This window comes from Pyrus communis, chromosome 3, assembly GCF_041283825.1.
Source record: "Pyrus communis isolate YQ-2024b chromosome 3, ASM4128382v1, whole genome shotgun sequence".
NCBI lineage: Eukaryota > Viridiplantae > Streptophyta > Magnoliopsida > Rosales > Rosaceae > Pyrus > Pyrus communis.
Window position 1 is genome coordinate 19,041,042 of NC_142567.1, and position 71,479 is coordinate 19,112,520.

Consider the following 71,479-nt stretch of genomic DNA (forward strand, 5'->3'; position numbering starts at 1 on the left):
GACACTATTTTACTAACTTAATACCCAAGAAAGCTCCCTTGACAACTTTCTCAGGCTCATCCAACCTGATTGAAGGATACGGAAAGGCATGTATCATGTCGTCTAATGGTACAATTTTGACCATTAAGGTGGCACTCTATTCTCCACGTTTCGAAAGAACGTTGCTGAGTTTTAGAGATATTCGAGATAATCAATATCTTCTTGAAACTACTAAAGATAATGGTTCTGAATTTCTTTGTATCACTTCATATGAATATGGCCAAAAACATATTCACAAGAAGTTGGAACATCTGCCGAGTAGGTTGTACATTATAACCATTCACGGCATAGAAACCCACAGAGTGGCCGGCCCTATGCTTGAGTTCTATGACACTTTGTTGCTTTGGCATGACCGTTTGGGACATCATGGACGTGACATGATGCGTCGTATCCTCAAATCTTCACACAGGCATAAGTTACACCCCTATGTTGGACTCCCGCCATGCAAAACGTGTTCTTTAGGGAAGTTGATTACTCAACCCTCCCATACAAAGATTATTCACGACCCTCCTAAATTTCTTTAGAGGATTCAAGGGGACTTTTGTGGACCTATCTAATCAACCTGCGAACCATTTCAATACTTTATAGTGTTGGTTAATGCATCGACAAGTTGGTCACATGTTTTCTTGTTGTCCACACACAACACCGCGTTTGCTAAACTCCTAGCTCAAATCATTAAGCTAAGGGCTCACCACCCTGTTTATTCGGTTAAGTTGATTCGACTGGATAACGCTAGAGAGTTTACGTCACAAACTTTTGACGATTATTGCATGTCAATGGGGATTGATGTGGAACATCCTGTACCCCATGTTCACACCCAAAACAGCCTGGCAGAAGCTTTCGTAAAGCACCTTCAATTGATCGCTTGAACTTTGGTTATGAGAACCAAACTACCGGTATCTGCCTGGGGCTATGCAATATTGCACGCAACTATGTTAGTCCGCCAGAGGCCCACCACTACTCAACCACATTCACCATTATAGTTGTTCACTAGATATGAGCCTGACATTTTGCATTTACGGGTGTTTGGGTGCATCATTTATGTGCCAATAATGCCGCCACTACGTACCAAAATGGGTCTTTAGAGAAAGATGGAAATCTATGTCGGTTATGATTCGCCATCAATTGTTCGCTACTTAGAACCCTTGATAGGAGATCTCTTTACCACACGTTTTGCGGATTTTCACTTTGATGAGACAGTTTTCCCGTCGTTAGGGGGACATAAGCATGATAACGTTCCCGTAGAACGCCGCAAATTGTCGTTATGCTCCCACTATGTCTCATTTAGATCCACACTGCCCAATCTGAAACTGAGGTGCGTCGAATTATAGATTTTCAAAGCATTGCTCAAAGCATGTCGGATGCTTTTAATGATCTAGCAAAGGTAACAAGATCACATATACCCGCTGGAAACACACCTGCAAGGATAGATGTACCCCACGTACGTCAACAACCTGCCTGGGAAGGCCGAACCGTCCCCGAAGGTCAGGAAGCCCCACCTTCCACGCGGAAAAAGAAAATGGCACCAACTGGTTACCCTAGTTTGAATCCAACCATTGTTCACTCATCTATTCCAACGCATGAGGTTATTCTAGATTATGGTGATGCTTTAAACAAAACATGTCGGCCTCCCGAGAATCGCGAGATTTCGGTCCACTACAAAGAATTGGATGAGGTTTGGAATAGGAATAAGATGATCGTCAATGATGCATTTGCACACTTAGTAGCCACTAACATCATGCTTAGCGATGACTTTGAACCACGTTCCGTCGATGAATGCCGACGTACAACCGATTGGTCAAACTAAAAACAAGCAATCCAGGTCGAACTCGATTCGTTCGTGAAACGTAAAGTGTTTGGACCTATAGTTCTTACACCACCATGCGTGAAGCCTGTTGGCTACAAGTGGATTTTCGTGAGGAAGCGTAATGAGAATAATGAAATAGTGCAATACAAAGCACGCCTCGTAGCGCAAGGCTTTTCTCAGCGCCTTGGGATTGATTACGAGGAGATATATTCCCTCGTAATGGACATTATAACGTTCCACTACCTAATCAGTTTGGTAGTTTCTGAAAAACTGAATATGCAGCTTATGGATGTGGTAACCGCGTATCTCTATAGGGATCTAGATACGGAAATTTACATGAAAGTTCCAGAAGGACTTCCATTGACTGATTCAAATAGTTCTAGACCATGGAACACTCTCTCAATTAGGTTGAGGAGGTCACTCTACGGATTGAAACAATCTGGGAGGATGTGGTATAACCATTTGAGTAAATATTTGACAAGTCAGGGTTATGTGAACAACGAATTATGCCCATGCGTGTTTATAAAGAAGTCACATTCCGGATTTGCAATCGTTGTAGTTTATGTTAATGATATAAAACTCATTGGGACTCCCGCAAAGCTTGAGGAAATTGCTACACACTTGAAATCAAAATTTGAGATGAAGGATCTTGGGAAAACTCGATATTGTCTAGGCCTAGAGATTGAGCATTGTTTGGATGGAATCCTAGTACATCAATCGAACTACATCCAAAAGGTGTTGCGTCATTTTAATGAGGATAAAGCGAAGCCTTCGAGTACACCCATAGTCGTTCGGACTCTAGATGCTAAACGAGATCCCTTCCGTCCAAATGAGGATGAGGAAGAGATTTTGGAACCTGAAGTTCTTTACCTAAGTGCAATCGGGGCTTTATTGTACTTGGTTCAGTGCATAGACCTGATATCTCCTTTGCTGTGAATCTTTTGGCAAGATACAGCAATGCACCCACACGCAGGCACTGGAATGGTGTTAAAGACATTTTCCGCTACCTCAAGGGTACTACAGATTTGGGCTTGTTCTATACCCACGAATCTTCGAGTGTTGCCGCCCCCTATGGTCCTTGGATTGATTCTCGCCTTGTTGGTTACGTAGATGCTGGATATCTGTCTGACCCACATAGAGCACATTCTCAAACGTGTTATGTCTTTACCATTGGAGACACTGCTATATCTTAGAGGTCTACCAAGCAAACGCTAGTTGGGACTTCATCTAACCATGCTGAGATTCTCGCCCTGCATGAAGCATCGCGTAAATGCTTCTAGTTGAGAGAAGTTATGGGACATATTCAAAGCACTAGTGGTCTTACATCAATCGTTGACCTTCCTACGACGATCTTTGAAGACAATGCAGCATGTATTGAGCAGTTGAAGAAGGGATACATCAAGGGAGACAATACCAAGCACATAGCGCCGAAGTTCTTTTACTCACACCAGTAACAGTAGCATCAAAACATTGAAGTCAAGCAAATCTATTCCCAGGACAACCTGGCCGATCTCCTCACCAAGTCATTGCCCAAGTCTACTTTTCAGAAGCTCGTCCAAGGAATCGGTATACGTAAATTATCTGAGTTGAATCGCTTGTAGTTCTCTTATTTAGAAGTTATGTCTAACTCAGGGGGAGTATCTAGAAGCATACTCACATGATCTTAATGTACTCTTTTTCCTACAATTAGAAGCATTTTTCCCACTGGGTTTTTGCTACCTAATGAGGTTTTAATGAGGCACCCATCCTAGGATGATCATACTCCATTGAGTTCACTACTTTCGTCCTGTTTGACGTTTGTTTTAGACATTATGCATACTTCTCACTTTTCTCCTTAGTCTATGGGGTTTTCCCATGCCTTGGGTTTTACCATAGCGAGGTTTTGTGAGTTTTACTACAAATGCATACTTCACTTAAATTTGAGACTCGCAATCATCCGTTGTGCCGATGACTTCATCAACTATTCTACCTTATCTGCTGAAGATCTGATGCAATGGTTTGTTGAGTATTTACACACTCAAGGGGGAGTGTTGCAGTCATATTTAGAATAGGAATGTGATTGTGTAAATCCTAGTAGATATGAGAATGTATCTTATATCCCTATTAGGAGTTGATTACCTATTAAATGTTGTAAATAAAGGCACAATGGGGTGAATCAAATACACCTCACAATTAAATCACTCTCTTCTCTCCATCAATATTGCCGCCCCCCCCCCCCTCTCTCTAAATCCTAGATCGTTCAATTAAATAGGCCTACAACACAATCAAATATATTATAATGAATTAAATGTAAATAATAATGAATACATTAAAATTAGGAAGAAAAAGAGAAATAATTAAAACATCAAAATATAATTAATAAATGAGGTGATTAATGTATCAGGGGACTAAAATTAGATTTTGATCTTACTCATGGTTTTAGTCTAAAAGTCATCTTTGCCAAGAATTAGAATGAAGTTTCCTATATATTTTTTTTTTCTATGTGTTGTAAGTTTATTTTCACTCGTTTTTTTATCTGCAAAATTAAAAACTAATTTAGAAAACGTTAACGAACATGCACTTAGTTTTTGTATGGGATGAGAACATTAAAACACTCAAACCCACCATTTTTTTAACTCAAACATAAGAATATATGAGCAAATTTTGAGTTTTGGATTAGAGAGAACATGCCTTATTTTGTTCTCTTGAGAATAAATGATATGAAAGTTATCTTGCTCTTCGAAGGAAAAAGAAAAATAAAATCATGCCATATCACAATGTGAATGTGTGAATTGGGTGGGTCAAGATCTCTCTCCGACCGGTGTGAATGTATACGGATGCAAATAATTTTAGAATTCAAAGGCTATGTGCCCCTGGGCAATAAATACAAAACCGTTTGCGTATTTTCTCTCTTTTCTGGTGTGCAACTTTGGCTTATGCATATGCCACCGCTGCGCTTGCTGACCACTTTAGACTTTCAAGTGCTTCCCATTGCACCATGCATCCACTTACATATTGGATAAGAACTAACAGATCTTTCAATATACATAACAAATATTGAAGGATGAGAGAATCAAACATAAAAATTCAATTGTATAAGTAAATAGTCGTAACTATTTGAGCTATATTATAAGCCATTTCAAGTATCATCATGACGGAGTCGCATACAAGGTTACTTGATTTCTTTTTTTTTTTTTTTTTTTTTGAACAAACGATATTTATATACAGTACGGGGGAGGGGTGGCTCAGCCTCATAATGAACTTACAATAATGTGGTTAAATTCGTCTTTGGCAAAAATCGAACCTCAAACTTTTCATTAACAAGTGAAGAACCATAATACTAAGTCGCAAAGTTACTTGAGCTAAACTCAATCATCGTATACAAGGAATATCGAAGCCCAATTCCGCTAGGAAAACAATTTGGTAACCCACCAAAACTTTCTGGCTTCGCCGTTGAGTAGCACATCTTGAACCCCAAATATTTGTCACATGTTGCAAACAAGAACTAGTTAATTTGTTAGATTTGATCAGTTTTGTTAATCACGATCTTCACTATTACTATCTAATAATATGGGTCCATTGCTAATCATTGGCCAACATAATCCTGTTGCCATTGATTGGTGTAAGGTCAACGCCATGATCTATATATATCCTAAACACACCTATAATACGTACCCTTCATGACATCCCCTTCTTATATTTTTGAGTTACACTATTACCTATAAAAAGAAGCAGATTCATATGCATGTATCCTTACGAACTTGACTCGCATTCAAATTGCTTTGTTAATATAGAATGCAAGTTGGTCTTGTTGAAGCCAATAATATTTATAAACTAAGACTACGTCAATTTCTATATTGTAATTATTTAGGCCAGATTGCTTAGGTGACAAGCAATTATGACTAAATCCATTTAATTAACATATAAAACCCTATACACATACATAATTAAACAAGCAAAAGAACATATAAACAACTGCAGTTGGAAGGAATGTAAGATCTCTCCCTCTCTCTCTCTCTCTCTCTCTCTCTCTCTGCATGCAATATACATAATAATCTGGCAAAGTTTGGAGATGTTTCATGTGGAGAAGGTGTTGTAAGGTTTGTTGGGAACAAAAGTATGATTAAATACATATTTACCTAATCCATGTAAACACTTGTTAATTTGAACCAAACCATGCACCTTTTTTAAATTCAATCATTGGCATATATATATATATATCATATAAAGGAATAATTGGTAGAAGGCATATTTACCTACAAAGGTAGTAGATGAGCACAACTTTATTTATCAATTTACATATCAATCTCTTAATTTCTTAAATTAAAAAGAGATAATGGGTCCATTTACAAACTCTCTCTCTTTCTCTCTCTCTCTCTCTCTCTCTCTCTCTCTCTCTCTCTCTCCCCCTCCCTCCCTATATATATTATATATGTGCACTATAAATTTATATTTTTACCTCAATAATGCTTGTTGAGGATATATATTATCTAAAAACCTTATATTAATGTGTTTTTAATCACCCTGTGGGGATAGCGACCAAAGGAAATCGTTCGAAAGGCTAGCTCATTTTCCTTTATTTTTGTTGTGATAAACTTCTATTATTATTAGTCTAAATTTGTTTTATTTTTTCTATATTTATGTATAAACTAATGACAGTTTTAATTGGGTTTCTCCTAAATGACACTAGGGTTTGGTACAAACACTAGTAAAAAAAACACTTTGCGCGACGTAGGTACTTTCGTCGCGCAAAGTAAAAAATCGTTGCCTAAGGGTTTGCGCGACGCAACCTTCGTCGCGCATTAATCGTCGCGCAAAGTCTGAGACGCTAGGGTTTGCGCGACGGCCCACGGGGCGTGCGTCGCGCAAAGTTGGTTTGCGCGACGGCCACGGAGTGCGTCGCGCAAAGTGGGTTTGCGCGACCAACGGAGTGCGTCACGCAAACCAACTTTGCGTGACTAACGGTGAGCGTCGCGCAAACTCACTTTGCACGACGCACTTCGTTGGTCGTCGCACAAACCCACTTTGCACTACCCACTTTGTGCGTCACGCAAACCCACTTTGCGTGACTCATGCGTACGTCGCGCAAAGTGATTGGTCGTGCAAAGTGGGGAGTAGTTTTGGTCAAACTTTTTTTTTTTTTTTTTTTAATTCTTGATAAATATTGTAATTAAATTCGAAAGAATAATTAATTAACCAAGCAAAAGTATTTAATTATAAAATATATGAAAATGTACATACAAGATCCGAACAAAAAAGAAAAAACTAAAAGTGAACTAGGTTTAATACATCAAGCTATTAGGTATCAGCAGGGCGAGGTGGCTCTGAGGTCGAAGGTGGACCAAGATGAAGTGCTGGTAGTGAGATTTGAAGGCCGGACATTTGTATGGCTTGTACAAGGTCTCTCCACGCCCCGCCATATGACCTCATCTCCTCGCCCTGGGCCCTCAGCTGCTCCTTCATCTGCTCGCCCTGGGCCTTTAGGGTTGTCACTTCCTCCTTCAATGCATCTACCTCTGCGTTTGATCTGGAAGTTGGTCTTAGTTGGATTTTAGAACATTGTTAGAAACTTTTCAGCCCTGAACCAAAAGTTTATACATTTTAGTTCTTAAAATTTTCCAAATAAATCATTAAAGGAATCAAAATGTTGTATGAGGTCGCCTCTAATTTTTCCAAATAATTAGTCTTTTTTCTGAAATTATGAAGATAAAAAGCAAGAAAGTAAGCAAAATCCTGATCGAAAACAGTGAGATTTCTATACCACAGACACAGAACACTTAATAAGGTAAAAACCATCAAGGAAAAATACCAGTGAAGTTGTTGCTACTTATGCAGTCAAGGTATCGTCTGAAAAAGAAAAAGAAAACGGATGGCAAGCAATTCCAAAACCAAAGGGACACTCGTCAAAACCAAGCTATCTGTCAAAGTATCGTCTGAAAAAGTAGCGTGCTTCTCCAGTGCACAAAATTTAAATTTTCTTCCCATAATTTAAACTATAAACATCATCTTGATCTTTGGTTCTATGAAAGTGAAACAGAATATGATAAAACTATAAACATGTACCTAATGAAGCTATAAACAGAATATGATAAACATGTACCTAATGAAGCTAAAATCATCAGATCAGATACATTGCATTGACTTGACACATGACTTAAATTGTAGAAATTACATCTGAAAATTATACATCACTGCCCAATTCTTTTTTCTTGGTGAATGCAGTATTACCCTCAATTAAACTTAAACCAAACAAACTAAACTGGAATATACCTGAAGAATATTGGATCACCAATAGCTTTTAGCATCTCTAGGCGTTCCTGAAACTCTGAAGCAGTAGCATCTTCACCATCGGTGTAAAGCCACTCTTGCACCTAAGAAAAAGACAACAGGTTAAATGGAAAACTTAGGACAGAGATATGATGAAGCTGAATTTTGGGTTGAATAAAGAAATGTCTACCTCATCTAGCTTTCCAATAAAGGATTGGCGTTCCTCGCTAGTTGAAATTTTTTCAAATTCCTCGGATGTTTCAAACTGGTATACGAAAGAATTCACGGCATAATATACAAAACAAACTACAAAACAAACTACATTAATAACTTTATCAAACAACAATTGCAAGGCATAATATCACGGAAAAGCATCGTACCTAATAAAAGAGAAATGCAGACTTGCTTTAATGGGTGAAGACAAATTCCGTGATGCATAAAACTATAAACAGAATATGATAAAACTATAAACATGTACCTAATAAACATCATCTTGTACTTGTCATTGAAGGCATTTTAAGTTCATCAGCCGCCGGCCTGTTAAAAAGGTCCTTAATTAACACGGCATATGCATCCTTAATTAAAATCAGATTAATAAAAGCCAATTTCATGTTCATACACAAAACACACATACATCAACAAAATACTCAGAAATCAACTTGCAATTTGAGCCTAAACCCTAAATAACAAAAACCCATTGAAAATCAGAAACCCTTACCTTGATTTTGGGACTTGATTCGCGTCGGCTTCGAGATTTGCGTGAAGAGGAGAGAAAGAGATCTGGGGTCTACGGGAAAAGAAAGGGGACGGGATTTTGGGTTCAAGATTTGTGAAGAGGAAAGAGGGAGATAAAGAGGGATGGTTCAAGATTTCTGGGTTATGTTCGAATAGAAGGAGGAGGGTTCAGTTGGGAGGAGAGAAGGAGATCTGGGGTCTACGGGAAAAGAAAGGGGACAGGATTCTGGGTTCAAGATTTGTGAAGAGGAAAGAGGGAGATAAAGAGGGATGGTTCAAGATTTCTGGGTTATGTTCGAATAGAAGGAGGAGGGTTCAGTTGGGTTAGGTTTGAATAGAAGGAGGAGAGGGAGATAAAGAAGGGCTGTCATTTGGGTTCGAATTGAGGGAGATAAAGAGGGCAAAGTGGAAAATTTTGGAAAAATTGAAAAAAAGCGCCTATTTTTCACTATTATACCGCCAAAATTATCACACCTTGCGCGACGTAGGTGTTTAATTCGACGTCGCGCAAAGTTGTTTTGCACGACGATCATACTAAGGCGTCACGCAAAGTATTTAATTGGAAAAAAAAAGTATTATGAAAATTACCGAAAATGTGACTTTCCTCCTTTCAAATTCAAATTTGTTTAAACATAAAGCCCACAATAATATATTTTTCTAACAAAAACCCACAATAATTTTTTTTTCCATATATATCAGTCAATCTCTTAAGTATTATAAGTACGAAATAAATAAATAAATTAAAATCTACTTAGTAAATATATATACGGTTGAACTTCATAAGAAAAGCATCGTATGAAACTAGTTTCAAAGATCCAACCGTCAAACTTGTTTCTATATGCTTCGAGATCGCATCAGCCAAAAATCGCAAAAAATAAACATGCAGAGATCAAGTAACGGGACAAAACTTTTTGACGATTATAAACGAAAAAGCACGATTTAACGGTTATTTTAACTCCAATTTTGATGATTTTTTACAGCTACACTCATTGATCCTATATGAATACAATAAACAAATTTGATCGTCAATTTAAAATGTTTACACAAGTGGATACCACAAAATCTTATGTTATACTTGATGAAAGTATAAATAAACTCCAAATGTTAGTGAATCTAATGTTTTGATGTGATACGCATTGTACGAAACTAGTTTTAACGATCCAACCGTCAAAGTTGTTTGTATATGCTTCGAGATCGTGTACACCAAAAATTGCAAAAAACAAACATTCAGAGATCAAGTAACGAGACAAAACTTTTCGACGATTATAAATGAAAAATCACGATTTAACGGTTATTTTAACTTTGATTTTGATGATTTTTTACAGCTACACTCATTGACCTTATATAAATACAATGAATGAATTCGATCTTCAATTTAAAATATTTACACTAGTGGATACCACAAAATCTTATGTTATACTTGATGAAAGTATAAATAAACTCTTAAGTGTTAGTGAATCTATCGTTTTGATGGGATATGCAGCTTAGAAACTAATTTCAACGATCCAACCGTCAAACTTGTTTATATATGCTTCAAGATCGCATACGCCAAAAATTGCAAAAAACAAACATTCTGAGATCAAGTAATAAGACAAAACTTTTCGACGGTTATAAACGAAAAATCACGATTTAACGGTTATTTTAACTCCGATTTTGATGATTTTTTACAGCTACACTCCTTGACCCTAAACAAATACAATGAATGAATTCGATCTTCTATTTAAAATATTTACACTAGTAGATACCACAAAATCTTATGTTATACTTGATGAAAGTGTAAATAAACTCTTAAATGTTAGTGAATCTATCGTTTTGATGTGATACACATCCTACGAAACTAATTTCAACGATCCAACCGTCAAACTTGTTTATATATGCTTCGAGATCGCATACGCCAAAAATTGCAAAAAACAAACATTCAGAGATCAAGTAACGAGACAAATATATGAACGTATACATAAATTAACAAATTGGAAATGGAAGTTTAAAAGATGAGTTAGTGTTTATATGTATCTCAACTCTCAATCATGAGGAAGTAGAACTATGTGCCTTATGGTTTACAATTGAGTATTATATGATTAGTTTGAAAATTTTCTAATTTATTCAGTTTATAATTGGCCATAAATAAATAGGAGTTTATAATGTGCGTAGAAATCACTTTCCAAAAATATAACGTATGCATAAGATTCTTGTAGCGCCTTTGGTTGCTAGAGTTCAAACTTCTCCAGTCGTCATATGTATTTGTCCAATGTTCAATCCGGGTTAAGCAATTATATTTGCATTCAAATTTAAATTCGTTGGTTTTGTCCAATCAACTCTCATATCTTTTCCCACCACAACACTAACACTTGCAAATAGCAACATATATAGCAAAAATCAACAACAATGTTAGTTAGGTGATAATGTTTTAGCTCAACTTTCTGTATGTAAGCTAAAGAAGCTTCTAAGCCACACACGATTGATAATATATAATGTTACATGTTTCCTCCTTAAATTCATTTTTTCAGCATTTTTATTTAATATAAGAACACAATATTTGTATTAAGTTCATAGTTTTTATATGCATCAAATGAATGTCTATCTCATATACTATGACTACTTTCTGGTAGATAATTTCCTTAATTTTTGGTATTAACAGCATGGAAAGGATCCTAGAAATACTCATATGCTAAGAGCACTAGTAGAAACAAGGTTAGTAACACAATATTTTTCAAAGCACATTTACTAGTTAAAGTATTGTTGGAACTACCTGGTGTATAGAGAAAAAGAAAATCAACAAGATAGTTATCTCCCTTGATTTTACAATTTCAATTTCGTAAATGAATCACATGAAGGATCTACATATTATTAATTCAGTTTACATCATGTTTAAGAACAAGGGAAGGATTGCAATCGAAAAAACATAAAGAATTAATATCAATTCAAACCTGATATGGTAGACGATTTTGAAGAGAGAGATGGAAGACGGAGGTAGCTGCTGCAACTGGGTTTGCAGTTTCTGCCTCCCAAACTAATCAAATGAAATAAAAAAAGTCGTTGACTTTGCGCGACGCAGGTGGGCATACGTCGCGCAAAGATGTTTTGCGCGACGCAGGTGGTCATACGTTGCGCAAAACATCTTTGCGCGACGTATGCCCACCTGCGTCGCGCAAAGTTAACGAAAGAAGCGGTAAATCCTTTTTCGTTTGGCGCCAAAAGTTTGGCGACGAATGACGGCGTCGCGCAAAACTGCTTTGCGCGACGTATGTTCACCTATGTCGCGCAAAGGCGTTTTGAGCAACGCGTTCGTCGTCGCGCAAAGTGCCGTCGCGCAAAGTCCGTTTGCGCGACGTTTTGTGTTATACGTCGCGCAAACGGACTTTGCGCGACGGAATTTTCTCCGTCGCGCAAGATTCCGTCGCGCAAACATGTTTTTCTACTAGTGAAACTGAAACAAACAAAAAAACAGCTAATGCCGGAAGTAGGAGTACTATGTGAATCAAATCAAACACAAATAATGAAACATACACATATATATACACACACACCCCATGGAGGCTACTGGTTAATTATAATTAGAACTCAGATAAACATATTACTATTAGTAGAGTAAGGAATCTTAATGTGCCATTGTTTTAGGTAATGACAGGGAATGGATGTTGACCCATCAACAAAGCCTGATAAGACCAAACAAACCTATCTCACAAGGCACTGATTAAATATATATAATTGGGGTTTTGCTTGTAGATTATGTTATTCTAATTTTTTAGTTGAAATGGTCTATATAATTAAGCAGAACAACTTTACAAAAATATTTATAAAAAAATTCTCTTCTTCCTCAACCTTCCTAGCTGCGAAAAATAAACTCAACCCCTTTCTTAAGCAAATAAAAAGAAGCCTTTGCAACTTTTCTTTTTCGCCAGAGTCCTCAGCTTTTACCATCTTTGTGAAAGAAAACCTTGTCTCATCTATTATAAAATGTTGAATATATCCACTTTTTATTTTTTATCTACCAAGTACTTGCATCCGTGAGGAGCACACTATAAAGAACCAATGGCACATCACAGGCGGTTAGAAGAGAGAGAGAGTGGAGTGGGAGTCAGTGATTCCAGTGGGTTCCTGCCAAAGACCCTACACTTGGTTTTCCCTTTTTTTATGTAATTTAATATTATACTCACTGATCAAAAAATCATGTATGGCCGTGCCTAGACAGTAAGGCGGTTGATCACTCTCCCGATAGTTTATGGGCGTTTGAAAATTAACAAAATGCGTCTAGATCCGCTTAGGCGTACATTTGGCCAGCCTAAGCCGCTTAGGTCGCAATCTCATTTGGACAGAAAATCAATAACTTTCGTTTTGCATTTTATTTTTTCAATAAAATATAAGAGACTTGTGGAATACTTGATGAACACTTGTTATATGCTTGTTCCCCATGTTTTCAATATGTTATAATACTTTATAGTCTATATGTCATTTTATTTTACAATTTATGTATACAATTATGTGTTTTTAAGTATAAATAGGCACGAATTCGTATAATATATAATAAATTTACTTAAATCCAACTAAACTCGGCTCATTGCCTTATTAGCCCATAACATCTTTTAAAACTTTATTTATACTGAATAATTTATTTATTTTAAAAGAAAAATGTCCTTATTTTCCTGTTTCCAAACCCCACACCCCACACACCACACAGAGAGAGAGAGAGAGAGAGAGAGAGAGAGAGAGAGAGAGAGAGAGAGAGAGAAAGAGGGAGAGAGAGGGGCCTGTCTGCAACGTCAAGATTTTCTATCCAAAATTTCGATAATATTTACTAGGGACAGAGAAATAAAGGAGAACCCAAACACAAACACATCAATTTAGAAGCTTTCTTCATAGAGAAGTAGAGAGAAAGAGAAGTACCAGAGAGATAAATAGATAGAGACATAAATATGACTGGCCCCTCTCTCTCCTCTCTCTCTCTCTCTCTCTTGTAATTTCTCTCTCTAACTTCCCTTTGATATTTGGTCTCTTTCAAGTTGTTTTGGTTTGCTCCATATAGGCTTTGGTCTAGGAATCTCTAAATCCAAAAATTGAGGTAAAGAGAGCAAACTGAATAATTTCTGGGAAATTGTTTACCTTCTTCCCATTCCCCCCAACTCCTCTGTTTCTTCTCTATCTAGCTAACTGAAAAGAAGAAAAAGAAAAAGTTAACCACTTTTTGTGTGTGTGTGTTTATGGCTTTTATTTCTTCTGCTACATGTCCTGATTCCAGCTTCTTCTTGGAGTACAAAGATGAAAATGGTCTGAGAAAATCTTGCATGGCGGCGAGTCATCGAGTTGGAGACGCTACCGCCGCTACCGCCACTGCCACCACCGCTGGTTTGTCATCGGAACTAGGACCTTCCAATCACCATGTCCCTTATGCTGTTCTTCATGGGATGAATGCTTCTTCCACCAGTTTTATGTACGAAAATTTCTCATCAATTTCCAAACTTTCTTTCAGATACTGCAATTTCAAGACTAATTTCGAATTGGATTTATTTTATTTTCTGAAATTTCATTAAAAAAATTTGTTGTTCTCCCTCTGATCTGTTCATTTTTATTTTTTACGGGTTTCTGATAATTTTTTGCTTTTTGTTTTTGTTTTGTTTGGTTGGTACTTGGTAGTAATCAAGAAGGATCTGCCTTTGATTTTGGGGAGCTGGAAGAAGCAATTGCGCGGCAAGTTAGAAATGATGAAGCTCAAGCACGTATGCTTTCTACACTCCTCTCATCATTTCTCTCCTTTTGGTGACGTCTGATAAAGCATAACCAACTCTAACAAAAAGCAGAGAGAGAGAGAGAGAGAGAGAGAGAGAGAGTGTGTGTGTGTGTGTGTTTGAATATGTCTTCTGATCAGGGCAGAGCGGAGGGGATGGGGGGTTTCCATTTCGAATACTGTAATGATTCTGAGAGAGGAGAGTTGAATGGCATGTGTCTAGAAACTTGGAAAGCTGACCTGCAGAGCATGATTTTTTTTACTGACTCCATGACTGCAGAAAAGTAGAGAGAGAGGGATTAGGTGATGCTTTGAAAAAATGTTTATTTTCGTGATGTCTGGGAGATATCTTTTTTGTGATTCTTTGTTTGCAGCTTTATTTACAGGAGGAGGAGGAGCAGGCAGGCCTGCTGCAACTCTGGAAATGTTCCCTTCTTGGCCAATGAGATTCCACCAAACACCAGGAGTAATCCTTTGACCCTTTTAATTTTCTTTTCTTCTGATATTTGATTTACCCAGATGAAAATTTGATTAAATTTTGGTGGCTTTTTTTATTTTATTTGATTTGTGTGTTTGTAAAAATGCAGGGGAGTTCAAAGTCAGGAGAGGAAGAAAGCACAGACTCAGGATCACAAGTGAACACTCTAACAACAACAACAACAACAACAAATCAGTTGGAATTGGAACCAGAATCTCCCATGAGTAAAAACCCTTCTTCCTCACAAGCTGCTTTTGATCAGAAGCATCTACAATTTCAACAGCAACAGCAACAGCAAGAAATGGCAATTAGTGACACCGGACCTAATTCACAAACCCCATCAGCTCAAAAACCCTCCCAAGAAAAGGTAATTAATTAACTTAATTACTGTTTTAATTAGAACTGTACTCTGTCTCTCTAGGTCAGTCAGTCAGTCGATATCTTTCTCAAAAGATCTCCCATATCCCAACAACTGAGGAAAAAGTTGGCATCTTCATTGTTATTATTACTGTTTCATCTCTCCCTGCTCTGTGGCATATCTTCATGAAATATTATGGCACAGATCCCCACAACATCAGAAAATCAAAGAGAGACAGAAGTTACCTGATTTCTGAACGATTTTCTGATAAAAATGTCTGACACAAAAGAGAGAAAGTGTGTATATACGTACAAATAAATAATGTATAAATAAATAAAATTAAAAGAAAAAGGCAAAATAGTAAGAATCTTCACAGTAGTTCTACCACTATTATTATTGCTTTGTTATAATAATAAAAATACCCACTTTCTTCACTCCACATGACTCAGACCAAACCCACATCGCAAAAATCACGTTTGCTGATTGCCTGCCTGCCTCGAACAAAAAATGTTTTGCAAAAACTCTGTCAGATATTCTCTCTAATCATTGTGATTTATTTTCTGAGAATCATACGTGTTTTTTTTTTTTTTTTAGTACAGAATCATATGTATTTAAACACAAAGTACTTGCATTTTCTTCTTTTTTTTTCCTCCAAAAGTAGAGATTCCACCTTTTTTTCAGACATCGAAACAATTTGCTAACTAATTTACTCTCTCTCTCTCTCTCCCTCCTTTTCTTAATTCATGCTTTTAATGTTCCAGAGGAAGGGAGCTGGTTCAACATCAGAGAATAAACAACTTGATGCTAAGGTTTTAAACATGACAATATTCTTGCATTTTTTGTTCCATATTATTTTTCCAATTTATTAACTTCAAATTTTGAGCTACCATTTTTTTGTTTTTATTTTCGTGTAGACATTGAGACGATTAGCTCAAAACAGAGAAGCTGCAAGAAAAAGCCGCCTCAGAAAAAAGGTATAGAGATGTCATTTTTCACACTGAAAATATTTCATTAATTTTCTATAATGTTTAGCATATGCTATTTTATTATCTCACATACCCACTAATTATTATGTTTCCCTTGTTTTTTTTTTTTTTAAAAAAAAGAAAAAAAAAAACACAACTACCGACTAATATTTTTTTCATTTGTTTCCTTGTCAATATATAGGCTTATGTACAGCAGCTAGAGTCAAGCAGGATAAAGCTTACACAGCTTGAGCAAGACCTTCAAAGAGCGCGCGCTCAGGTTTTATTGTTAACCTATTAAAAATTATTTATTATATTTATTGATTTATTGTTCATTGGTTTTATTGTTAACCTATTTAAATTTATTTATTTATTTTATTTATTTATTGTTCATTTTGTTAAATGTATTGATTTTCTTTTTAAATTATTTAATTAGGGTTTGTTCTTGGGTGGTTGTGGTGGTGGTCTTGGCAATATCAGCTCAGGTGAGTTTCTTGAATTAATCTACAACATTATGGACAAATTAATGACTTTGTAGAAGTAGAAAAAAGAGGTTATAAAAACAAAATTGACTAGCTTAATATCTATTAACATTATTCTTTTTTGGTAATATTAAAGCTTCCAGTCAATTTTGGGAAACGAATTTAAGTCTATTTTTACTTGGTAGACATCTCGGAGTTTGACCAAAGTTTTCAATATTAAGAGAGCTTGGATTAGGGTTAACGCAATATTTTAAGGGAGTGGATTTTTCCCATGAATAAAATGATTTGTTGTAGCTTGTGGCCCTTACCACAATGGTGAGAAGGAGTTGAGCATTTGCATAACGCCGTGAATTTGAACCCCGTTAGTGGCTAATCTAGCATTTAATCTAACAAAATTTATCATTTGACCCAAAAAAAAAAAATGATTTGTTATATATTTGACCGTTGTTTGGCCTTTTCCAAAACACAAAAGCCATTCAGGGGTTTAACTTTTATCTTTGCATGCATTATTGAACCCCCGTGCGGATATAACTTTTTCAACTTGTAGCACAATAATGCACTCTTAAACCAAATAAATACTAATAACTAAAAATAAATTTAAAAAAAAAATTAAAAAAAATTAAAAAAAACTAAACGTACTCTTAAAACATGTGCTTTACTTTCTACATAATAAATTGATCTCGCTAGTAAATGATCATATGTAACTTGAATCTCAAACAATTAATGTGTATGCATGATTTTAAAGTGTTTATTATTGTTGCTGTAGGTGCTGCAATATTTGATATGGAATATGCAAGATGGCTAGAAGACGACCACCGGCACATGTCGGAGCTCCGAACAGGGTTACAAGCACATTTGTCGGACAGCGATCTTCGACTAGTTGTGGATGGCTATGTTTCTCACTACGATGAAATCTTCCAGCTGAAAGGAATGGCTGCAAAATCTGATGTGTTCCACCTCATAACTGGAATGTGGACGACTCCAGCTGAACGTTGCTTCCTCTGGATGGGTGGTTTTAGACCCTCTGAGCTCATCAAGGTTCAACTCTATATTCTGAAATTATTATAGCATTTAGAATTCACCACTTCAGTAGTTTAACGGAAAACTTAGTGTATGCGCCGGTTATCTCTCTCTCTCTCTCTCTTTCTCTCATAATATGCATGCTACCATGTGATGAGTCTCATACTCTGAGAGGAAAGATATAATCAACGCATACAAAATTTAGTTGCCTGTTACAATTTTTTTTTTTTTAAATAAACATTCAACTAGCCATGGTTCCCATCCTTGCGCCTTATTGATTATTAATGTGTTTCTGTCTTTGTTATTAATCAGATGTTAATAGCACAGTTAGACCCACTAACAGAACAGCAATTCATGGGGATCTATAATCTGCAACAGTCCTCACAACAAGCTGAAGAGGCTCTTACTCAAGGTCTAGAGCAGCTTCATCAGTCTCTGGTCGACACCATTGCCGGCGGGCCAGTCATCGATGGCATGCAACAGATGGCCGTGGCTTTAGGCAAGCTCACCAATCTTGAAGGCTTCGTTCGCCAGGTAGTTAATTACGATTAAATAATCCGACTTCCGACATAAATTTCCTTAGCTTAAAAACCAAAGGCCATTTTGCTTACATCTTGCAAATTCATGCATGCACTTCACGTAATTAATCTCAATATTCTCTCATCATTTTCTGTATTCTCTTCGTTAGGAATTGCATTATAACCTGCAGATTAATCATATAAGTTATTTGTTCTTTTAAACCCTAGGAGGTTTTCTTCATAATTTAAATGAACCCTAGGAGGTTATTAGTTGCTATTTTTTGAAAGAATTTTATATTTATGTTAGTAAACTTTCCTGATGCTTTTTGAGAAGTAATTTGACTATAAGAGTAGGTCATGATCGAAAAATACATGTCTTGTTCAGGTGTTTTTTGAAAAGACCTGAGAGTTGTCTTAATTTCATATTGCAGACCAGACTTGACCAATACATATGGATGTATGAAACCAATTCAATAAGTTCCATATGAACTGAAACCCTTTTCAAAATTATCAAAGGATTGATTAGATCTCACTTGACGAATCTGCTAACACCTTGGATATGATTAAGATTACATTAATGGAAATAAGTGACTTTAAATCGTTGATGGTGGTAAGGTCTAATATAGGATCCACCTATAAACGACTGCACGTCAATCAATCACGTTAATTACGTTTAGTTATATATATATTTATATCGTTAGAAAGGTGTTATTTTCGATCAAAACATAGAACTTTGGTAGGTGACATCAAACGTGGTAGTTGATCTGAGTTGTCCATCTACTCCAATTATTTCATTCTATTCCTTATTTCTGTCTTCTTGTTTTGCGCCGCCATTCTCTGATATACGCCAGAAGGATAAGAATCTAAGGGTTTCATTTTCACACATCACCTTGATTTAACATTTAAATTGACTTTTAGTTCAAGCACTACTTAAAAATAGAAATGGGAACATCTATAGTGCAGTCAACTAGACATTGTATTTACATTTCTATCCCTTTATTCTCACCCTATCACTTAGTCAAGGAAGTGATTTCTACACTTTTTCATCTTATGCATATCCCTTTTAATTTAGGTCATTGATATTCTTCTCTGATCTGGTCAATAAAATTTCTTGAACGTAACATATGAAAAGTTAAAAATAGTGTGTAAAAGTCATTCATTTTAATAAACAACTATCAAAGGTCTTGATGATCATGAATATCCCAATGGACCATTAGGCTTTCTATTAATCAGGTGTCACTATCATGCTACTGGTCAAATTTTTGACATAGGTGTTATATAATATTATACAGCTAGATTGATCACATCCCCTGTGTGCTTGCCACGTATGCAATGCTTCATTGGGTCACAATAATTTCATTATCACCCATAATTTTGGGGTGAACTGACATGTATTTTTAGCTGAGGTGTCAATCAGGTTGCTGAATGCTAGGGTTTTGGTGCAGTTTTTCCATTCCAAATGTTTCTTTCAAGAGTAGGTTTGAATGTGATGTTTGTTGAAAGGAAAACCGTAGCTAGACCTATCGAATGAATTTAAAATTGAGATGGGAAATATAAGCAATAAACTAAGTGAGGTTTTATTATTTTTCTAAACCATGATTGGAATAGTCCAAATTCATAAAAGGAACAAGTTTTCCAATTTCAACCATTTTGAAAATATTGTTTAAGGGTTGTGCCCCTTCCCTTGTACTAGGGACCCATTCGAAGGGCTACATAATGGTTCTTGTTTAATCTTTATTTTATTTTTATTATACATGTTTGTTTTATTCTTTTCTTTTTGTATTATTGGGTCTGTTATATTTTGTTTACTCTTAAGAATTAGGTTTCTCATTATTTGTGTTGATCAATTGCTCAGGCTGATAATTTGAGACAACAAACCCTTCATCAGTTACGTCGGATATTGACAGTTCGTCAGGCAGCGAGATGCTTCCTTGTAATCGGAGAGTACTATGGACGATTAAGAGCACTTAGTTCTCTTTGGGCATCTCGACCCCGAGAGTAAGATTTGCATAACATGATCATTACTTTCCGTTCACGTTCTATTTAACTTAAATGACAAAGGGTTAGCTTTTAATCACTGTTTATTATGTGTTTACTTTTTCTTGGCTAGGTAAATCCAGGACAGTTTCAAGTTGACTTTGTCATGTGCACATTTTCTAGGGTTTGTTACTCTATGAAAATTAGTTGTTCTTTTCTTTAGGATGAGACTGTACAACTCTCTTTTGCCAGTATTTTATCACCCCTCTTTCATTTGTTTTCTGTTTAAACACATTGTAACTTAAAACTACAAAATTGTAGTATTATTGTTTTTGTTGCAGAAAAATCGAAAGTTAGCAAATTCTTATAGTACATCTTTAACATGCAAAATCTTATCATAGAGACTGATAAATAAAATAAAATCAGAAAATTTTCTCCTTTTATACATATAATGTGCTAGTTAACAACGATAGCATATAATTACTGTTTATGTTATACTATGCATATGCAGGACCATGATAAGCGATGATAACTCGTGCCAAACGACGACAGACCTTCAAATGCTACAACCTTCGCAGAATCATTTCGCATCCTTTTGATCAAACCCCAGTAGACTGCAGAGAGCTGCTTTTTAGAAGAAGTCCTTTGTCCATTATTGCCGGTGCTGGATGCTTCTAGCTTGATTAAGCTACTTTAGAAGAGATAGGACATATTAATTTTTTCTTTCTTATTTTCTATTTTCTACTTTTACTTTTCATGTCTTCATGTAACTATGTTATCTTGTAAATGCAATTCAATATTTTCTGTGCATGAGAAGGTTCTTCCACTTGGTAAACAAAGAAAAAAAAAGGATTAAACGATGAAACAAAATATATAATTGGTCGACCATACATAGCTAAACTACCTTTTAACAAAATCCTATTTGCCAACCAAAAAAGAGTGAAAATATTATTCAGTCTTCTATCACAACAACAAAATTATGGCCAGTCATGTAATTTCACAAAACCAAATTTTGTTGTTTTTTATTTAAACCTCATCTACACACTATTAACATATATCTAATATTATCTCGACCTAAACGACTTTTGCATATATATACATATATATATATATATATTTATATTATCCTTTATAAAAAAGAATTCCCATATTTTAGTAGAAATGTGGTGACTAGTTGTGGGGCTCATTTATACATTGAATTTCAACAATTTAAACCATTTATTTTTTAAGTCTTTATTCATGGATCATTCTTTCAAAAGACTCAGTTCAATCTAAAACTATTTACTCATTTGTTGTCATGATGAAATTTTAATGTATATATAATATATAGATGACCAGGAGAGAAAGGTGGCAAGTGAGAGAAGGACAAAGAGAGAACTCAATATGTTGTCATCGTCTAGTATCTTTATTGAAAGAAGGAATTCTCGAAACGAAAATGGTTGTATTTTTTAGAGAGAGAGAGAGAGAAAGGGAGATGGTTGTTGCACGCACTTCATTTATATGTAGTAGTTGTGAAGAAGAAGAGTATTGTAGTGTAGAAGCGACGAGGGTAGAGATAGAATATAAACTGAGTTGATTGTCTTTTTCCTAATCGTTTGTGCACAAAAGTTGGATATACATAGAGGAAAAGTTTGGTTGTTACTCTTCATTTATAGAGAATGCGTCTGTCCATAATTTGATGATACGTATTTGAGATACAAACTATACCTGGCAAAATTATGCACAAACAGATAACACTATACGAGCATGCATGAAAAATATTTATTTGGGTTGAGCTTTAACCGGCTGTGTGAATAACTGGTGAATTTGCTAGTGATCCGTTAACTAGCAGTTCGTGTTTAGCTTTTCACTCGATAGCGTAACGGGTCTGTTGAACTTTAATAGTTATACAATTAGAACATATTGTTGGCATGAGACCAAATCTAAATAGAAATGTAATAATATTTTGTTATATAATTATTCTCATTAATACAAGCATATGGGTACACACAAAGTGTGTGAGAAAAAATTTTTATTTTTGTTTTTGAAATAGAAGGAGATAGGAAGAGAGTGATAGAGAAAGTGGGAATGGGAAGTTTTTTTTTTATTATTTTAATGAGAGTTATGTTAGAATTATATATAAGTGCGGCTTTGAAAAAAAAAAAAAAAGAGTAAAATTTGGTTGTGTGAAATTAGATTTCTGCCCCATATTTCTTATTCATAAATAGTTTTAATTAGAGGATTAAACTGGTAATTTCATAGGATTTTGGTTGACAATGAGTGTTTTATTAATTAGTAGATATATGTTTTATTAATATAAGAATACAACATAAATTATTGGGTCATTTTCTTTAAAATAAATAAAATGTTACAATATTAATTACAAAAGATCAACAATATTTATGCTAATTATAAATAAGTTAATCAATTTTATGGTACACTAGAGTACCTAAAATAAACAATAATTACAATTGATGCCATTACATAACAGCTGACAAGCAGCCGCTTTCTTAAATTTTTTATGTTTAGGAATATGTCAAACTGACTTTCAGAAAATGCATTGCAGTTTATGTTATGTATAACTACGTATTCAGACACGGATTGCAATTTCCTTTTTAATAGTCAAATTAGTCACATATCATAGTCAAGTTAAGTATGAGTTGTTTCCGACTCCATGATAATACTAAAATTTAATATTAGATCTGATTAAATTGACTATAATAATACATGAATTACATCATTGAGGACATTGATTTCATAGAACTTGTGCAGCATCCCTTAATTGGAGACTAATACCGATCATTGAGGACATTCGATGGTTGGCTTCCTCTTTCCTCTGTATCAAATGGAAGCATGTCTAGGCAAACTTCGTGGCTGATGCTATTGCTAATGTGGACATTCAATAGATTCGAGAACCTTTGTGGTTGAATTAGAAAGGCAAATGAATGTCGGTGTGACTCATTCGAGAGATTTCGAGCGAATGGTTTATAATTTTATAAAGTATGGTTTATAAATGATATTATCACAATCAGATTAGTTGATCAATGTGGTTAAAGATTAATATTGTGCATCGTTGGCTTATGTTCATCTTCACAAGAACCAACATGGTAAATTGATGTTATGATCCTCGTGCCTCCACTGTGTTTGTTTTTTAGATTTGCACCACAACAAAAGGTATCGATCTTATGATCCAGTTGCTCGCCATACGTATGACACCATGGACGTTACATTCTTTGAGCAAGAATTTTTCTTCTCCATGGCTAACACCCCCTATATGTTCTTCAGGGTGAGACACCGATTGAAGAACTTTAGTGATGTGATCTTGATAATGAGGCAGTGGTTGCGGACCATGCAGTGGGAGAGGAGCATCAACCTACGACCGAAGGCGCTATCTTTGCCGAAACAAATATTGGTCCGGAAGTGCACCGAGTCCGTTGCAAGAGTAAATAGTTGCATCGAGTTCGTATCAGGAAGACTGAAAACTAATACTTTATCTAATTCTGCTGGTGTTGAGCACTCTTATTATTTGCCTCCTAGACAGAATCGTGGCAAGCCACTAGTTAGGTATTCACCAAGGGAAGATTAGGTATGCTATTGCTTATTCCGTATCTGCTTATCGACTCTCACCACAGTACAAGGCAATGGTAAGCCAAATGGTAGCGAGCTCGTTTGGATGTGCTTTTAAAATAACTGTAAACGCTTTTGGTGAAAATATTTTTGAAAACAATCCTTAGTAAAAATGCTAATAAATCCTGGAAAATCACTTAAAGTGCTTCCTGAAAGAAGCACATAACTGGTGTTTCTTGTAGAAAGCACTTAAAGTGCTTTTGGAATTCAAAAACATTTTCTCTAAAAGCGCTTTCAGTCATTTAAAAAGCACATCCAAACGAGAACGGATTGAATGACTTAATTAGTTATCGGAAAAAGTTTGGTAGGAAACTTGATTGTATGATGTTTCGATGAAGTTATAAGTTTCCGCGTTATTTACGATTTTGTTTGGTCTTTTATTTTCTTGTTACATCCGATTTACTCAATCATTACATATAAATAAAATATTTTGAGTAATAACCTAAGAAAAGGCCCTATGTGATCATATGGGAGGAGTTGAGAACTCAAGGACCCTTTTTAGTGGCTCGTCCCAAAAATTTCAAGGCTGGCTCTGATCACTTACATACTAACAAGCCGATATATTTACAATAAGCAAATACCGACACATTTCTTTTACAAATCGTTCTGTGAAGATTTGGTACACTGTAGTTGAAGTTGATTAATTACTCTAATTAAGGCCACATATTAGTAGGTTTTAAGCATTCTAAACTATGTATTACATCTACTTTTCGGTCCATCACAGTCGACATGGAATAAATTATAAACAAGCTAGGGTTGGCAATATCCATCACCATCAGCATGCCTTTGTTATTCCCTGGATATCATAGGCTACAAATCTAACCCTATCTTCCTTCGCTTTTTGTTTTTGTCAAAGATATCTTCCTTTCTTTAAAGCATACGTCTTTTTAGATTAGGTTTGATCGACCAAAGATTTAATGCTGCATTCGTCATTACTTTTCAGTAAAAAAGTGGGAGGCAAAATATTAAGCATTACATATATATGTGCTTCATCCAATTAGGGGTAGACTAGATATTCATGCAGATTTACATAAACATATATACGTGGTTTTTTTTTTTTTTTTTTTTTATTACAAATGAAAGATATACTAAATTAATCTCAACTACGGAGAAGAAAATTAAAACTCAAGTGTGGAGGGTTGAGTAAATAGTTCTAGCCAACTTAATTAAACCTAATTACTTGATGAAACTTAATGTGCAGATTCAAAATACTTGAATTAATTATGCATAAATTAATCTTGGTTTTAAAACATATATCTTATGTGTTAATTTATATTAGAGATTCTTTGGCAATTGGCATGTTGGCTAACAATGCTCGTCTAGCAGACCAAATCCAATGTTTGCAATTGATTTATATTATCGTCTAGAATTAACAAGCTATTGACTTGTAGACTTGTAGTTGGTGGATGATGGTTTTATATATTATATGTGTATAATATTTAATATATTTTAAACATGTGGTCAATCGTTTTAGTTATATTTAATAAAGTATTAATAATCATACAAACATATATTTGTTTATCGTAATGATCTTTCCGGAAGAAACATACAGAATAATGCAAATTCCCAACAACCCCTTCCTTCGTGACAACTGATTTGATTATGTAGGGAATTACAAAGGAATTTAGTGTTATCTTTTAAGGGCAATTGGGAGGTGGCAGTAGTAACTGGGTGAGAGAGCAATACCATGAAAACGATCGAGAACATGGCCAACAAAAACTCAAAATGATCGTTCACTACAACTCTAATTTAAGTTGTGCTCACTTTTCTTGTGGTGAACACAACTTTATTTGAAAATGAAAATATATATAATATTTCAGGTCGTTAGTTGCTCCGATCAGTTTTAATAGTCTATTAACAAAACATGACAAATGTTACTAAAATAACATTTTCAGCATGTGTACAGAATATGGTACATGTCATTTTTTGAGCTCACACGGTCATGATCTAAATCATCTATTTTTTAAGGTCTACCTTAAAAGATTAAGTACTAAAACCATTATGTAACTATTTTACATGGTGGTTTGAGTGTTTAAGAAAGATACTAATTAGTAAGTGACTAAAGATTTTCGGTTTAGCTGATTTTTGTAGAGTATAATAAACGTAACAAAACTCTGCATATTTTCAACATAAAATTTAGGGCTTTTACAGGTAAGGCTATGATAACATATTTTAGCAAAATCAGCTAAATCGAAAAACTACATTAGAGAAAAATACAACTTAGTTTGTCACACCAAAAAAATTCCACAGCTAAAGATGAATTAGAGCATGACAAGTGGATAGATGAAGTTATATTTGTATTTATGTTTCTATATTTTTGTCAGAGTCTGACGTGCATCGCCGAGAACTTCCCTTTTGAGATTCAGAAAATTGGAAAGGATTTGAATAGCCATACTTCAATCTTGCCAGTAGAGACTAGGGTTTATAAGAATTGCATGCAATTTACAGATCATTATTTTGGGATCAGTCTAGAAGTACAATCTAACGTCTGCAATCGTTACATTCACTCTAGTTTAAAACGAGATCTACCCGTTGTAAAGATCCATTAGATCACTATGTGCAAGATCTAACCATTAATTTTCCGAGGAACTCAGTGGTATGTACATAAAAGAAGAGATGCAAAATAAGAGCTACCTTTCAAATTATAATTAGTTTCAGTCGTACATTATGACAAGTGAGACCAAATCACTTTCCAGATATGCAGACACAAAATTACATCAGTGGGAGTAATGCCTGGTATCATTCTCTGGAAAAGAACACCAACAACTTTTACAATCAAAGAAAACAGATCTGGGTTTCACAATCAAAATTCTTCAATTACCTCGATATTCGTTAAACGATTACAATCTGGTGTGGTTAGACTAACATGATTTCTATCTTGGAATTAGTATTGGATTTGCGGTGTAACCGCAGGAAGGCGAAGAGGGTGAAACAAATAGTTTAAACTGTCTCACATAAGCATCAACTCTGAGAGATCATCCATTGGTATTTCGAGGCCAATTGAATCATGATCTTGCAGGCCGTCTTCGTCAAAGTTCAACCAAGTACTGAGATCTTGATTCTCTTCCAGTGAATCTAATTCAGGTAGTTGCAGGTTTGCAAAATCAGTGGGTTCATCTGCCTCTTTGGACGAAGGTGTACGAGTATTACCAGGTAATGACGGGCCCACCCCACTCCTTGTATTGCTGGCATTAGCAACTGATTGACTTGGTAACTGAGTATTTTTTTGCTTGGAATTTCCTTGAGTTTTGAATTCACTTCCAAAGGAGTCCAACGACGTGCGACCAGCTTCACTGGGCAAATTCTTTCTTAAATTATCTGAATGTCGGCCCCTTTCTCTCTCATTTTTCTTTTCCTGTACTTCGTGATGAGTGTCGTCAAGAGCTGAAGTTACCATTGAGGAGGCACTTCCACCAATGTCGGTAATCAGCACTTCCCTCTTCTTCCCCTTGTTCAAGTTCAACATTGAACCATGCTTGGAAGAAGCTTGACCAGACGGAAGAGCCACTGATGAACCCCTTTCAAGATTATCACCCCCTTCGAGATTATCACTATGGGAATCATATCTCCCACTCACATTTGATGCTGCCCCTGCAAAATCAAATGGAACAACACATCTTACATTTCTATTTACTTTGTACCCCACAACAATTACTGATTTCAATTTCTGAATGATATAGTTAGATAAATTTTTCCCTAAAACTGGAATCATCTAAGAACAAAAAAGGAAAGGGTAAAGAAACATATAACATATGCTCTGCAAGAAAACTCGCAACTTTCATGGATATAAATTAAATGAAAAGCAGTTATGAACATCATAACACAAGTATTTAAAAGTCTAGTCAACATACCGGATCTCTTGACTTCCGCTTGATGGGAACCTCCATTGCAGGTATTACTAGCAGTTCCAAAGCCAACACAATCAATAGATTTTGCAGCACTGTTGCATGACGGTTCAGAGAACATAACCTTCTGTAGTTCAGGATCACTAAAGCAACTAATGCCCCTTTCTTCAAATTTTCGACATCTAGAAAGTGTACGTTTGAGAAAAGCCAAAGCTACTTGTTTTGAAACCTTACGTACAGCATTTTTTGAACCATAATTCCCATGGGAAGCCTGTAATCATTAAGTTTATGGAAAATGTTCAGTAATCCATCTCTTATAAAAAAAAAAATGTTCAGTTATCTATCATATGCCAAGGTTCACCATTGGTCTGCTTAAAATTTCACCTTCTACATGCAATTATGGCAGACATTAGAATTCCTCATAAACATTCACATAAAGTTGGCACTAAATTTTCCCAAACCTGTGCCACCCCACCCTAAAAGACATCAATCACACCAACTACATCAATCAAGGTACCCACATCATTAACAAAATTATAGAATAAAAAGCACCACACCCACCTCAAACCATTGCCTAATGAGAAAGATGGTATTGCCAGGCACATGCACTGCGGATTTTAATATGATATGGGAACAAAGAAAGATTGCCCAGTGCAAAGAGGACATGAATCGCTGTGGGGGCTGTCTGTTAGTACTCCAAGTGATTTCCGCGATGGAAGTATGGTGATCCCCAGCGGACAATATTGTTGTTAATATTACGAGGGCAAATTTGAAATAAAATATTATTAAAAGGGGATGGGGAAATAGAAAACTGAGTGGAAATAGAATCACTCAATCCAGGGTCCTAGGACTGGTAAAATTAACCAATGTAACATGTGAACTGTGAGGATTTGAAGGTAAAAGAGTCTCACATTGGTAAAAGGAAAAACCTTGCAAGGGCTTATAAGAGGTCGGGCTACTCCCCATATTGCCAATTGGTTTTATGGTGCAACCCCAACTTTCGTCATGGCTTCACAGCAGGCTGGTCCACGTGTGAAGCCCAACGGCCACACGTGCTCCACGTCACCCAATTCGTGTTGTCTATGTGTTTGGCTTGAAAATTCGCCACACATGAGAGGGCATGTGAGGATGTGAAGGTAAAAGAGTCTCACATTGGTGAAAAGAAAAACCTTGCACGGGCTTATAAGTTATAAGAGGTTGGGCTCCTCCCCATAATGCTAATTGGTTTTATGAACTTTCTTCATGCACACGACTTAAGTGCAATGAATCATTTATAGGTTGAGATGCTGGAGTAATTTGCCCACAGGCAGACATCGAGAAAAGTGAAACCGTAATATTCAAGGTTCACTACCTATATGATAACAAATGTATCCATTGCTACGACATTAATGACTTATTTGTTTGAAACTTAGAAGTAGGCATTGCCTAATTTTATTTGTGCCTAACTTTTTTAAAATTCATGTTTTACTTTCCTTGCTCACATCTGTCAATAAACGCAGATTATGCTCCAAAATTCTATATTTGTGAATTTGTGAAAAACAACTTAAACGGATGAATAATTTGAAAATGAATAAATAAAGCTGAAAATAGAAACTAATTACCAATCGTTTTCTGTAAGCCATCTCAATAAGCTGGTCCATTGCAACTAGTTCAGTTCTCCTGTGATACGAAACCATATTAATCCAAAAAATCATGGCTGAACTAAGAAAATAAGGTAAATAGTACAATAAGTAAAACTGCCAAGGCATTCTCAATCCTACCGTCTTTCTGTAGCTCTTTCTCTCTGGATAGTTTTATCAATTTTTGCTAAGTTTTTCTTCTTCCTCGCAATCTATTAGTTACATAAAGAAACGTAAGAAACAAGAAAAGGAAAAATTGAAAGGGATTTATAATTAGAAAAATTAATGTGGAAAGTCAATAAGATGCATAAATACAGTGATTCATAATTCACATAGCTAGTTGAAACAAGAATATCTATGAAAAGGCAACCTGTTGATGCAGCTCTTGCTCGAGTCCCATTATATCTTGATTAATCACATCTTCTCCCTCTGTTAGATCAGGCTGCAGCAAGGCACACACCAAAGGAGAAGAAACAGGGAGAAAGGTAAGAAATCTGGATAAAACACCAAAAAATTACTGGCATAAAAGTTTTCCAACACACTAATAAGACAGATGAAGGCGTGAAATGAATGCTTACCAATCTCTCCGGACATAAACCAATACTCTGTAGCTCCAGAAAAAGTCTGTCATCCAGGCACATCAACTGATATTGGCGGTCAGAGGAAGGAAAGCTAGGAGTATCGAGTTTCCTAGGTTGCAGTTGCTCCACATCAGAATCTGAAAGGTCATCATCTCCATGCCACTGTTCCTGGCTGTGTAAAAAACCGGACGTGTTTCCATTACCAAGTGTACAAGTTTTAGCGCTTCCATCACAAGAAAGTCTGTCCAGCATGCAATATCTCTGAGTCGGAACATCTACTTTCGACTCAATTTCGGATTCCATTCTGTCCCAATCTTTGGGTTCAACATCAATATGATTCTGATTAAATGAACCACAATGAGAATCATCAGTAGCACACCACAGGTGTATATTTTTCCCTTCACTCTGATGGTAAAGTTCTTCACTTTCACCTTCTTCAATCAAAGCAGAAAGAACTCTTTGGTACAATGGAGTGACCTTTTCCAACCTTTTCATGTCAAGTTGTTCACATAAAGCATCAGTCTTCAATGAATCTTGACTAAAATGGCCCCCTTCTCTTTCCCCAGAATGCTTAGGGATTGCTCTAGGCATCAAAACTTCCTGAACGAATTAGTTCACAACTAATCAATATCCACAAAAAAGTTCGGCCTATTTCCTATACAGCCTTTTTCTTCTTTGCTTTAGTTGAGTAAATAAACTCTAAAGAACTGAAAATTCAATGAAATGCATAAAAACAAATGAAAGTCACGAGAACCCTGGCTAATTATATTACCAAAATATTGTATTCATCACTAAACATCTGAGACAAACTCTCACCAAGCTCCTCTGCAAAACTTAACTGATCCAATCCAACCAAAATACATAGGGAAAATAATTGTAAGTGTCCGGCCTAAGGATACTCATTAAATTTTACATTCATCAAGGTGGCCAATTTAATACCTGCTGCTGCAAGTAGGATATGTCCTCTGAGCTGAGAGAACCAAAAACTAATTCCATTTTCTTCCAAAATGGACCAGAACAGGCAAATTCTACAAAAACCACACAAGCTTAAGTCAAAAGTATGAATGTATAGCACAAATATGCTGCTTTTGATAGAACTGTTGAACGCTCTGTGTGTGTATTAAAAGGTCAAGAAGCATACTACTAGCATTACGAGCAGAATTGGCAGCCAAAAATAGTTCTTCATGATCATCATCAGATTCACCTGATAAGGACATGGCAACACATATTAAAAGGTATTATTCCCAAATTCTATATTTAACACAAGTGTTTCCACCATATTTCATACAGAATTAGTTAAATTATGCAACATGCATGCCAACAAAAAAATAACATAAAAAGAAAAATAGCAAAAAAAAAAAAGTCTATCAAGGGGCGAAGGGAAAATCTAGTTTTGCATGCAAAATTGAAATACTGATTTCAAATGTACTTTGAAGAATTTCAAATGCAAAAGACAAAATAGAAAATCAACTTTCTTAAACCAAAAACATTTTTAATGCTACCTGTGAAATCTGACGAACCATTGCATGTTGAAGGAACACAAGTTAACACCTTGCGATCTTTAATCTTTTTTGAGGGTGGACGACCTGTTTTACTAAGTACCATAAAATATCGATGAGATTTCAGTCGAAATACTAAATTCATTGACACAACACAATACATGCGGGACAGATAAGGCAAAGTCTAGTTACCTTTTATTCTTATCGGACAAAGGTTTCAGGCCTTGAAGAGACTTCGTGGTTGGTAAATTCTCCGATTTCTCCATAGTTGGAGGACTCCCAGGCCTTGTCAAAGATGAACCCCTTCCACTTCTTCCTTGTCTTCGCACACTATCCCCAATTTCTTTAGTTGGTGACTTATTCTTCTTGTAGGGGAATAAGTGAGCCCCAACTTTTTGATCTGCAGCTAAGGCAATGTCAATGCTGTCCATTCCCTTATCTTTCAACTTGTTTCCCCTAGCTGCAGATTCTTCACTTCCAGATAACCCAAATGGAGATGAAACGTTCTGAAGTTCTCTTTTAGATTTCGGGGTGTGATTATCTAAACTGCTCGTAAGTTGTGATCCGTTGGTCCCAACAGAAGAAGTTCTAGCACTAAAATCAGAAGCTGCAGAGCTGTGACAGGAAATCTGAGCCTCAACATTGTTTGGTGTAGGAGCAACTAAACTTGTTCTCCTTGTGCGAGAGTTTTTATGCGGTCTCTGACCAACCCACTGAGCCATAGGTTGTATAGAAGAACCACTCGACATTGCACGCTTTTGATTACTCATAACACTTGCCACTTTGCCTTTGTTTTCACCAGCAGGCTGTTGCCAACCTTGACAAGGTGCAGACGGAGAGTGAACATTGGGCGATGAGTCTAGATTCATGATGGAACCAGTCCGTGGCGCCCTAGAAACCTTTCCTTTTATCACAGTATTAAGACTGCCTACAGGGTTCTCCTCCTTAATATTTAGCCTGATGCACAGAGCCATAAAAAAAAAAATCAACAGCCTAATTTTAACCTCTAAAAGTGAAGCTTGCAAATAACAGAGTCAAGGTTATGTGCTGGTTTTAATCACACAATTCCTAACGACTTCAAAGTATGATAGGATGATAACAGAACGAAACACATACTTAATGTCTCCTTTCACAACCCTCTGCTCTAACACAACTGAACGGTCTTTTGGAACAGGAGCATTTTCCAGATCATTCTTAAGTACTGTACAAGTGCTGAGATTACTTGACTCAAAAAATGGTTCTGACTTGTTGATTCCCCCGACTCCAAGTGAAGTTTTTAATCTGCAATATATGAAAAGAAAGAATATTAAAAAGGAAAAATCATTGTCATTTCCTTTTACCATTTCCAAATGTGGATAATCATAAAGAACAACTGCAACAACCGTACTAGTCCAAAAAATTGAAAAGTAAAATATTTGCCCAACCCAAAAGTCTCTCTATGCTCAAATACTAAATAGTAAAAAACTGTGAACCTCAAGCAGAATGACAAATTAGAAAACTTATTTTGATATTTTACATATATGTCTACCTGACACCTTGTACATCACAAGAGCGTAGCTTAAGATCACCACTCAGCTTTGGATGCGTAGCTCGTTGTATATCCCGTTCGCCACCTGTAATTCTATGACTCACTGCTCCTACCGAACGTTTCTTTTTTACTTTTTGATCCAACCCTTCACCTCGAGCAAGCAACCTACGGGTCTTTTCTTCAATCCTAACAGAAGCCGCATTAACAGCCTGAGGTATTTTTTCATCCTTGTCTGTGACTACCTGCTGCCTTGAGGTAGCAGCTGACCTAACATCTGCCTGATATCATAAAGAAATGGTGCACATCTTAAGATATGTATATAGAAGTTTGCACTGATCATCACCTAAAGAAGCATGAAGCTAAAAAGTAAATTAAAAGAATTAATTTAGTATAGAATACTGGTCCGCTAAATGCATGAAAACTCGTCAATCAAGACAATTAATCGTGACAGGAATCTGACTACAAAGCATGAAAACTCACCAATTAATTCGTATAGCCACAGTTTAAACATTCAATGCATGAAAACTAGCCAATCAATCTAGTATAGAATTCTGGTTTTAAAAGTATGCTTGAACTAAGCTTCTCTTATTTTGTACTTGTCTATGGTTTTTTTCCTTGAAATATAAAGACTAAAGCAGGTTTGTTTTTTATGAACTACGAAGCTAAAGTAGAGCAACATTAAGAAAAGAAATTGCTAAGGGAAATCTAAATCAAATATAGCTTTTGCTACATTCAATGTCGTTTAAAAAATAAATAAAAAATTGCAAGCAACACAGACCTAATTAAGTAGGATAAAATCACAAGTAAATCTGATTACTAACCCGCACATCAGCCACTGATGTCCTAACACGTTTGTTGAACCCAACACTCTTAGTCCTGTCTTCTAATCTTTGAGTCATATTTTCATGAGGATTTTTATAAATCTGACTTCCCAGTTTCACTATGTTTACTCCATTTGATCTCTCACTTGATGAAAGATCACTACGCTGTCTCTTCTTTGAGCTTAAAGCTTCTTTGTACTTATCCAATTTGAAAATAGATTCACGCAACATTTTTACTCTGTCCCTGGTAGAAAAAAAAAGATTGTTAATATATGTTATCGAAATTCTTAGAACATAATCATTTCATGTAACGATGTGATAATCAAAATATCAACAGAGATGATTTACTACAATTATGTAATTATCAAGATGAGTGACCACCAACATCAATGGAAATGGTTTGCTGTAAATTTACACTTAAATATAAACAATATCAAGCAGCAAAACTTCAATTACCAAATGCACCATTTTGATTGAGCAAACATCCTTAATTACTTTCGAGACATGATGTACAATTCAGTTGCAAAAACTGTCAAAGTGAGTAGTAGTTGTAGGGTGAACAGACAATACCTGGCCCTTCTAGAGGCATCTTGCACACTTTCTTTGAAGTGCTTTAGCTCCTCAGTTGCCACCGGAGGTGGAGGTTTCGAATGGCCAACTCCAAGAGAATGGTCGTCTGTTATACTCCCAAGAGGAAAGCCCAGAACCCTACTTAGTTCTCCTGAGCGGGTGTACTTTTGATCGATTAACATAATAGGCTCCAATGGCAAACATTGGGGCAAAGAAGGCATAGTTGATGACAGTGTTGCACTACAGCGGTTTACATTATGCCCAGAATTTAGCATTAGTCTCTCGGCTCCTTACCTAAGCAACTTCTAAACCTGTCCTAAATCAACTCGAATATATTAGTACCTGTTATCACATAATGACCAACAAAAGGAGTTAGCGTCTTATCAAGTACCTACCTGTGTCAACAAGCAACTACACTGCGGTAAGCTAAAATATCCGCTAAATGAAAGTGCAAAATACTAAAGATAACTTCTATTCAACAAGCATATAATGCCGGTAGCTACATCCAAAATGCCCACTTGAGAGAACCAAGAATGCAAGCTCAATTGAGCCTCACGAAACCCTTTCGCCTATTTGGGTAATGTTAAAATTTACGGCATCAGAAACACAAACAGATGTTCTTTAATTTCCTTTTCCACAACTCTCTGGGTAACCAAAGCGAAAGATGTCTAGTTGGATCAAAGCCCATTGTACTTTGATCACATCTTTGACATTAAAATATCAAATTTTGCTATAAAAAAATAAAAATTAAAAGAAAAAAAACAATCATAAATTACTCCAAGGGCAAACATTTCGACATAACGAAATTTTTAACTTCTAAAATTTCCATATTCTTCCAAAAAAATAAATTTAAATTTATAAAACAAAACTCCATCCAACTATACCCAAGCCCTTTTGGCTCAGAATTTTAAACTTACATTTTCCCTTAATTTCCCGGGTTTTCCAGCAGCAAAAACATACATGAGACTTAGAAAGAATTAATTAATAAAAAACTAACAAATCCAAACAGCATGCTGAGCCCTAAGCTGACCACAAATAGAAAAGCTAGGGTTTGAGCTAAATTCAGGCGAAATTTAAACGGAAAATATATGAAATGAAGAAAAATTGAAAAGGGAGGATTGGAAGAGTACCTGAGATTCAAGCAAGTCAAGCTCAGATTAAAGTTCAAACCACGGCAATCGGGGAAAGAGGAGTACGTAATTAAAGCGGGAGAGATTAAGTCGAGCTGTATATATATATATATAAACACACACGTTTTACTTTGTATAAAATATAAATACGCACACGTTAATAATAAAAGCGTATACTGATTGCCAACTTACACGGGTTGGGGCTAGATTTTATTTAAAAAACGTTTTTTTAGCCAAAATGATTTTCGAGATTGAAAATCAATAGAAATTGTCCCTAAGATTGTTCATCATCCATTATTTTGATCATTCCGTTAAAAACTCCGTTAAGTGTCCCAGAGCTCTTAGCCGAAAATTTGGACAATTTTCAAAATTTCGTAACTAAATCGTTTCTTAACCAAATTTGATAAACCATGATGTGAACAAATACTAAAGCTAATTTTTACTTACACGTCATTTATTGACTTCTGAACTCGCAAATGAACTCCTCTTAGTAAAGTTGAACACTTATTTTGTCTAGTTAACAGAGATAAGTTTGGAGACTTAGAGCTCTATATATGACATGAGAGTGAGATCCCACATCAATACTTGTTCAGATCATCACTAACACTCGTGACCTAACAAATACTGAATTTTTAAAATGTTAGGTAGCTATTTGGAATCCTTATTTTTAAAAGGTTAAAACCAATTTGGAATTATCCTTAAAAGTTAGGTAGTTATCCGTACTTCATCCTTTGTTTCTTTTTTAACTGAAAACTTGTATGGTAACTATTTACTTTATTGATTTTTCAAAATTTAGCTTTCAATTTTTATTTTTCGAAAAACTAAAAGGAATTATCAAACAAGTTTTCAATTTTCGATTCTCAGAAAAATAGAAACTAAATACGAAATTCACTTTGAAATTTTTTGTAATTTTGTAGGAAAGTTTTAGTTTAAGAAATGAATTGTACACAAGATGGAGAATGGTTGTTGTGTGTTTGCAATCACGAAAGAAAAAGATATGTAAGACCATCTCCAAATTTGATGTTAAATATGTCAAATAAGATTAAAAGTCATTTAGGTGTTTCTCTAAACTACCATTAATTTTGATTATTTTTTAATTGTTAATGTAACTCTAGGCCCAATAAAATAGTAAAATGAATATTTGACACATCCATTAGAAAAGAAGAGAATTTAGCACTTGTATTCAATTTACTACATCAGCCATCTAATAAAATTTTGACATATTATATTTGACATCTCCTTTAGAGATACTCTAAGATTTTGTATTTTGTACGGTGTGATCTAATTTCTCTTCCTATTTTTCGATCCTTATGTTAGACTTATTTGATAAATGAGAATTCAAGAGCTACAGTTTCTCAGTAAAAGAACAGTTACATTTCACAAGGGAAAGGGGATGTCCTTCTATAGGGCATGGGCATAGAGAGGCGTATGTCGCATGTTGTCGTTGGTTCTAGACTTCTAGTACAAACCATTATCTCACCCATCAAGTCAATTAGTCGTTTGATTTTGGAAGACGTGATGAATGTGGTAATTAAGAGCCTTCACATTTAGCATCTCTAGAACTTGAAGGTTATATAAATAGAGTGAACCACCACATTGACTGTCTCTATCCCACCACCATTGCTACCACAAACACCTTACCATCATTGTCGTCACCACCACTACTGTCTACCATTGTCGTCACCACCACTACTCCAACCACCATAAATGCAAGTTAAACATTTTTATTTTCTTTACTAAACGGTTTTGTACATGAAATTTTGAACATAAGGTTTACTTTAGTCATATACATAGCTAGTTTTACATAAAAAACAACCCAACACTGTGACTCTACTTTTCCCATTCAGAACATTGTTAAAAAAGATAATGTATTATGCATCGACCTGTGACGAAATATAAAATTATTTATCCACTTAAATAGAATTTCTTGATAAAAATAAATACTTATTTGGGCTAGTCCCACTTTATACATTTTATTATTGCAGCATCATCCACTTATTTCTACAACCATATCCTACATATGAAAATTGACACCAATTCCCTTGTTGCTACATATTACAAGTACAATTTACATATTTTCTTGATCAACTTTTTGCCACCTTGTGTGCCCTTTTTGCCACTGTGAATTTCATTCACTACGGCAAGCTTACAGCCCTCCTCATTGTCCTCAACTTTTCTGCCAACTTTTGTGCTCTTGTGGATTGTTTAATCTCCTTCCTCCTCAATACCTGCCATATGTAAATGACACAAGGTTTGTTAGAGTTAAATGTTGATTCTGGTCCTGTAATTTCAATGACGTTCCACCTTTCAGATTTTCACAATGTTAAACCTGTACTGTGCTACTTGTTGCAACTCAAAGACAATGGCTTAAATTCATCAATGCTTTCAACGAAATTAGCATGCCGGTGGTACATATGCAGATAAGTTGGGTTTTTTCGAGTTGAAAAACACAAAGTGCCCTTAACATGCTAATTTTGATCAAATTTGCAATGATATTAACTTATTGTCTTTGAATTGAAACAATTAATAAACTAAGTTACCATTATTCTGAGGACTGAAACTATAGGTATCAAAGTGCAACTTCACCAAACTACCGGGACCAAAATCATAACGTAGAGTTTTACTAGTTACCTCTTGCTTGCGCCTTTTTTCAGACTCGTCCTATTCCAAATAAAGGTGAAAAATGGTTCATTAGTGAACTTAAAAAATTGTATTCAAAGCAAGAGAAATAATTTTCTTGTGCATAATACCACACTTTGCTTCAGCTTTGTGTTCTCCTCTTTAAGTTGATTCAACTCAGCTTCCAATTCCACAGTGTATGCCTGTAAGTAGTAATAATAATGCAGATTAATGTAAGGAGAGAGGAATTTTGGATTCCATTCGAGTAATCATATACATTTCTCTTCTACTACAGGATCCTCGGGTACGCAATATTATTAGGTCCCGGTCCACCTTGGAAACCATTTAACCGTCTGATGATTATCATAATCATTTAAGTGTTTCACTAACAAAAATGTTGTGTTCGTTCATCTATATCACAGTTTGAGGTCTATATGGTTTTTAATTTGACTAGTTCTTTCTACGGATGATCCTTCGATGGAGACTGAAAAATAGATAACTCATAAACTAATTATATATAATGTGGAGCAGGCCTCACTGTGTATATAAAGTGATGCTAACTAGTTAGTAACTTAGAAAGGCATTGACTACTCGTTTGGACCCATCATTAACTACCTGAACAGTTCATTTTTTTAGGTCACCAATCAAATATCATCCTTCAAAATGTTCACTTGAAGCAGAAACATTTAGCCATATGATTACAGTCGTGAACATTTCATCGTTTATCGACAATATTGGGTCATGTTGAAGATGTCACAATTTGAAAACTACACTTTTTTTTTTATTTGAGTGAATTTTTGCAAAGATGATCTTGTAGTCACAGCCTTCAAAATGATAGGTTCACATCATGGAAGATGGTCAAGGAGGAAAGAGACTCGAGACTTCCACTCTGGAAAAAGTAATACTACTAGACTAGATAGCAAGGATAATGCAAGGATCTTTTACAAAACAAATTTTTACACCCCATAGTGTGATTAATTGTAAGGTATTTATTTTCTTTTTATACACAAGCTATAATCTACCAAAACAATTTACAATGTATGGTGGGGATCCGAACTCAAGGTGCATAGGGGAGCATATCTACTATAGCCAATGTGGCTAACCCCATGTATAGTAAGAAGTGTGAGATTTTTTAGAGTGCTAATAACATCTCTTTTTGTGAAGGGGAGCAACATAGAGTTAGCCACACAATGGGCCAACCATAATCTGCATTGAACTTGCAACAATGTGACTTGAACTTGGAACCTCTCCCTTACAAACGGAGAGGATACCACTAGACTCTTGTAAAGTGATCATCTACAACAACGTAAGAGTACCGACTAACTATTGTTCTTGTTGTTCTAGTGGAATACTCTTTTTCATTTTGTTAAGAGATGTCCCAAAGTTTGATCCTCCTTATCAATCTTCTTGGCATATATACTGTCAACGTGTTTCACACTTGGGAAAGTATATCCTTCTGTTTTGGTGCTCTAGTTGTGTCATTAACTTGCTAATATTTGTTTTTATTGTAGTTTTATTTGTACTTTGACACTTTATTTTGCTTGTTAACTCCAGCAAATCTTTAGTTTCCGATTTTTCTTCATGATATATTACTTGCAAATTATTTTGTAAAAGGATTCAATATTGGTAAAGCCACGACCATAAGTTTCATCTACAATCTTCATATGCATTTTATAAGACTATAATTGACTATAGTACCTGTTTCCTGGCACGAGACCTAGCTGCAGACTCTCGATTCTTGATCATCCTGCGTTGCCTCCGCTCCACTACTACCTCTGGTGGACCGTCTATGATCCTCTTCTTGTTCTTTGCCCCACCCCCGCTACTCGATTCTGGCAAACTATGACATTTCTCAATGTCACTAAAACAAGATGATTCTCCCATGCTCTGTGTACCAAACATTGGGTATGTAGTACCAATTGGATATCCATTTCCGGAAAATAATTCGCTTTCCATAACGTTTTGGGGGCTTAAAAATGCTGAGGCAAACACTTGCCCCCCAATTCCAAAATCTGCATCAAATCTGTTACCACAATGCTGTTGAATTGGGGTGTTTGCCACTCTCTTCTCAGAAGGCTTGGACTTGGATGGCGATTCTTGAACAACCCCGGCTTTTACAAGGAAATCTTCTAGGGTAATTTCTCCGATTGTTTGCTGGCGCTGTGGAGGTCCAGAAGGACCAGAACTGCCAATGCTGCTATTGGGGTCATGGAATTGTGGTCGACTTTTGTCAATTTCGGACCACACCTCATCTACAGTTTTCTTGCAAAGCGGGGTGGGAATACAGAACGAGCCCTGTCGAGACAAAGTCTTGGGCTGGAAAGTTGTGTCCTTCTCATTGGCAGAATCTTGATCACCTTTGCTTGGTTCTTGGTCTTCTTCGACGCTCCAAATGTTGGCAAGGAACTCGTCCATGTTCATGGACCCGAAATTCCTCCCACTCTTGCATTGAATTTCATCAAGAGTGAGTGAGAATATTGAGTTCTGTTTAGTACTATTCATTGAAGGATGAGAGCTGTCTTTCGACAATCCTTCTTGTTGTTCTAGCGGTGGATCAAGTTCCATGTTGTCATTACCATTGTGATCATAGCCAACGCTTCCAGACTCATCAGAAACCACCATTTTATCATAAAATGGAGCAAATCATGTAAGTTATGTTATTTTTAAGATCAGATGCTTAAATCTTAAGCTTATATATGACGATAAAGGCTGAATTAGCACCTGCACCCAAAAAAAAAAAAAAAAAAAAAAACCCACAGAAATCAGTTTTGAGTCTCTGCATGCAGTGGAGTTTCAGTGAAACAAATTTCCAACTTCATCAAATCAAAATAATATTAATACCCCAACAAAAAATAAATCAAAAGATAACTAAAAAATAAATCAAGAAATCTATGCCATTTTCTTTTTGTTTTTTCTTTCTAGCTATAGCATTTTCATCGGGGAAATGATAACCGCACATCTTATTTCTCCTCTGCACACCCCACTTCATGTCTTGCCATTTGATTAAATAAATTAAACAGAAACAACGGCCAAGGTTAAATTGTGTGTGCGCGCGTGTAAAGTTATTTTAAGAGCATTCACCCCTACAGCCGAGATCGTGAGTCCGATTAAGATAAATGCAGAGACGTGTAAAAGCCAAGACTCTGCAATCTGCATGCACTTCTTTTAGTCCATTGAATTCAAGAAAATACCAAAAAAAAAAAAAAAAAAAATCATGCTAAAATGAATAACTAAGAACCCTTTCATATCACAAAATTAAATTAAATCCCAGATTATTTTTTTCAAGAAATCAAATACCAGAATTTTCAAGTAAATAAGTAAAAAGGAAGAATAAAAAAAGCACCTGAGGGTGATCTGCTACAATGGAGCCGCAGAGAGCATCCCCTGCGAAGGGCAGGAGGGGACTTGAATGGGAGGAGGGAGGAGAGTCTGCAAGTGTAACTGCCATTGCAATTGCCACTGCCACTTTTATATTTAAGTGGGGTCCTTTTTCTTGTGTGGACCCCGCATTGTTGTTCTGTTGCTGGACACGTTCGGTGCCACATGCCCGTTTTCTTCTGGGGGAAAATGGCAGAGTTAGGCGCTCAGTGTTTGATCATGTCAGTCACCTGGGTATGATCAACATTTTAATCCCATAAACAGCCAACATTTTAGTTCGAAAATGCTAATTTTACATGTGGCCTTTACGATTGATTTGGGTGACTAGCACAAGCCACACTTTGTGTCGAGGTCACATTTAGGGCCGGTTGGTATTGCTGTATTTTTTTATACTGTTTTTTACTGTGTTTTAAGAATAATTAACTGAGTATTAGGTAAACTGTATTTTTAAAAGCGTTGCGAAAATGAAAAGCAGCATAAAAGCATTTGGTAAATTTTAATGTAGACATGATATAATTGTACATAATAATAAAAATGGACATGATAATGAGGGTGATGACGACGACAATTGTGACCATGGTAATAGTTGTGATGGTAGGCTGTAGAGATAACAATGGTGATAGGGTGACGGCAACGACCATGGTGGCAGTCATGGTTATAGTTGTGGTGGCAGCGATGGCCGTTGTGTTTATAGTGATGGTGATGACGGTTACGGCAATGATGGTAGTGATAGTGATGGCAGGTAGGAGACGAGCTTCTTCATCCCTACCATAGGAACTCATCTCATCTTTCACATACTAATTTTCTACATGTTAGTGCATTGTGAGAACCCTTCAGCTGTACAGATTAAGCATTGTGTAAAACAAACCCAAACGTTTGTTCATCCAAAACTCGCCCTGTGCCTCGAGGATTATCCTTGAAACTCTTTGTTTTTGTGGTCTCGAAACTCTTCTCCACTGAAATTCTCTGGCACAAACACGTTTTTTTATTGGCTCATGAGCTCATTTTAGGAGAATAATATACATAGAACGGATTTATCGCCACTGTAACATCCCAACAATAACAATAATATACATAGAACGGATTTATCGCCACTGTAACATCCCAACAATAACAATAGACCCGTTCCATGTAAATTCTATTTTAGACAATCAAACGTTTTTATTTTTTTCTTTCTAAGAAAGTGATTTTCACCCCCTTTTCAGAGACCCCGCTTTATTTATAATCATAAGGTTGAATAACTTAAACGAAATCAACCACCAAAATTAACAAAGTTATGTAACAAATTAAAAAAAGCGTGTGAAAATTACTTCTCTTTTTCTATTTCATATCTATTGTATATATAGGACATAGGAAAACAACAGCACGTAAAAACATGGTACTTTTTTCATTTTCTTTCACGAAAGGTACACAGCTGATAACTCCATTCACTGTCGAAGAAACCAAAAAAAGAGACAAAAATACGTGCTACGTAATCACTACAAAACAACAAGAGAGTTAGGGCAGAAAGGGGCAGTAGTTACAAAGTTCCAACAGAAGGTTACGAACTTCATTCCGACAGGATGGCAATCTCCCCATGAACTCGATCGGAGGCCCCCGCGCTTCATGAGCCTTCACGTTACAAAATTGTGTTTTATGTCGAAATGGGACCTTCATTTATCTTTGTTATCACCTTGTGGGAGTTGCAAACCCATTAGCCCAAGCAAATTGGAAGCAGGACCAGGAAGGCCTTGTTGACTAGAAAATGAATCGAGAAGACTCTTTACGAGATTCACATCCACATCCACAGGAGTGAAATCCTCCTCCATATCTTCTGTGGCATGCGACGTTCCCTGCATACACAAATTCAATTCATTTATCATCCCACAAACAAAAAGGTTATCTATTAAAACCAAGTTCATTTTGGAAGAAAAGTGCATGATTTAGTGCTAGTCCGAGGAATTAAGCAGGCCGTATCACTTCAGTAAGATCACATGTATAGCCACAAAGAAGAGTCTTGCTGAAAAATTTCAGTGAGACCACCACGTGTGACAAACAAAAAACTTTGAAAAGCTAAATTTATTTATTCATACGCAACCATATGAGGCCAAACATATAAGAATTAAAAAAATTCAACCATACCTCATCTTTCTTTGGAGCTTGTTCATCAGCACGAACAAAACTTTTCTTGAGGGTTGTAGATTTCAACTCTTCATTTAAAGCATCAGAATAAGAATGCATGAAAGTATCTTCTCCATCCTCACTTTCATCTTCGGACTCATCTGTGAATAGCAAACCAAGCAGCTTAACAACATTATGATCATGAACCTCAAATCAAAACATCACTCCATCAAAAAAAGCATCAGATAACAAAGTTGGGTCGTCCTTCAGATTGGTATAAAACTTGCGACATATCACTATAATCTTCTCTTTTTTTGCATGAAATTTCAGTTTTTACACAAGTGATGAAAGGAGAATCTTGGTTGTTGCTTCACAATTTCCATGAGCATGAACAACATAACTCGGTTTTCTTTGTTCGGGGTTTCAAGGGTTATGCCAAACATCCTTCTTTAGTTTATTAGATGATAGAGAGCAGACAAATAGAGGCATGAAAGGAATTAGACAGCAAGCTGTGCCTCTTTCCTTTAGAGGGAGGGCAATAGAATTCCATCTACAAGCTGAAATCGATTTTTCTGAAAGCCCTATAACAGTTTGTTGTGCATTCTAGAAAAGACTGCATGTCATTTCAAGAACATTTTAAATGTTGAGCATTTATTAGATAGTTGTTTAAATTTAACACAAAAGGCTTTCAATTAAACCTGTGTCCTTAGGAATGGTTTTCTTTTTGTTCCTTGTTTTTTTCCTTTTGGTGCGTGCACACAATTTACTCAAAGTTTTCAAATTTGAGACCATTACAATAACCGAAAAATTAAGTCTATTAAGGGAATGATAGAAAGATGTACAACTTACCGAAGTCCAAGTCGGATGAGGACCCTTCCTCATTATCATCATCACTAGGAGCATCCTCGTTGCCTTCAAACTTCATTATTGATTCTAGATCTTTATAGAAACGGTCCGCGTCAAAGTCCACTTCTTTTAGGTTCCTTCAAAAGAAGATTATAATATATAAAACAATCAACCGCGTGCTCATCTTTGAATCAGTTAATAAACTCACCAACATCTAAAAACTAACTTAACACAGAGTATACTCATAAGTGACCGGGAAACTTTATCAAATTCATGAACAACCAGAGCTTGGGAATAATCAATTCGCATAATCAAGCTTGTAGCTTAATATTGAGCTTGGTTCATCAAGGAAAGTCACTACACGTACTCACTCTAGATTACAACAGCAGTAAGACTGAGCAAAGCAAGAGCTACATGGGCTCAAAATCCACACTAAGTTTTAAGTAACTTTGCAGGTAACTTTTGTGACGCAATCTAATCCTACAATTACTGAACATACATCGAATCCAGCAAGCAGACTTTTTGCAACTGTAAACCTAGGAGATGCGAGTTTATTTCTTAGATAGGTGATACATTCTAAGGTCACTGCACTACATGATGGCAAATTGGAGCATTTAAAAATTAGCCGCCACCACTAGAAATATATGCTCATTAATGTTAATGTGATCTTATTTCTGTGTTTGCTGAAAAAAATGGGAACCAAACCCATGAACAATTGACATGGAAACACAAGTACACTAACCTGCTCTCGGGAACCTCAGCTCCCTCGTAGCTTGACATCTTCCGGACAAATGCCTGCATGGTTTTTGCTATATCACCCGGATTGAAACCATCAACGTTAGAACTGGATGATGGACCAGCATTGTCCTGCTCTTTTGACTTCTTTTTCTTTTTCTTTTTTGAGTCATAATGTTCCATCTCCTTTTGTCTCTCCAAAAGTTCTGAGTTCAACTCATCCTCTCCATTGTAAAGCCAAGAATCATCGTCAGAAGGCGGAACCTCTCGACCCCTAAAATTATCTGCTGAATTAGGTAAAGCCAGAATCTCATCTATGCGTCTCACTGGAGCACTCATCATCTCACTGCAAGAATGGTAACGCCTTAGTTAATTGCCAACACTATAAGAACACCAAAGATCCAATTAAGAACGGCATCTAAATGCAAATGACATTCAACCCAATTTAAGTTTTGCATCTAATATCGACATAAGCATAATGCTTATAACTAACATATTCACTATTCGTAAAACAACTATACTACCACCACAATGATAAAACCATATGTACCTTGCCCTCGAAAACAAAGCACTACTGCGATAATACTCCTCTGCATTCTGCATCAACCTCTGGTACTCTTTCGATCCGGGAAGCAACCCTTCAAAGTACCCACTCCTCTCCAAAGTCTCCTTAAATGCCTCCCAACTACTGCCTTTCCCTTCCAACCCTTCCTTTCTCCTCTGCTGATACATCATCTCCATCCCACACGCAATCTTCATCCCCAATTCGGCCTCCATAAACGCTGCCCCATCCTCGCTCCTACTCGGCATTGGATAACACTTGGGCGCCTGAAACGCCTGTTGCACCAGCTGAGCGTACATTGCCCTTGACATCTTCACCGATACGCACACCAACTCCTCCTCCCTCCCTCTGCTTAAGAACCTCTCCATTTTCGCCGCGTACTTCATAGTATCGATATCACGGTCGTAGAAACCCTCAACGGCCAAGGCAATCAGGCACGGTTCCTCACTCAACACCTGCGCCACCGCCGCGGGAACCCTAACCCTAACCACATGCATATTCCTCCTTGCCTTTTCCGGATACTCCAAAATCCGATTCTTCACCGCAAGCTGAACCGGTTCAGCAGCAATTGCCTCCTGCCCGAAATTCACAATGAAATTCAAGGAGTCGGTGAGGGTTGGGTTCGGGATTCGAGCTTTGGGGACGATGTGGAGTTGGCCTTGGCGAATAAACACGCGATTGAGGCTGTTTTGGGGGTTGAGCCACCGAGGGAGGTGGTAGGCGGCTTCGATGAGGAGGAACTCGCCGTCGGAATCCCAGACCCTGATGGAGAGGTCGCGGAAGGTGCAGGAGATATGGAAGAGAAGAAAGACGGTGAACCACTCGTCTTCGAAGTTGTCGGCGACGCGGAGCTTGCCATGGAGGTGGGGGAGGTGGGGGAGGTGGCGGTCGGCGGAGCAGAGACAAGAGGGTTTTGGGTGCGTGGATAGGGAGAGGGAGAAGGGTTCGTGCTGCCATATGTAGTCGGCAGTGAGGGGAGTGAGGGTTTGGAGGATTTGGAGGTGGAGGGATTGGAGGAAAGCGGTGGTGGTGGAGGAAGTCAGGGAGGAGTCGGGAAAGATGGCGTAGAAGACGGTGTCGTCCGGGAGTCTGGAGGCTTTTTGGGAGAAGATGGAGGAAGCTGATGGGCTGGGGTCTGGTGGTGGTGGTGCTGCCGCCGCCATTGTTTTGCTGTCTCAGTGTGTCACTCGGTGCTGCATATTAATTCTGTAGTTATGCCGCTTTTTATGAACGTTCTAGATTTTTTTTTTTTTTTTTAACACTTGACTCAAACCTTTTTCAAGGGGGTGGTAGAACACTCGAAACTAACGGAATAAATTATTATGAATAGTTGGAGTCTTAAGCCATCTCCAATTGGGCAGATAGTGTGTTTTATCCTTTTATTCTCCAAAAAATTAATATTTTAATAAATAATACATAATCATATTTCTTATAATCTTCAATTGATAGTCAAAGGATCATAGAGATCATTTTAGCTTCTTCACAAAAAATCGCCTCCAATAGAGGACCAAATGATTATAGTATGAAATGTGAAGAATTGAAATAAAATGAGATAAAATTGTTTAGAATGGTGAAAATATGTAAGAAATGATGTAGGAAAAAAAATTAGAAATTAAAAAAAAAAAAAAAAAAACACTTCCAAAAAAACAAAAGAAAAATGGGCCACGACCAAAAAAAAAAACCCTAAGCCCAAAACCGTAAAGTGAGTTGGGCAAATGGAAAAGAACAAAAAATAAAATGAAATTGGGCTAGACAGCGAGCTGGCTGGTTGGCTTATTTGGACCAGCCAGTTGGTCCTTTTTTGTCCAATAGGGCTTACGAGCCATTTGGTTTAGTCCTCGGTTGGAGACGGTTTTCGAGCTATTTTCATCTATCTAACCCTATGGACCTTTTGGTTGGAGATGGCCTAAAGATCTAATTATATCTTCAAACAAATCAATTCAGGTGGATTTTCAAAATAATGGTATCTAAAATTCAAATTTTAATTCCAATTAAAAAAGGTTGTCAGCCACAACATTCTTCTCCTGTAGGTATGAACCAACTCACAATTTGCTGTCCACCTTTAATAACTATTCATCTTTCTTTTCTTTTTCCTTTTTTTTCAGAAACCTTGTTAAATTTTGTCTATGATTTTATAAAACGGAACTTTAACGAAAAACTTCCAGTATTGTTTCCTTTAACAAAAAATTACATTTTTACACTAAAAAGTTAATCCTGATACTATTAACTTTACCCTTTATTTTGTCCTTATTGTTAAAACTCAAAGTTTTCAAGCCATTTTTATTAGTTTTCTTTTTATTCAATTCCTTGTATCTGACGACCGAAAATTGAGAGTTGTCTTAGAAGGTGTGTAGATAGTGTCACCCTTTATTTTATCTTCTATTTTAATGCAAATATATTGTTATATTAAAAAACAATATTTTCGTCTCACTCTTATGTTTATAGTTCAATGACGTTTGCCTAGCTAAGATACAACTATCTAATTTTATAATACGCACCAAAATCTAGATTCTTGCAAATGCCCAACTAAGATACAACTATCTAATTCTACAATCTCACCAAATTTTAGAATTCTATTCAATTGTTTTGTGTGTTTATCTCTAGAAATTTTGTACAGGACAAAAAGAAAGAAGAAGATGCGTTACGTTGGAAAGGAGGGTTCAATTATATAAGCTATTTTATATCCTTTCAAATACTTGTTGAATGTGTTTGAAAATACAAAGCAAACAGTTGAATCTCTTTATCCAAACGTTTTTAATATGGGGTACAATTTGGGCAAGCCCAAATCACAGCAACCAGCAGCCCAAGCATTATCCTCATTCCAACAAACCCAATTCTAATTACTAATCTAACTTGCAATTTACAAACCTATTATGCCACTTAAAATTACAGTCTAGTAGTAGTAGTGTTCTTTTTCACTTGTAAAAGAGATCTTAGATTCGATTTGTCAACATCACAAACAAGTTAGGTGTTTGTAGTCAGGAAAGTGTCGTTTTCCATATAAAAGAAAGAAAATGTCTTTGCCCTTAAGATCTTTTCTTTATCATTCATGAATAAATTTGCTTGCAACTCGTCATTCATAACGTTCGAATTTAAGACTCTTTACTTAGAAATGAAAGGAATGCTATTAGATTATAGTACTAAATAGCTCTGCCTTACATGAGTTAAACCAAAGACATTTCATCTACAAGTGGAGACAAATACTATTAAACCACGCTACCAACCTTTTAATTTAATTAAACTCAAACTTACGTAAAGAGGATAATGCTTGTTGAACCATAAATTTTCACAAAGTAAAAATAAATAAATACAAATATAAAAGAAGTGGAGTAGACGTGGAGTGTGGGGATTGCAGTGCCCTTTTGTTTTTTTTTTAGAGCTGCTAGACCCACCGTGTTGTTTTATTTTCCCATCCACATTATATTTACATTCACTATAAAAAGTTTAAAAATTAAAATATTATTTTCCCACCCACTATTATTCCTAAAATAACCCTATATATAATTAGAGATAAATTTCTCTTAAAAAAAGAATATAAACAAATAATATTACTCTCTTCTAAAAGCCAGGAAAAAAAAATACCGTTTCCTTTCCAAATTCCAATTGGGGTGGGAATGAAGAATTCTGCGTTTTCATTCTTTGCTATTCCCCTTTTGTTTTCTTTTTCAAATGCATTTTCCATTTTTGCCACATATGTTGGAGATTCTCTTATTTTGTCGCACATTTTTACTTTCTGGGTTCGTTGTAGTTTTGTAAGTTATTGGTTAATTTGTTCAGAGTGATATGTGAACAGTGGTTTGGAGCTTTTGGTCCCTCCTCCTCCTCCATGCCCTTCGTCTTCTCTCTCCTCTCTCCTCTGTGTTTCTTACTCTAAAATACCAAAAACGAAATAAACCCACAAACCCTAACCCCCAATGTTGATGTTCCTCTGCATGTAATGTGACAACCCGTTCCAAATTTTACGTTTTTATTTTATTTTTAAAAGCGTGAATTTACGAAATTGCCCTAGAGGCAAGGACTTTGACTTTCGTTGACCATCGACTTGAGAGATGTGGGACTTATTCTTTTAGCATATCCTCGTAATACTCGTTGGTACGAATGTATAGGCGAAAGCCGTTTGCGAGTCCGGATTATAACGGTATAGTTACGGACGTTCGAAATTGGTTATTCAAGGTTTAGTGTTAATTAAATTAAATCCCCAATCAGAAATTGGTTATTCAAGGTGAAGCCCAATCAGAAATGGAAGAAAAGAAAGAAAGAAAAAAAAAAGATTGGGCGAGTTGCCCAATCGGGAAAGATGAGAGAAGAGAGATGAGGACACTAACCAACCAGAGGAGAGAACAGGAGTGAAAGGAGGGAGAAGGAGAAGGAGGGGAAGTCGGGTTCCCTTGACCCGCAACACGTTTTCAACCCGGTCGGCAACACCTCCATTTTCGACGATTTTCACCCATTTTTCCGACGAATTGCTTTCATAAACCTCTTGAGAACTCCTCCATAACCTTCCCTCTATCCATTCCATCTCAAATTTGGAGAGATTTGGCCTTGAAAATAGAGAAATTCGCAAGAAGGGGAGCGGCGGCTTTGGCTTCGAATCACCCAATCCCGAAGCAATTTCTTTCAATTTCCACCACCCATAGCATCCTCTTGAGGCCTAGAACAAAGCCCAAGCAATGGTTTGGATGACGGAGTTGTTTTGGAGTCGGATTGAACACACCTACAACCTAGGGTTCCGCACGGTTTTGGTGAAGTTGAGGTACTTCCAAGCCAATTTGGCCTTGGCCACAGGTATAAAGTTTACTCTACTCACTGAGATCTTTATTTCTGTAAATTTTGGTAATTTTTGGAAATAGTTGGATTTTCCAGCGAGTTGGGGCGGCCGACTGCCACCCGCGGCGGCGCGTGCGGCAGCGCGTGGCCAGTGGGCCGCAAATGCTATTTTTAGGCTATATCTAATGTCTTGAATTCAGTTTTTTCATTTGAATGACGTAGGTTGATCGTTGGAACCTAAATTTGTTACGATACGTTACTTAATAAAAATGGGAATCGATGATCCGACCGTTGGATCGTCACCAAAATTGGATACATTATAATACGTAATATTTAAAGATCATAGGAATTTATGGATCGGGAATCCGACTTACGGATCTTCCTGAATTGGATTTGTAAGTTAGTAAAATAAATGTTCACGACCACTTGTTTTAGGCAATTGGCAGAGATCTGACCGTTGGATCGTAATGAAATTTTAATATGTTATTCTAGAAACATATTGTGGATCGTTGGGAGTTGCGGATTAGAAATCTGATATGCGGATCTTCCGGGTCAAGTTATACAGGGTTGTAAACCCTACCGTCGATCTTTGATCGACGGTTGACTTGTGGTCAATGGGTCTCAAACTATTTTAGAATGTCGTTGAGGTTGTGTTTTATGTGAATTACGTATTCTACGGATAAGAGTTCTGAGATGTGATTTGATAATTGGCCACAGGGACCGATCATTCAGGACGCCTCGATGCGTGCGCTAGAGAAGCATAGCATGGACTCCAAGTGAGTGGATCTTTTCCTTTTTATTGTACATATTATTGAGAGTTCTATCGACACTTTTAAATTGATTAGGTATATTACCTTCATATAATTATTGTGAATTCTTGAAGTACCTATATGAACTACGAATGACTTGATCCCTGTTTAGGGTACGTAGGCAGTCTAACGAGACGTTAGATGCAGCCATAAAATATTTGAGACAAAAGCCTTGCTTGGGAAATTGAGAAATGCGAAGGAAATTGGTAAAGGCAAGTTTTAGTTTTGTGAATTAGTTAGTTAAATTAGTGTTAATTGGGTTGTCATGGATAATTATCCCTGAAAATAAGTAGTTCGGGAGTAGGGCGTTATTGATTGTACACTTCACACCGTATTGTTTATAATTGAGAATGCTACGACATGGTTGAGTATTAGATTGCATCATGGTATATCAATATGTATATTACTTGCATATAATTATTGGGAATGCTTTCAAGTGCAAAGGTGAACTCAGGACACCTAGGTAAGTTCAGGTGAGTTTATGGTATTAGTTGAATCGATTGAGTTATAGCATGACTACAGTTATGTGTTAGGCAACTTCGATACTGTCATACTGGTTGCCATGAGTTGCACATGTTATATTGAGATGCATTGAGAGCTTATACACCTGCACCCCGGTGTTAGTGCTCCCGCCCGTGGCCAGGGCACAGTTCTTCATATGATGTTCACCTCCCGCACCTTACGCTCACCTTGGATTCAAGGTAGGTGCACAGTCCTGTCGTACAGACCACTTTAGGTGGTTCCGACTCGTAGGTGACCCGCGATTATTCGCACAGTCTTCACGTGATTGTAGCACTTGAGCGTATTTATTTACACCCAGTCCTGTCGTACAGACCACTTTAGGTGGTTCCGACTCGTGTGCAGGTATACTTATTGAGCTATTTGCTAGCCAGAATTGATGAGATATGGATAAGTCGTACAGGTCACTATAGGTGACTCCGACTTATATGCTAGCCAGGATTGATGAGATATAGATAAGTCGTACATGTCACTATATGTGACTCTGACTTATATGCTAGCCAGGATTGATGAGATATGGATAAGTCGTATAGGTCACTATAGGTGACTCCGACTTATATGCTAGCCATGATTGATGAGATATGGATAAGTTGTACTTGTCATTTTAGATGACTCTGACTGATATATCACTTTGTATTGATTTAGTTCATTTGGCCTACTTATTAATATATGGTGGAGTTGATGGCAAACCGTGGTTTTGGTCATTTCTGAGTATGGTTTGGATATATGTATATATATTGTACTGTCTTACGGAAAACGATACGGGTTTTACATTTAGGGGCATTACTTTTAGAGAGGTAATAACTTTGGGAAGCTTGGTTTTATTGCTTATTCACACCTTATGTTTAATGCCCTCAAGGTTTTAGCTGCTGAGTTTGTATCGACAAGAATCTGTGGCAAATCTTAGTTTTATTGCTTGTCTCTTTGTTATACGAACAAGGAACTTGAGAAGTAAGCACAAGGGCATGGACACTTTATGTGCCATGATTCTTCACTTACAAATTGTTGTATGAAGAAATGAGAGTTGCCTTGAACAACTCTTGAAAGTTTGTTATTATGTTTAGAACATAATGGTTGGTTGACAAAAATAGTCCATTTATATGGACTTATGATGATTTTGAATCATTGAGTGTTGAAGTGTTAAACCACTTAACGAGACGGAAACTAGGCAAGGACTTCACTTTTGTGTCCCTATCTTAATGGTTCACTAAGTTTATTGTAAACTATATAGTGAACAATAACCGCACGCTCTCCAAATCGTTTGATGTGTATAACACATTTGAAATAAGTTTCAAGAGAGATAGTGGGAGTTTAGGGACCATGACTATTGTAGTCAAATGAAGAAAGCAAAAATAACTCCAAGGGAACAAACTTTCTTTATGAAAGGATGGACATTGGAAGGGGTATTTGCAAGAAATGTCTTGCAAGTGTCAAGAACGCACCTTTCGAAGGTATTGTAAAATGGTCTTGAATAGTTCAAAACAGTTGGTTCTTCTACTTGAATGTTTGATTCTGTATTAGTAACTATGTTTTACAATTGTTGTAAAAGTGTGCTAATAAAAAGTAGAAGATTAATGAGAGAAGAGAAAGTACTTCACATTCGGAAAGTGAATAAAATATAGATCTCTACGAAAGCGGATTGTACTTACTTCCTCATATGAACTACCAAAGAAATTGGAAAATACTAAAGATTGTCTTTACATTCCAATTTTAAGGAACTTAAATCCGTCACTATAGTAGAGATGGATGAATGTTTTGTTTGACAAAACATTGTTCTTTATTAATCAATAATTAGATTATTGTAATTTAATTGGTTGTCTCTATAGTAGAGATGATGTGGTAGTTTAACTGTTTAGAATACGATGATGCTTAAAACCCAAAAGGTTGCAAGGTAGTGACTAATCCCAACTGAGTTGTGATACCTCTAAAACATAAGTTATGAGTTGGTCATAGATGGATGCTTTGGATCGTTAGATCCGGATCCAATACCTTCTTGTTAAAATTGTATAGAGGCGAAATGTTCGAATCTTTATTCTTTTGGAAAGAAGAAAGAATCACAAAGTTGTTGAGGTTAATTCACTTAGATATTAGTGGCACTTGTCCACAACATAATACTACTCATGATTGTATGACATTCACCGAAGATCACTCTCGGTTGGACTATAGTTTATTTTGAATAAACACAAGTCCGAATACTTTGCAAAAGGTTTCAAAGAATTCAAGAAATGTAAGTTGATGAGTAAGATGTCTAAAGTATTTACCTCCTTGGATTTGATCCAAGGAAAGATAACACTTTAGATGAGTTTCCTTGAAAGATATCAAGGAAAATGGCATCATAAGATAATGAATATCTCCATTAGGAGAAGAACGAACTTGAATAAAATTTAGTTCGTTGGATGTTATCTATTACCCATATATAGGATATATATACTTCTAAAACAATATGATTGTCAATTAGAAGATCTTCCAAAATTTTCATAACTCCATAAGATGTAGTTGGAAAGAAAGACAAATCTTAAACATGTTAAGATTTGGGGTTGTGTGCTAATAAGCAATATTTGTTTGATATGATCAACAAATATAACAACCTAGTTCCTACACCACAAGCTCCAAGGTAGTCGAGAAGGATTTATAAATCGTCTCAGTTGAATGGTTTGAACTTTATGACTATGTCATAAAGTTACACCTCTTAATTCGAAAGAAATAAGAATGAAAATCCTTATGACTACACTTAGTGGGAGCTATAAGCATCTTATGAGAAAAAGGATCAAATCGTTTGATTTCTCATAAAGATGTAAATGAATCTTTTGTTTACTAGGTTTACAAAAGATTAGTGGGAGTTAATCATATTCCTAAATTTGAATATATATACATGATATATATTAATTTTGAAAATGAAAGGAATTCTTCATCGTTAAAGTTATGACTTTAAACATTCTATAATGATAGAATGTATATGGGAGATATAGTCTATGGGATGGAAATCTATAATGATATATTTCAAGATATAATTGGATTATATCAATCCCTAAAATAGACAAGAGATGCTAGGAAGTTTCTCATATGATGATAAACTTCAATTAGAATGACAATTCTAGTGAGACTAGGAAGTTGTTCTTCTCAAAGGGAATGTACCCTTTGACTCCCAAAGAAATAATGCGTAAATAGAATCCTTTATGCATACGCAGAAAGGTGATTTATGTATTTCATATTGTATGAAAACATTGATATAAGTTGTACCTAGAACAGTACAAGATGATATCAGTGCAAGCCCAGGATCTTAACCATGGCAACTGTCAAGTGAATCCTTAGGTATTTAAGAAATACTAAGGATGGATTCCTCAAGAATGAGGAAGAATTAGAGTAACGTAATGGAAGCGTAAATGTATTAGATTATGAATCTAATCCATCATAGAATATCTCTTCATTGTGAATGAAGTGATAATGAGATATCTCTTTATTATGACTAAAGAGATATTTTGGTGGAAACGTTAAAAGTAATGACTTTAATGTGTTCCATCATGTATGCAAAATATATTGCCATATAGAAGCTTACAACATTGTTGTTTGGATGGGAAAGTTCATTTATGAACTCTCCATTCGGTTCCAACCAGAAAGTGTATGACACTAATGGGGCGATAGCTCAAGCCAGGGAATCAATGTCTCATCAAGGTCCGAACTCAAATGAGAGACTGAACCACATGATTGAGAATCATGTATAATGGTGACGTCGTTATTCTCAAGGTTGCTTCTATGGATAACATATAGATATCCATTGTCTAGGCCTACTACTCAGCCATTTATGAAATGACTACAGAAGAGGTATCATCACTGATGACTAAGCTGATTGGCTCTAGTGCAAGTGGGAGATTGTTGGAAATGTGCCCTAAAACCAATCATATGATGATACTTTATGGACATTTCACATGTTAAACTAATCTAGTTTAATATTAAGGGCAAAGATTATTGTTTGAGCCGTCTCATATAAATGTTATATGCTTAAACGATAAGTCCAAGGAATATGTGATTGGAAGAATGCGATCTAAAGAAGTTAGATTCATGATAAGTCACACTTTGCATGCATTTATATCTTCCTTATTTGGCGTCTTTGTGATTGTTTTAGATTGAACTAGTTGCATTTTACATTATTTGGTGTTAGTGTGCAGCCAAGTGTGAATTTGGATCAAAGGGAAAGCAAATGAAGTAAAAACATTCCAGAAAAGATGTGAAGTGTTAAGAGATGCAATTCGGCCATATTGGGTGATTTTAAACAAGGCAAAAACATTGAAGTCAATTATGTGGTTCCAACACCAAAACATGCATTCACATGCATGTTCACAACCTTGGCCGTGCATTCCACTACTTGTCCATCTCCCTTGTGCGCCAAAACCATCCACTTCCATTACTTAATCTACTCAGCCACATTTTCACCATGATCACAACCTGGCCGTGCACTTCCATATGATTGCAAGTCAGATTATACACTTCTAAACACCAAACATGCAGTCACATGCATGATAACATTCATTCCGTGCATTCCATTACCTTCCTCATACTTCATCTTTGCAGAAATCCACATGCTTGCACATTTCCCTTTTGTTATTCACCCATTATTCCAGAAAATCACTCATTCCTTGTTCATGTCGTGTGCTTTATTCCCATTTCCAGATTTGTACAAACAATTTCTGGTGCTCCAATTCACCTTTGCAGGTTCCACTCACTTGTTGCAGCAAGGGCACATGCTTCTTTAAATACATTAACACATACTTGCAGATCTTGTCCATGCCATGCGTCCACTACCTTAGAAACCCATCATTCCAGCTGACTTATGCTCTGCCATCTGAGTTAAACAAATTCCAGATCCAATCTGAATGTTGGGGACACATTCCTTTCTATAAAACAAGTCTCACTTCACCAAGAGGGGGTTCCGCAGGTTCTTATTCATTTTTCAGTCCATTACACACGCAAAAACCTCTCCCATTTCACTTCATTTTCTCTCCATTTCTGTCCCAAGGGCAGAAACCATTCAACCATAACCAATATACCTTCATCCGCACCACATTTGGAACACCAACACCGAAGGCACTCTTCAAGGAATTCAACATCAGTTTTTGCTTCAAGGGTTTCTTCTTATTAATTCTATGTTCATTCATGTTTTATATTTTTATGTTAAATCTTTTGTAAACATGAATTGTAACTAATCCTCCTCTAGGGATTCGATGTAACCTTGCAAAGTTTGCCATGTAATTAAGTTAGAATGCTCAGTTTGTCCATCTATTTCTTGTTTCATTCTCTGATTTAATGGTAAATTAGTGTGTTGATTTTAATGTTTGATCATCATTTGAATTAATCACTAAGTTGTGTAGCCAAGATTAAAGCACACATCATGCATAATCTTGGTAGATATGTGAATGAATGAAGGGAATGTTTAGCAAACATCCTGCCGAGTTTTTCCCTTTGGTTTTATGAAAGTTTCTTGTGCATTACATACTCTTGATTATGAACCAAAATTGCACATCACAACTAGGTTCATGATTAGAGACATTTGATCAAATCCACACATCATATGGTTGATCATGTCCAAGTGAAACAAACTCAAGAAATAGGTAGATGAATGAGTACAAACTAACTTAACAAACATGGACTTGGTTTAGCAATGGTGAAACCGAATCCCTAGCTTCATCTCCATTGGTACTATCTCATTTTATTAGTTGTTGAGTCATTTATTTGTGTTTACTTCACTTTCTTATACTTTCAAATTACAACAACAAATCTGCCTATTTAGACTAGTTGATTCAATTCTTAATCTGCCGAGTTTTGGTTAGTTCGATTCATTTCTTAGAATTCTTGCAAAACAAGTAATTACATAGGTCCAATTAGTCCCTGTGGATTCGACACCCTTGCTTGTGCCATTATACTAAACATATTCTAGCATTAGGAAGGAATAATACATCAACAATTCATGAGACCATTCTTTCGTTGACACATCCTAAACGTTCCTGATCATAGGATTGTCAATTGGGCATTGACAGTCCGTTAAGATCAGTACGTGCTATGTCTTCTCTCAGGGAGAGTGACTAGTCTCGAGTCATTAATGTGTGTGACATCAAGACAAGTACGTAGGTGCTCAATAGAGAATGAGTTCACTGAACACGATCAACGAAGAGTTCTCATATTCATGTCACATGAGAACTCATGGTTGGGATAATGCAAATTAGTCTTTTGACCTGAGGCATCACATTTGTCTTGTGGTTAGGTCCTTAATCTTTGATTATGTCAAAGTCACTCCATCAGGAGGGTGTTCACGGCATCGTTGGGGTTAAGCCACTTAGCCATGGAGGCAAGTGAATGCGCAACAAGGGATCTCTAACCTTCAAACTGTTTGAGGGAGAATACTCTATGATATGATTTAGAATCTCTGGCCAGAGTATGAATGAGGTGTTGGAATGTGTTCCAAATCACATTCAAGGTAATCATATAAGCACAAGACTCACATTGGATAGTAGACATGAATAACCTATCAAACCAAACAATGTGGTCAAGAGTATTGTATTAGAGAAAGACCGTATTGCATTTGTAATCCTAAAACTGAATAGGTTCTCCACCTCTTCTGATTAACTTGGGTAACCATGACATGCTGCTAGGCGTCAACCATGGTTTGTGGAAGCCCTAAAAGAGTATTATCACTAACGGGAGAATTGAAAGTAAGTTTCAATTCACAATCGATTTGAAAGAGTTTGAATCGCCCACTGCCTCGCTAAAAGGAACCTAATGGATCGTACACCGTGTAAGGTAGAGATTGAAGATTCAACGGAGATGAGTAAGAATAATTAAATGGTTTAATTATTTATGGCAAGAATTAATTAATATGTTAATTAATCAAACGAATAAGTTCGTTAAAGACCTCGGGATAGTTTTGGACCTTAAGGCCCAATGGGCTTCGAACGTCAAGTCCATTGACTTAAGTTGTATGACAACTTAATGAATAATGATTCACAAAGGCCCAAATAGCCCAATAAATCCCCTTAAATTCGGCCATTTAGAGGAGGGTAGTGAACTTGGCTTAATTGCAAGTTTGCCACTCCATTGTGAGGTGGTATAAAGACATCTTTATAGCCATTTCATCCTTAGGGTTTTTCTAAGGAAAAAAGATGAGAACAAACTCTCCTTTCTCTCTAAAATGGCCGGCCACTCTTGAGGAAAACATCTAGCAATCTTACTTCCTCAAGGTCACTCATTTCTTCTCCAATCTTACCTTGGTGTGGAGACTTAGAGGTTCTCAATTTTGGGAACTTGGAGAAACCTTTTCATCCATCCAAATCCATGGATCTAAGATGCAAGGAATGAAGGCCCTCTCTTTGGGTGATTAGCCTTTGCTTATGCAAAGAGGAATCTACGAAGGTATTGATTTCTCAACTCACTTTGTTTTGAGTTGAGTCTTGGTTCACCTATCTACTAGGCTTTGAAGTTCATGGGTTAAGTTTTGTTTTTGAGTGCATATAAACATGATTCCGCCTTTTAATTGTTAATTGCATGTTGTTGATGTTGCTCAAATGAACTTGTTTTTCACAAATATTCCTTCAGAATTCTCATAGGAAAACGTGAAACAAATTGCACCCTAACCTAATGCAAATTCAAATACAAAATCACAAGGCTATGCTTCAATTGTACGATGTCGACAAATTAAGATGACCCGCATAAAATTATCTTTTACCTCTTCGACGGAAACATAATCATCTACTTCTTCAATAGAAACGTCATATTCTAAGTTCATTCTTTTTGCTTTCTTTGAATGATTTTGATTTCTCCGAATGAAAGGAGATGGGAATGATGAGTTAGGGTTTAAGGGAGACAAATTTTCTAAACATAGCGTGAGAGTTATCACGCCTAAACTTTTCTTTTTTCTTTTTTTTTATAAAAAAAAAAAGAAAAAAAAAAGAAAAAAGTAATGCAAAAGGGGTAACTAAGATCCTTATTAGTCATTTTACTAGTGGACAAATTTGTGATTAAAAAATTCATAAAAAGATGGGTGGGAAGATAAGACATTAGGGTGAGAATAACACCTTCTTTTTTTATTTATTTATTTATTTTTTTAAGGGAGTGAAAACAATATGGAAGTTGTTGTTTTATCCCTATATATATATATATATATATATATATATATAATAGGGGATAAAATCACGTTTTGAAACTTCAAGAAGTAGTTTGCTTCTAGAACAATCCTATAGTCCCACGTCTTCAATTAGAGCAACGTAGTGGCTCTTCCAAACCGCTCCACTTTGTGAAAATGGCAAGCAACTGCTCCATGTCTACTTTCTATAAAAAGGATGTGATCCAAAAGCAGGGGACAGGGTACGGAGAAGACAACAGAGAATAATGGACGACAAAGAAGAACAAAGCAAGAAAGCAAGGGAGAAAAAAGATAGCGACAGAAAAAACGCTGCAAAAATTGAAAGACAATAGAGAAGAACAGACGGCAGAAATCTTGAGAGAGTTGGAGAGAAATCAAAGAAGTGAAGTGCTGCGGAAATTCAAAGAGACAAGGGCAAACAGAGAAGTGGATACACAGCAAAGGAAAGCAACAAAGCATTTAAAGGTATAAATCCATCCTTCTAAATCTTTCTTTGTTTGGTTTCTCTTGGCTTTGCAGGAAAAAAAAAGAAGAAGCAATTTGCTTCTTCAACCTCTCCCATTCCCCTGAAGCAAAAATGGAGTTGGTTGCCGTAAAATTTTAAGTGGTCCAGACCACCTAACGGAGCTCGAAACGAAGCTCTATGGCCAGACGCTCTCCACTCCTTGTCGCTGCCATTAGTCCCATGAATTTCTTGTGGGTGGTCTAAACCACCCCGTGAAGTTCCAATCAAAGCTGAGTGATCGATGCTCTTCATCGCACATGCTCCATCCCAAGAAAGAAGTCGTTTGCGGTCCTGCATCTCCACCACAACCTAGCGTCTTGTTGTTGCTGTTAGCCCTATGAATTTCTTCAGGGTGTTCTAAACCACCCCGTGAAGTTCCAAACAAATTTGAGTGATCGATGCTCTTCATTGTCCATGCTCTGTCCCGAGAAAGAAGTTGTCTGCAGTCCTCCATCTCCACCACAACCTAGCTCCTTGCCGTTGTTGTTAGTCCCATGAATTTCTTCTAGATGGTCTAAACCAACCCTTGAAGTTCCAATAAAATCTAAGTGATCCATACTCGCCGTCCATGCCAAGAAAGAAATGAGCAGTTGATGTCACTCCCTGCTGCAGTGAAATTTTAAGTGGTCTAGAACACTCGACGAAGTTCGAGACGAAGTTCCACGGCCACATGCTCTTTGCTCCCTGCCATCATCATGGCTCTAAGAATTTCTATGAGAGTGGTCGATGCTCTCCGTCGTCCATGCTCCGTCCCAAGAAAGAAGACGCGTGAAATCCTCCGTCTTCACCACAACCAAACTCCCACAAATAGCACGAGTCTGAAGAAAGCAAAAGCTGAAGGTAGTGGAGATACAACAGAATCGTGTAGAGTGACAACGGAGCTGCCAAACAGCAATGGCAACAACATGATGAAGCTAATGCTGTCCACTAATAATCCCACTAGCTGCTGTACAACCTGGACAACAGAAGGAATACTCCCAGCCAGACAATCACATGGCTTCTGACGCCTTTATTGTTGTTTAGTTTCTGCCACCTTTATTGTTGTTTATTACATGCGTGTAGATGCAAACTGTATATAATCCATGCTGCCATTGCAGCATTGGTAAGCAAAATATAAGTCATCAAAGACAATATTCTTTATGGTATCCAGAGCCATTTGTCTAACGACAAAACCTCCTGCATCTGTTTCCTCCTTCCTCTAACCCAGCAAGCTTGCGACTGTATTTTTTTTCTTTCTTTTTTTTTTTTTTCTGCCTTCTCTTCTTCTCAAATTTTCTTCCGCTTCCATGGCTGCTTCTGAAGGAAAATTTGTGAAAAACAAGTTCATTTGAGCAACATCAACAACATGCAATTAACAATTAAAAGGCGGAATCATGTTTATATGCACTCAAAAACAAAACTTAACCCATGAACTTCAAAGCCTAGTAGATAGGTGAACCAAGACTCAACTCAAAACAAAGTGAGTTGAGAAATCAATACCTTTGTAGATTCCTCTTTGCATAAGCAAAGGCTAATCACCCAAAGAGAGGGCCTTCATTCCTTGCATCTTAGATCCATGGATTTGGATGGATGAAAAGGTTTCTCCAAGTTCCCAAAATTGAGAACCTCTAAGTCTCCACACCAAGGCAAGATTGAAGAAGAAATGAGTGATCTAGAGGAAGTAAGATTGCTAGATGTTCCCCTCTAGATTGGCCGGCCATTTTGGAGAGAAAAGAGAGTTTGTTTTCATCTTTTCTCCTTAGAAAAACCCTAAGGATGAAATGGCTATAAAGATGTCTTTATACCACCTCACAATGGAGTGGCAAACTTGCAATTAAGCCAAGTTCACTACCCTCCTCTAAATGGCCGAATTTAAGGGGATTTATTGGGCTATTTGGGCCTTTGTGAATCATTATTCATTAAGTTGTCATATAACTTAAGTCAATGGACTTGATGTTCGAAGCCCATTGGGCCTTAAGGTCCAAAACTATCCCGAGGTCTTTAACGAACTTATTCGTTTGATTAATTAACATATTAATTAATCCTTACCATAAATAATTAAACCATTTAATTATTCTTACTCATCTCCGTTGAATCTTCAATCTTTACCTTACACGGTGTACGATCCTTTAGGTTCCTTTTAGCGAGGCAGTGGGCGATTCAAACTCTTTCAAATCGATTGTGAATTGGAACTTACTTTCAATTCTCCCGTTAGTGATAATACACTTTTAGGGCTTCCACAAACCATGGTTGACGCCTAGCAGCATGTCATGGTTACCCAAGCTAATCAGAAGAGGTGGAGAACCTATTCAGTTTTAGGATTACAAATGCAATACGGTCTTTCTCTAATACAATACTCTTGACCACATTGTTTGGTTTGATAGTTTATTCATGTCTACTATCCAATGTGAGTCTTGTGCTTATATGATTACCTTGAATGTGATCTGGAACGCATTCCAACATCTCATTCATACTCTGGCCAGAGATTCTAAATCATATCATAGAGTATTCTCCCTCAAACAGTTTGAAGGTTAGAGATCCCTTGTTGCGCATTCACTTGCCTCTATGGCTAAGTGGCTTAACCCCAACGATGCCGTGGACACCCTCCTGATGGAGTGACTTTGACATAATCAAAGATTAAGGACCTAACCACAAGACAACTGTGATGCCTCAGGTCAAAAGACTAATTTGCATTATCCCAACCATGAGTTCTCATGTGACATGAATATGAGAACTCTTCGTTGATCGTGTTCAGTGAACTCATTCTCTATTGAGCACCTACGTACTTGTCTTGATGTCACACACACCAATGACTCGAGACTAGTCACTCTCCTTGAGAGAAGACATAGCACGTACTGATCTTAACGGACTGTCAATGCCCAATTGACAATCCTATGATCAGGAACGTTTAGGATGTGTCAACGAAAGAGTGGTCTCATGAATCTAACTTCTTTAGATCGCATTCTTCCAATCACATATTCCTTGGACTTATCGTTTAAGCATATAACATTTATATGAGACGGCTCAAACAATAATCTTTGCCCTTTACATTTAAACTACATTAGTTTGAAATGTCCGTAAAGTATCATCATATGATTGGTTTTAGGGCACATTTCCAACAATCTCCCACTTGCACTAGAGCCAATCAGCTTAGTCATCAGTGATGATACCTCTTCTGTAATTCATTTCATAAATGGCTGAGTAGTAGGCCTAAACAATGGATATCTATATGTTATCCATAGAAGCAACCTTGAGAATAACGACGTCACCATTATACATGATTCTCAATCATGTGGTTCAGTCTCTCATTTGAGTTCGGACCTTGATGAGACCTTGATTCCCTGGCTTGAGCTATCGCCCCATTAGTGTCATACACTTTCTGGTTGGAACCGAATGGAGAGTTCATAAATGAACTTTCCCATCCAAACAACAATGTTGTAAGCTTCTATATGGCAATATATTTTGCATACATGATGGAACACATTAAAGTCATTACTTTTAACGTTTCCACCCAAATATCTCTTTAGTCATAATAAAGAGATATCTCATTATCACGTCATTCATAATGAAGAGATATTCTATGATGGATTAGATTCATAATCTAATACATTTACGCTTCCATTACGTTACTCTAATTCTTCCTCATTCTTGAGGAATCCATCCTTAGTATTTCTTAAATACCTAAGGATTCACTTGACAGTTGCCATGGTTCTGATCCTGGGCTTGCACTGATATCATCTTGTACCGTTCTAGGTACAACTTATATCAATGTTTTCATACAATATGAAATACATAAATCACCTTTCTGCGTATGCATAAAGGATTCTATTTATTTCTTTGGGAGTCAAAGGGTACATTCCCTTTGAGAAGAACAACTTCCTAGTCTGACTAGAATTGTCATTCTAATTGAAGTTTATCATCATATGAGAAACTTCCTAGCATCTCTTGTCTATTTTAGGGATTGATATAATCCAATTATATCTTGAAATCTATCATTATAGATTTCCATCTCATGTATATAGACTATGTCTCCCATATACATTCTATTATAGAATGTTTAAAGTCATAACTTTAACGATGAAGAATTCCTTTCATTTTCAAAATTAATATATATCATGTATATATATTCAAATTTAGGAATATGATTAACTCCCACTAATCTTTTGTAAACTTAGTAAACAAAAGATTCATTTACATCTTTATGAGAAATCAAACGATTTGATCCTTTTTCTCATAAGATGCTTATAGCTCCCACTAACTTGCTGAGATTCATGATGGATGGATCTCTACAACTTATATGTCTTGAGACGATTTATAAATCCTTCTCGACTACCTTGGAGCTTGTGGTGTAGGAACTAGGTTGTTATTTGTGTTGATCATATCAAACAAATATTGCTTTATTAGCACACAACCCCAAATCTTAACATGTTTAAGATTTGTCTTTCTTTCCAACTACATCTTATGGAGTTATGAAAATTTTGGAAGATCTTCTAATTGACAATCATATTGTTTTAGAAGTATATATATCCTATATATGGGTAATAGATAACATCCAACGAACTAAATTTTATTCAAGTTCATTCTTCTCCTAATGGAGAAATTCATTATCTTATGATGCCATTTTCCTTGATATCTTTCAAGGAAACTCATCTAAAGTGTTATCTTTCCTTGGATCAAATCCAAGGAGGTAAATACTTTAGACGTCTTACTCATCAACTTACATTTCTTGAATTCTTTGAAACCTTTTGCAAAGTATTCGGACTTGTGTTTATTCAAAATAAACTATAGTCCAACCGAGAGTGATCTTCGGTGAATGTCATACAACATGAGTAGTATTATGTTGTGGACAAGTGCCACTAATATCTAAGTGAATTAACCTCAACAACTTTGTGATTCTTTCTTCTTTCCAAAAGAATAAAGATTCGAACATTTCGCCTCTATACAATTTTAACAAGAAGGTATTGGATCCGGATCTAACGATCCAAAGCATCCATCTATGACCAACTCGTAACTTATGTTTTAGAGGTATCACAACTCAGTTGGGATTAGTCACTACCTTGCAACCTTTTGGGTTTTAAGCATCATCGTATTCTAAACAGTTAAACTACCACATCATCTCTACTATAGAGACAATTAATTTCCTTAAAATTGGAACATAAAGACAATCTTTGGTTTTTCCAATTTCTTTGGTAGTTCATATGATGAAGTAAGTACAATCCGCTCTCGCAGAGATCTATATTCGATTCACGTTTGGAATGTGAAGTACTTTCTCTTCTCTCATTAATCTTCTACTTCTTATTAGCACATTTTACAACAATTGTAAAACATAGTTACTAATACAGAATCATGCTTTCAAGTAGAAGATCCAACTGTTATGAACTTTTCAAGAACATTTTACAACACCTTCGAAAGGTGTGTTCTTGACACTTGCAAGACATTTCTTGCAAATACCCCTTCCAATGTCCATCCTTTCATAAAGAAAGTTTGTTCCCTTGGAGTTATTTTGCCTTCTTCATTTGACTTCCCTTTTGACTACAATAGTCATGGTCCCTAAACTCCCACTATCTCTTTTGAAACTTATTTCAAATGTGTTATACACATCAAACGATTTGGAGAGCGTGCAGTTTTTGTTCACTATATAGTTTACAATAAACTTAGTGAACCATTAGGATAGGGACACAAAGGTGAAGTCCTTGCCTAGTTTCCGTCTCGTTAAGTGTTTTTAACACTTCAACACTCAATGATTCAAAATCATCATAAGTCCATATAAATGGACTATTTTTGTCAACCAACCATCATGTTCTAAACATAATAACAAACTTTCAAGAGTTGTTCAAGGCAACTCTCATTTCTTCATACAACAATTTGTAAGTGAAGAATCATGGCACATAAAGTGTCCATGCCCTTGTGCTTACTTCTCAAGTTCCTTGTTCGTGTAACAAAGAGATAAGCACTAGAGTTTGCATTGTCCTCTTCATGGTAGACTTATCTAACATGTTCTTCCTTTGATACATTATCAATAGGAAGATTGTGAGGATGAGACTACTTAGGTACTTTTACAATCCATTCAAGACAATCTATGGGATTGTGGTACCAAGTTAGGAAACTAAAGCGTTCGGTTTTTCTTTGTCAAGTTTTGGATAGCGTTTGCAAATATATTGGTAAACAAATACATAACGAATATAAATTGATTGATTTTAAGCCATCTGATTCGGGTCTTTAAATCAAATAGCACCACCCACTATTTTTGGCAAATTCCATATCCCTCATCGGAATTCGAGAGTTTTGTTGAACTCTTAGCGGGGCATGGGAGACTCACCATTACCAAGCCCACCTCAGAATTATATCATGTTGGTTAGCAAAAATAATGATGAGAGAATAACACTTTAGTCATTTACAACTCTTGTAATTACCCATCTAGTTTGGCCTCTAGAGAATGAATGCCTCAGAATTATATCATGTTGGCACCATTGCACTTAGTTAAGTTATTCCCACCATGCTTAGTTTATGTAGAGGTTCAAGCACAACCTCAGAATTATATCATGTTGGTCATACTCTCCATTCACCACAGAAATAAGGCCTTTGTGCCAGAAATTCACCCATTCCATAAACACTTCCATTCCATTGTACATACCACCAACACTTCCCCCTTTGTGCCGTGAGTTTCCCTTACAATCCAAACACCATCCTTCCATTCCTCCACCACTACCCAAACCATTCACACCATCAAACTATCCCTAGACCTTGTGCTACAACGAAGAGGAAGAGAAGAGTGCCTAAACGTTCATACAATTCAAGTTTGAGTTGTTGGAATGTTTAGGTGTTTCTTTGATTTCAATGTTTAATTTCAACACTCTTTGTTTTGTACGAATGAGGAATGGAAGAGAAGAGTGCCTAAACGTTCATACAATTCAAGTTTGAGTTGTTGGAATGTTTAGGTGTTTCTTTGATTCTCTTTGTTTTGTACCATGAGAAACTAAACCCCCTTGGTTAGGGGGTGATTCAAATATATGTTTATGCTTGCATTTTGATTTGATTACATCTAATTGCGTTTCATAAGTTGTGGATTCAATTTGTTTAACCGTTTGATTGATAACTTATTTATGTATGTTTATTGAGAGTGCACGCTTAATTTTCATGCATGAATATGACGCTAGAATATAAGTGAGTTTCACCTAATAGTTACGAACTTATATTCACAAGTAGTGGAGGTTGCTTATAAACAATCGCGTTAAATAAATTCTTGGCATAAGTTTCATGCAATCATAGTAACGAATGCCTCGTCAACACTTATAATTTTCATAGAGCGTAATGATTCTTGCTTGTATCTCTATTATGCAATCATGTAGAGGACTTGTGGGGAATGTTTTGAATTGTTGTATGCGCTAACCCATCCAATTCAATAACGTTAGGAAGATTTGAAGGTTAATTAGTGCATCACGGTTAACTTGGGGTGTTGAGTTTCATGGTTTATTGAAATGCAATTGGAAATCATTTTATTATGCAAGTGTAACATATGTGAAGATGAACCCCTTGGCTAGCATTCATTCATTTCAATTACATCCATATTTTCATCAAATTCATCTTTACAATCTGTTTTAATTACAATATGTGCATTTTATTTAATTTCGTCAAATCTAATTCCCCCTTTACTTTAATGTTCAAATTAGTTAGAAATCAATTTAGTTTGTGTTTATGAGTGTTTTGATTCATTTTATTTCCCAATTTCGTCCAAATTCACCAAAGTGCTCAAAACTGCCCAGAAAGTGATTTTAAGGCAGTTTTGAGTGTTTTGGGTGATGTTTGAGTCTTTTGGTTTGTTTTAGTGTTTCAAGCATTTAGTTTTACATTCTTTGAGTTAGTTTAGTGTTTTATATTGTGTTTTTACGTTCTTGAGTCAAGTTATTACTTAAATTCGTCCAACATTGGGTTTAAGGTCAGAAACTGCCTAGTTAGTGTTTTTAGGCAGTTTTGAGTCTTTTGAACTTGTTTTGAGTCCTTTGAGTCATTGTGAACGTTTTTAACTTTGTTTTTATGTTTTTGAGTCAAATCCAAGTGATTAACAATCCCTCCTAATCCCCGGTCCAGAACGATCCCTACTTGCACCTATACTACAAATGATAAAAAGAGGGTTAATTTGTGTGCGTATAAATCTCGCATCAAATTTTGGCGCCGTTGCCGGGGATTAGAAAATTTGCTAATCCCTTGGATTGTTTTAATTTCGTTTGTTTTTATTTTATTCCAGATTCTTATGTTATTTTGTTTCTTGTTCTAGGTACTAGTTTATGACTCGGAGTTCTCATCCGATTCGTGAACGTATCCTGGAGTGATTGGGTTCTTCGTCCGGCTGCAAGACGTAAAAGAAAGCGCTACTTGGGAGGCAACCCAATGCATTTTGAAAAAAAAAAAAAAAAAAAAAAAAAAAAACATGGCAGAACGATGGAGGCTTCACAAAGGTTGTTTACTTAAAGACCCACTACGTGGCAAAACTCTTGAAGAGGAAGGCATCGGGACGGAAGGCATCGGGGCTGAAGACATAGGAGCGGAAGGCATCGGAGCTGGAGGCATCGAAGATAGAGCATTCGAGGCCTCAATACTTGGCCAAACGCTGGATGATCCAGGAAAAAGGTGCCTCTTGGATGTAAGCACATACTTGTACTTCCCCATTATAGGGTGAAGCCGATGCATGAGTCACAAACGATTGGAGCCCACCACGGTGGAAGGCCTACGAAGAGATATTCAAAGCATCTCTCGCTTATCAACTTAATAATCATTTGGTTGAGGGTTTTTAGGTCTCATCACATATAAACATACATTTTAATCCAATTAAAACATTTTGGTCCTATTACAACTATTGGTCCATATGATTGATTTAGTAGTATATAATACTCCCACTATGCTTTTAAAACGGTTTTTAAAGCAAGAATATATGGTACTACTAACATAAGATTTGCATTCATTGATGGACTATATAATTGCCTTAGGGCCTTAGGATGACTATGAACCTTTGATTCGATTCAACACGAGCCTAGTGTTGAATCTCGGTCTAGGGATGGTGATTGATTTTAGTTACGCGTTTAATCACATTAAGGCGTGTTGTCTTATTGGGCGTTGGACCCAACTACTCCAATTTCATGCATATCGAATAAAACAAGAAAGGAGTACTTCAAAGTAAATAAGAGCTTATGCTCTTTTACAACAATTGATCAAATCAAATTACTTTAAAGTAAAGAAGAGCTTATGCTCTTTTACAACAATTGATCATATCAAATTACAACCAAAATTTAATCTACACATTCCCATGGTTCAAACAAATTTGAAACGGCCTTTCACATAGCTCAATTATCGTAGGCTAAGGTTCATAATCACCCTTTCTTTAATTAATTAACGCTTTAACTAATTAAACATGAATGCAACATTTTCATTTGGTTTTTGTATCCATAGAATTGATTTAAATGGAGCTAAATGAAATGAAAATCCAATTCTCATTTAAAGAGACAAAACAATTTTGTTCTCTACCTAATTTGGGCCAAAAACAATGACCACAACAATTTGGGTCACTTTGTTAAAACAAAAACTTTTGGGGTCAAAATGCAAATACACAAAAGTAACAAAACTTTATTTAATTGCACAAAAGTCCCTCCATCACCTTTTACCAAAGGTGGCCGGCCATAGTGTTGAAAAATTGAAAAAATCTAAAGTTTTGTAAGTGGTTTTTGGTAGGTGAGACAAAAGTGACTTTGATGGTTTGTAAGAAAATGTTTTTTATAAAACTTTAAAATTCTTTTAGTCACATCTCACCAATAACTATCACCCACCATTTGAAAAACAAAACTTTATGAAAAACATAAAACTTTTGAATCAAAACTTCAAAACTTTTTGTTCTTGGTAAGAACTTCAAGAAATATGAAGAACATACATGAAAACTCATAATAGCTCCATGGATGTTTTCTTTCACCAAAAACTCAAATTTTCACAACTCAAAAGAGGGTTAATATCCTAGGGTACTTAGGGGTTCCAAAAGTCACTTTAAAACACTTTTAACAAGTCAAACAAGAACCCAAAAATCCACCCTTTGGATTTGGCCGAATTTCCCCAAAAACATGGCACCAAATTTTAGCTCCAAAATTTATGCTCATATGAACTACATCTACAACATTTGAGATGGCAAATTTTCTAACAAAATTTACATTCAAAGAAGCAAGAATAAAGCTTGTAACAATTACAACATTCAAATCACAAACTATGAACTACAAAACCCAAAAGGATTCACCAACTACTAGACTTAGGCTCTTGATACCACTTGAAGGAAAATTTGTGAAAAACAAGTTCATTTGAGCAACATCAACAACATGCAATTAACAATTAAAAGGCGGAATCATGTTTATATGCACTCAAAAACAAAACTTAACCTATGAACTTCAAAGCCTAGTAGATAGGTGAACCAAGACTCAACTCAAAACAAAGTGAGTTGAGAAATCAATACCTTTGTAGATTCCTCTTTGCATAAGCAAAGGCTAATCACCCAAAGAGAGGACCTTCATTCCTTGCATCTTAGATCCATGGATTTGGATGGATGAAAAGGTTTCTCCAAGTTCCCAAAATTGAGAACCTCTAAGTCTCCACACCAAGGCAAGATTGAAGAAGAAATGAGTGATCTAGAGGAAGTAAGATTGCTAGATGTTCCCCTCTAGATTGGCCGGCCATTTTGGAGAGAAAAGAGAGTTTGTTTTCATCTTTTCTCCTTAGAAAAACCCTAAGGATGAAATGGCTATAAAGATGTCTTTATACCACCTCACAATGGAGTGGCAAACTTGCAATTAAGCCAAGTTCACTACCCTCCTCTAAATGGCCGAATTTAAGGGGATTTATTGGGCTATTTGGGCCTTTGTGAATCATTATTCATTAAGTTGTCATATAACTTAAGTCAATGGACTTGACGTTCGAAGCTCATTGGGCCTTAAGGTCCAAAACTATCCCGAG

General features: G+C 36.3%; 5 protein-coding genes across 13 annotated transcripts; 1 reads left to right on the forward strand and 4 right to left on the reverse strand.

The window, feature by feature from the left end:
• Positions 1–7,017: 7,017 nt before the first annotated feature.
• Positions 7,018–12,748, reverse strand: LOC137738239 (heat shock 70 kDa protein 17-like). Its single transcript, XM_088690369.1, has 5 exons — positions 12,650–12,748; positions 8,811–8,879; positions 8,283–8,357; positions 8,096–8,196; positions 7,018–7,404 (listed from the first exon to the last, which is right to left on the reverse strand). Exons 1-5 carry the CDS (start codon positions 12,746–12,748, stop codon positions 7,377–7,379), a joined length of 372 nt encoding a protein of 123 aa, XP_088546495.1. The 3' UTR covers positions 7,018–7,376.
• Positions 12,749–13,624: 876 nt separating this feature from the next.
• LOC137715985 (transcription factor TGA9) lies at positions 13,625–21,157 on the forward strand. 7 transcript variants are annotated; one of them, XM_068455369.2, is made up of 13 exons: positions 13,625–13,886; positions 14,064–14,255; positions 14,459–14,541; positions 14,924–15,015; positions 15,137–15,394; positions 16,147–16,194; positions 16,300–16,359; positions 16,553–16,630; positions 16,787–16,835; positions 17,599–17,870; positions 18,165–18,386; positions 20,226–20,368; positions 20,859–21,157. In XM_068455369.2, the coding sequence occupies exons 2-13, from the start codon at positions 14,110–14,112 to the stop codon at positions 20,944–20,946; spliced, it is 1,539 nt and encodes a 512-aa protein (XP_068311470.2). In that variant the 5' UTR covers positions 13,625–13,886; positions 14,064–14,109; the 3' UTR covers positions 20,947–21,157. The 7 variants fall into 7 exon arrangements, with proteins under 7 accessions (XP_068311470.2, XP_068311469.2, XP_088547327.1 ...); XM_088691200.1 differs by having other exon boundaries at positions 13,666–13,886; positions 14,936–15,015; XM_088691199.1 differs by having other exon boundaries at positions 13,666–13,886; positions 14,084–14,255.
• A 5,413-nt stretch (positions 21,158–26,570) lies between these two features.
• Positions 26,571–35,680, reverse strand: LOC137715878 (uncharacterized). 2 transcript variants are annotated; one of them, XM_068455235.2, is made up of 16 exons: positions 35,547–35,680; positions 34,417–34,758; positions 33,847–34,090; positions 33,026–33,303; positions 32,614–32,778; positions 31,690–32,454; positions 31,501–31,592; positions 31,140–31,202; positions 30,938–31,026; positions 30,771–30,836; positions 29,996–30,598; positions 29,788–29,859; positions 29,559–29,629; positions 29,400–29,457; positions 27,805–28,069; positions 26,571–27,544 (listed from the first exon to the last, which is right to left on the reverse strand). In XM_068455235.2, exons 2-16 carry the CDS (start codon positions 34,689–34,691, stop codon positions 26,904–26,906), a joined length of 3,747 nt encoding a protein of 1,248 aa, XP_068311336.2. In that variant the 5' UTR covers positions 34,692–34,758; positions 35,547–35,680; the 3' UTR covers positions 26,571–26,903. The 2 variants fall into 2 exon arrangements, with proteins under 2 accessions (XP_068311336.2, XP_068311337.2); XM_068455236.2 differs by lacking the exon at positions 30,771–30,836.
• A 1,752-nt stretch (positions 35,681–37,432) lies between these two features.
• On the reverse strand, positions 37,433–41,631 carry DPBF2 (Basic-leucine zipper (bZIP) transcription factor family protein). Of its 2 annotated transcripts, none has more exons than XM_068454590.2 (5): positions 41,509–41,631; positions 39,864–40,886; positions 38,297–38,368; positions 38,178–38,207; positions 37,433–37,774 (listed from the first exon to the last, which is right to left on the reverse strand). In XM_068454590.2, the coding sequence occupies exons 2-5, from the start codon at positions 40,785–40,787 to the stop codon at positions 37,682–37,684; spliced, it is 1,119 nt and encodes a 372-aa protein (XP_068310691.2). In that variant the 5' UTR covers positions 40,788–40,886; positions 41,509–41,631; the 3' UTR covers positions 37,433–37,681. The 2 variants fall into 2 exon arrangements, with proteins under 2 accessions (XP_068310691.2, XP_088547328.1); XM_088691202.1 differs by having other exon boundaries at positions 37,655–37,774; positions 38,302–38,368.
• A 1,280-nt stretch (positions 41,632–42,911) lies between these two features.
• LOC137715307 (suppressor-like protein) lies at positions 42,912–47,100 on the reverse strand. The gene is made up of 5 exons (XM_068454588.2): positions 45,775–47,100; positions 45,232–45,570; positions 44,493–44,626; positions 43,665–43,804; positions 42,912–43,375 (listed from the first exon to the last, which is right to left on the reverse strand). Exons 1-5 carry the CDS (start codon positions 46,947–46,949, stop codon positions 43,196–43,198), a joined length of 1,968 nt encoding a protein of 655 aa, XP_068310689.2. The 5' UTR covers positions 46,950–47,100; the 3' UTR covers positions 42,912–43,195.
• Positions 47,101–71,479: the final 24,379 nt, after the last annotated feature.

Excerpts from the sequence above, each read along its gene's own strand:
- LOC137715985 (XM_068455368.2), top strand. The coding sequence starts at position 14,026 with ATGGCTTTTATTTCTTCTGCTACATGTCCTGATTCCAGCTTCTTCTTG. Across the intron at positions 14,256-14,458 it reads GCTTCTTCCACCAGTTTTAT|TAATCAAGAAGGATCTGCCT; the intron begins GTACGAAAATTT and ends GGTACTTGGTAG. Across the intron at positions 16,360-16,552 it reads AAAGCCGCCTCAGAAAAAAG|GCTTATGTACAGCAGCTAGA; the intron begins GTATAGAGATGT and ends GTCAATATATAG.
- LOC137738239 (XM_088690369.1), bottom strand. The coding sequence starts at position 12,748 with ATGGTAAAAGCTGAGGACTCTGGCGAAAAAGAAAAGTTGCAAAGGCTT. Across the intron at positions 8,880-12,649 it reads TATTTTTCGCAGCTAGGAAG|ACCCCAGATCTCTTTCTCTC; the intron begins GTTGAGGAAGAA and ends CTTTTCCCGTAG. Across the intron at positions 8,358-8,810 it reads AATCAAGTCCCAAAATCAAG|TTTGAAACATCCGAGGAATT; the intron begins GTAAGGGTTTCT and ends TTCGTATACCAG.
- DPBF2 (XM_068454590.2), bottom strand. The coding sequence starts at position 40,787 with ATGGTGGTTTCTGATGAGTCTGGAAGCGTTGGCTATGATCACAATGGT. Across the intron at positions 38,369-39,863 it reads GGTCTCGTGCCAGGAAACAG|GCATACACTGTGGAATTGGA; the intron begins GTACTATAGTCA and ends TACTACTTACAG. Across the intron at positions 38,208-38,296 it reads CAAAGCTGAAGCAAAGTGTG|GACGAGTCTGAAAAAAGGCG; the intron begins GTATTATGCACA and ends TATTTGGAATAG.
- LOC137715878 (XM_068455235.2), bottom strand. The coding sequence starts at position 34,691 with ATGCTAAATTCTGGGCATAATGTAAACCGCTGTAGTGCAACACTGTCA. Across the intron at positions 34,091-34,416 it reads GATGCCTCTAGAAGGGCCAG|GGACAGAGTAAAAATGTTGC; the intron begins GTATTGTCTGTT and ends TTTTTCTACCAG. Across the intron at positions 30,599-30,770 it reads GTGATGAATACAATATTTTG|GAAGTTTTGATGCCTAGAGC; the intron begins GTAATATAATTA and ends TAATTCGTTCAG.
- LOC137715307 (XM_068454588.2), bottom strand. The coding sequence starts at position 46,949 with ATGGCGGCGGCAGCACCACCACCACCAGACCCCAGCCCATCAGCTTCC. Across the intron at positions 45,571-45,774 it reads GCTTTGTTTTCGAGGGCAAG|TGAGATGATGAGTGCTCCAG; the intron begins GTACATATGGTT and ends CCATTCTTGCAG. Across the intron at positions 43,805-44,492 it reads CTCATCCGACTTGGACTTCG|ATGAGTCCGAAGATGAAAGT; the intron begins GTAAGTTGTACA and ends TGCTATTCACAG.